General features: G+C 36.3%; 11 protein-coding genes, 1 non-coding gene and 1 pseudogene across 18 annotated transcripts; 3 read left to right on the forward strand and 10 right to left on the reverse strand.

Moving 5' to 3' along the window:
• Positions 1 to 313: 313 nt before the first annotated feature.
• LOC147289995 (expansin-A4 pseudogene) lies at positions 314 to 1176 on the forward strand (annotated as a pseudogene).
• Positions 1177 to 10560: 9384 nt separating this feature from the next.
• LOC147289996 (protein INVOLVED IN DE NOVO 2-like) lies at positions 10561 to 17131 on the reverse strand. 2 transcript variants are annotated; one of them, XM_086236247.1, is made up of 9 exons: positions 16927 to 17131; positions 16281 to 16332; positions 15204 to 16150; positions 14733 to 14914; positions 13855 to 13944; positions 13469 to 13756; positions 12714 to 12923; positions 11457 to 11699; positions 10561 to 11011 (listed from the first exon to the last, which is right to left on the reverse strand). In XM_086236247.1, exons 3-8 carry the CDS (start codon positions 16120 to 16122, stop codon positions 11463 to 11465), a joined length of 1926 nt encoding a protein of 641 aa, XP_086092373.1. In that variant the 5' UTR covers positions 16123 to 16150; positions 16281 to 16332; positions 16927 to 17131; the 3' UTR covers positions 10561 to 11011; positions 11457 to 11462. The 2 variants fall into 2 exon arrangements, with proteins under 2 accessions (XP_086092373.1, XP_086092372.1); XM_086236246.1 differs by lacking the exon at positions 16281 to 16332.
• Positions 17132 to 19806: 2675 nt separating this feature from the next.
• Positions 19807 to 26612, forward strand: PAT2 (protein affected trafficking 2). The gene is made up of 11 exons (XM_086236748.1): positions 19807 to 20072; positions 20252 to 20328; positions 20445 to 20694; positions 21119 to 21745; positions 22402 to 22575; positions 23121 to 23247; positions 23354 to 23463; positions 23645 to 23845; positions 24384 to 25372; positions 25472 to 25741; positions 25850 to 26612. The coding sequence occupies exons 1-11, from the start codon at positions 19857 to 19859 to the stop codon at positions 26217 to 26219; spliced, it is 3411 nt and encodes a 1136-aa protein (XP_086092874.1). The 5' UTR covers positions 19807 to 19856; the 3' UTR covers positions 26220 to 26612.
• Positions 26613 to 26836: 224 nt separating this feature from the next.
• LOC147289998 (ternary complex factor MIP1 leucine-zipper protein (Protein of unknown function, DUF547)) lies at positions 26837 to 29654 on the reverse strand. Of its 2 annotated transcripts, none has more exons than XM_086237579.1 (9): positions 29491 to 29654; positions 29226 to 29345; positions 28891 to 29164; positions 28216 to 28636; positions 28021 to 28120; positions 27870 to 27929; positions 27636 to 27719; positions 27436 to 27543; positions 26837 to 27326 (listed from the first exon to the last, which is right to left on the reverse strand). In XM_086237579.1, exons 1-9 carry the CDS (start codon positions 29557 to 29559, stop codon positions 27018 to 27020), a joined length of 1545 nt encoding a protein of 514 aa, XP_086093705.1. In that variant the 5' UTR covers positions 29560 to 29654; the 3' UTR covers positions 26837 to 27017. The 2 variants fall into 2 exon arrangements, with proteins under 2 accessions (XP_086093705.1, XP_086093706.1); XM_086237580.1 differs by having other exon boundaries at positions 27160 to 27339.
• Positions 29655 to 30124: 470 nt separating this feature from the next.
• Positions 30125 to 30197, reverse strand: TRNAK-UUU (transfer RNA lysine (anticodon UUU)). Its single transcript has one exon. It is a non-coding gene; the product is annotated as a tRNA-Lys (tRNA).
• Positions 30198 to 30368: 171 nt separating this feature from the next.
• Positions 30369 to 32870, reverse strand: LOC147290000 (16 kDa phloem protein 1-like). Of its 2 annotated transcripts, none has more exons than XM_086237152.1 (6): positions 32776 to 32870; positions 32569 to 32653; positions 31961 to 32026; positions 31214 to 31352; positions 30942 to 31077; positions 30369 to 30798 (listed from the first exon to the last, which is right to left on the reverse strand). In XM_086237152.1, the coding sequence occupies exons 1-6, from the start codon at positions 32812 to 32814 to the stop codon at positions 30733 to 30735; spliced, it is 531 nt and encodes a 176-aa protein (XP_086093278.1). In that variant the 5' UTR covers positions 32815 to 32870; the 3' UTR covers positions 30369 to 30732. The 2 variants fall into 2 exon arrangements, with proteins under 2 accessions (XP_086093278.1, XP_086093279.1); XM_086237153.1 differs by having other exon boundaries at positions 32843 to 32861.
• An 896-nt stretch (positions 32871 to 33766) lies between these two features.
• On the reverse strand, positions 33767 to 36563 carry LOC147290001 (16 kDa phloem protein 1-like). Its single transcript, XM_086236815.1, has 5 exons — positions 36423 to 36563; positions 35613 to 35678; positions 34867 to 35005; positions 34394 to 34529; positions 33767 to 34222 (listed from the first exon to the last, which is right to left on the reverse strand). The coding sequence occupies exons 1-5, from the start codon at positions 36487 to 36489 to the stop codon at positions 34157 to 34159; spliced, it is 474 nt and encodes a 157-aa protein (XP_086092941.1). The 5' UTR covers positions 36490 to 36563; the 3' UTR covers positions 33767 to 34156.
• A 642-nt stretch (positions 36564 to 37205) lies between these two features.
• On the reverse strand, positions 37206 to 40489 carry SCL30 (SC35-like splicing factor 30). The gene is made up of 8 exons (XM_086237196.1): positions 40361 to 40489; positions 39945 to 40120; positions 39776 to 39853; positions 38566 to 38730; positions 38406 to 38449; positions 38095 to 38155; positions 37807 to 37992; positions 37206 to 37561 (listed from the first exon to the last, which is right to left on the reverse strand). The coding sequence occupies exons 2-8, from the start codon at positions 40106 to 40108 to the stop codon at positions 37420 to 37422; spliced, it is 840 nt and encodes a 279-aa protein (XP_086093322.1). The 5' UTR covers positions 40109 to 40120; positions 40361 to 40489; the 3' UTR covers positions 37206 to 37419.
• An 826-nt stretch (positions 40490 to 41315) lies between these two features.
• LOC147290003 (Radical SAM superfamily protein) lies at positions 41316 to 45203 on the reverse strand. 3 transcript variants are annotated; one of them, XR_015121226.1, is made up of 11 exons: positions 44926 to 45203; positions 44758 to 44833; positions 44550 to 44647; positions 44203 to 44304; positions 43975 to 44061; positions 43637 to 43753; positions 42907 to 43010; positions 42504 to 42643; positions 42256 to 42392; positions 41864 to 42116; positions 41316 to 41734 (listed from the first exon to the last, which is right to left on the reverse strand). XR_015121226.1 is itself a non-coding variant. In XM_086237164.1 (10 exons), exons 1-10 carry the CDS (start codon positions 45142 to 45144, stop codon positions 41940 to 41942), a joined length of 1257 nt encoding a protein of 418 aa, XP_086093290.1. In that variant the 5' UTR covers positions 45145 to 45203; the 3' UTR covers positions 41316 to 41939. The 3 variants fall into 3 exon arrangements, 1 of the variants encoding a protein (XP_086093290.1); XR_015121225.1 differs by having other exon boundaries at positions 41845 to 42116; XM_086237164.1 differs by having other exon boundaries at positions 41316 to 42116.
• A 595-nt stretch (positions 45204 to 45798) lies between these two features.
• Positions 45799 to 48294, reverse strand: LOC147290004 (receptor-like cytoplasmic kinase 176). Its single transcript, XM_086234943.1, has 6 exons — positions 48241 to 48294; positions 47850 to 48155; positions 47409 to 47544; positions 47152 to 47285; positions 46874 to 47057; positions 45799 to 46443 (listed from the first exon to the last, which is right to left on the reverse strand). Exons 1-6 carry the CDS (start codon positions 48292 to 48294, stop codon positions 46115 to 46117), a joined length of 1143 nt encoding a protein of 380 aa, XP_086091069.1. The 3' UTR covers positions 45799 to 46114.
• Positions 48295 to 49916: 1622 nt separating this feature from the next.
• Positions 49917 to 54009, reverse strand: LOC147290005 (receptor-like cytoplasmic kinase 176). The gene is made up of 6 exons (XM_086238758.1): positions 53608 to 54009; positions 52388 to 52674; positions 51977 to 52112; positions 51712 to 51854; positions 51492 to 51615; positions 49917 to 50564 (listed from the first exon to the last, which is right to left on the reverse strand). Exons 1-6 carry the CDS (start codon positions 53657 to 53659, stop codon positions 50101 to 50103), a joined length of 1206 nt encoding a protein of 401 aa, XP_086094884.1. The 5' UTR covers positions 53660 to 54009; the 3' UTR covers positions 49917 to 50100.
• Positions 54010 to 56225: 2216 nt separating this feature from the next.
• TPI (triosephosphate isomerase) lies at positions 56226 to 60168 on the reverse strand. The gene is made up of 9 exons (XM_086238760.1): positions 60037 to 60168; positions 59688 to 59763; positions 59335 to 59458; positions 58860 to 58944; positions 58492 to 58624; positions 57880 to 57974; positions 57451 to 57529; positions 56587 to 56669; positions 56226 to 56467 (listed from the first exon to the last, which is right to left on the reverse strand). Exons 1-9 carry the CDS (start codon positions 60073 to 60075, stop codon positions 56417 to 56419), a joined length of 765 nt encoding a protein of 254 aa, XP_086094886.1. The 5' UTR covers positions 60076 to 60168; the 3' UTR covers positions 56226 to 56416.
• A 2614-nt stretch (positions 60169 to 62782) lies between these two features.
• On the forward strand, positions 62783 to 66053 carry PSF2. 2 transcript variants are annotated; one of them, XM_086237572.1, is made up of 8 exons: positions 62783 to 62997; positions 63104 to 63178; positions 63262 to 63376; positions 64142 to 64241; positions 64322 to 64352; positions 64433 to 64528; positions 64954 to 65043; positions 65783 to 66053. In XM_086237572.1, exons 1-8 carry the CDS (start codon positions 62950 to 62952, stop codon positions 65801 to 65803), a joined length of 576 nt encoding a protein of 191 aa, XP_086093698.1. In that variant the 5' UTR covers positions 62783 to 62949; the 3' UTR covers positions 65804 to 66053. The 2 variants fall into 2 exon arrangements, with proteins under 2 accessions (XP_086093698.1, XP_086093697.1); XM_086237571.1 differs by having other exon boundaries at positions 62786 to 62997; positions 64891 to 65043.
• Positions 66054 to 66948: the final 895 nt, after the last annotated feature.

A 66948-nucleotide genomic window follows, 5' to 3' on the forward strand; every position in this document is an offset into this window, starting at 1 on the left:
TGACGACCAAGACAGCGACAGATGACGGCGCAATATAATCATTTGGCCATAGTCAGTGATTAAATATTTGAAAATTCCTTTAATGAAATATCTTCATGGCCAGCCCAAAAAGAAAAAATCGTTGAAAAATCTATACAGCAAATTTCTAGAAAAGAAACATTAACTTATCCCTGGCCAAAAAAAAAAAAAAAAAAGAAACATTATCAACAATTCCCTCTGAGTCCCTGACGTCGTTATAAAATGCCTTGTCCTCCTCTCCAAGAAAACCAACAAACCACCCCATTTCCCTTTCTCTCCCGGAGCAGCAAAAGCAATGGTGGCCATTGCTACTCTGCTCTTCCTTGTTTCCCTCATAGCATTGGCTGAAGCCGGGGATTACTACGGACGGTCAGGGCAGGGCGCCCATCATGCTACTTCCTATGGCGGCCGCAGCGACGCCTCCGCAACAATCGGTTAATCACACCACATACCACATAGAGAATAAATATCATGATTTTTCTTTTTTAAGGAAACTAATTATGCTTAATTTGTGTGTTAGGAGGGGCTCCTCGGAACCAAAATCTCAACAGCGAAGGCTACGGCAGCGATACGGCGGAGCTTTTCAACGACCGTTTGAGCTGCGGACCTTGCTCTGGCATCAAGTGCGCAAACGGTCCCCATTGGTGTACCTCCATCTTTGTAAGCTCCACCAACTTTGTTACCAACGACAATGGAGGTCCTCATCAGCCCCACTTCCACCTGGCCATGCCCATGTTCCTCAACAACGATGAGAACCGCCTCGCCTTCAAGTACTTCAACTTGGTTTTGATCGCCAACGTCGAGGGTGCAGGGGATGATATGGTGCGGGTGAGCGTCAAAGGGACCACGACTGGTTGGATGCCCTTGAGCCGCAACTCGGGTCAGAACCGCCAGTTGAACGCCGTCTTGGTTGGACAGTCACTCTCCTTCAGGGTCACAGGCGGTGACGGACGAACCACCACGTTTCGCAATGTTGTCCCATCCACTTGGCAGCTTGAAGATACCCATTCCGGCCATTCGCCCGTACCCAAAATACCCAAACACGTTCCACATCGTAAACTATATTGGAGGTCGGGTCCTGGGTTTGGGACCCAGAGTCTACCATCTGAGCTCCAAGCTCCCGAGTCTGAAGCGCCAAGTCCCAATCCAAGTCCCTGAGGACTAACTTTAGCCATTAAGAAATTTACAGTGTACTTCAATTTTTATGTGTGTTAAAAACATTTTTCTTAACTGATGGTGGATGGTGAGAAAAGAAATCATTGTTGATAATACATATAATGGAAAAGAACAAGTACATTGCTTTTGGTTTTGTTTGATGTTGTTCGATCTTGATTCTTGCATTTGTGGATGTCTACACTGGGGAGTGGTCTTACTCATAATCCTGGACTAGGAAGATTAAAAAAAGCATTTTTTCTATCAACAGATTAAGATTATGCTTTTGAAACTCATATAAGCTGTTTACACTTCAGTTATATGAGTTACTTACACTTGTTTAAGACAGATTCTAGACTGTTAATCTCTGCTCCAACAGGAACATCCATTGTCATAGGCAATAGGATCCTATTGAACCCTTAAATTTCAGCAAAAGGCAAAGAAGAGAAACAAGTAAAAACAGAGCAACGACACAAATTGATTGGAATTGAAGAAATGTGAGATGGAATCAGTAGACAAACGGGACAGATTGAAACCGCCATCTGTGGATACCATATCTACAGTTGTCTGGCCGCTGCCTAATCCCCACTAAAACAGTGGGAATCAGGCGTTCTCTGTAAGCACTGTGGTCTCTACGAGGAAGCGAACCAAAATTGTTTCCTGTAAACAAACCCAACAAGTGCATGCCTAAAAGGCTAAAAGGCTAGAAAAAAAAGAAAAAAAAAAGAAAAGAAAACAGGGGCTCATATCAAGTGTATAGTTTGAAAGATCCGTCATTGCGGGTGAAACCCAATTGGAATGGGAAGGAAAGAGGGTAAATAATTTATCTTAAGAGAGAAATTTTTTGCGTATGTCTGATTTGATATTTTAATTTATTAATATAATGATATATATGTTTTTATATTTTATCACATAAATTTTTTTTTTTATTTCAAAACAAAAACCATATCTTGGTATTAGATGGACTACTGGTATTAATCTAAACTTGAGTAAGTGCCCACATCAAATACCACTTCTAATAAATGAAATGTGACAGTTTGGGCTTTTCTCGAGCTAAGTGACATTATTTTAAATTTTAGCAGTAGATTCAGTTGGGAAGTAATGAAGTATTTAAATAACATTTTCGGACCAAGGAGACCAACATTGACACGCAATGAATTTTTCACTAATCACCTACCTTAAGATCTCTTTTCTTCGAGAAGAATGCAAAACTGAAGTGGTAAAAGGTCGGTGGCATGGCCGCATGAGCTAGCTAGCTAGCAAAACTACAGAGCACAGTGGAAGAGTTGATCAATCCAGTAAAATAATAATATTTATATAATTATTAATATCTAAAATTTAAAATTTTATTAATGCTTTAAAATGATATATTTATTATAATTTGAGTGCACGTAATGCAAAAAATATTGCACAGCGAAATTTAAATTGTAAGGGCAATGACAATTTTTAACTTTGCAAGCCAAGCGAAATTTTTATTGCAAAGAGGAATCTTTGACTTGAAAATTTTCAAACCGTGACATATGACGCCGCAATACAATCAGTTGGCAATAATATAATCATTTCGCTCGAATGATCCAGATTCGTTGACGATTCCATGCACCAAAAGTAGAAAAAGAAACTGAAAACTGAAAAGATTAACACAAAAAGAAACTCAAAACATTTTCTAACTTTATAGATATATTAATAACTGTGTTCCTTAGCCCAAAAAAAAAAAAAGTGTGTTTATGTGACATTTCTAAACGTTAAAAACCGCAAAGACCGGAGAGATAAGGTTGATGTGACCGGATGATGTAATTGCTATAGATATATTAATAAGTGTGTTTATGATAAAATGCTTAAGCTATAGATATATGATAAAATGCTTAAGCTTGTTCATCTTGTTAGAGTAGACGAATTAAGACCTTCCAATCCTAGTCAGCAACAGTTGTTAGAAACTAAAACCTGTAACCAGCCTGTCAATGACAGCTGGCAATTAACTAATAGTCAGTCTAATGTGTTAGTTAAACCTGATAGTTAGTAGCTTCTGGTAGCTTAGCTTTCTGTACTGAGCTAGCTATAAAGCTTCGATGTTCATTGTGTAATTATTAAGTTGAAAATCAATGAGAAACACACAAGGGTTTCTCTAATTTTCTCTCTAGTTTTCTTATATTTTCTTGCTTGCCATACACTTTGATACTAAGATTTCTACACATCTCAGAGGCATATATAAATATGGATGTAAAACATGATTTCAATTTTTGAGAAAGCTAGCGACCGATCTCAATTATGAGTGAGGATCGAGTGATACATATATAATTTATTCATAAAGTTATAGTTGATATTAATTTGAATAATTTAGGAGTTTTTTTTTTTTTTTTTTAATATACATGCTAGCTGTTTTGGAAAAGAATATACATATAATAAAATAAAAGTAGTAAATTGGATGAAATACCAGAAGTGGAAAGTTTGACACGTTACTACATGCTGATAAGTTCAAAATAATAACCTATTAGTAGGGGTCACCAAAAAGCCTAAGCCCGAAGCACGCCCAGCTCATTGGGCCTGAAGCTCGATCTGACCTGAAATTTGGGCCTATTCGGCCCAACGTGAATAGTCATTGGGCTGGGCTTGAGCCATCCCCTTAAAGCCCACGGACCGCTCGAAGTCCGGTCCGCTTAGGCCCGGTCCAAAGCCCATTTACAAACAGTATATCTTCAATCAAAAAATATAGGATTTTGGTTATGTTGCGAATCGAACATGAGATCTCATGGAACAAACTTCAACTCTCAACCAATTGAGCTAACTAGTTTATTTGTCTAATTGGTGAATCATAACATATTTAATAGGTTTTTCGTTTGTATACTCTAATAAATTATTAATATACTTATTAAGTTATTATATAATACTATAATCATATAATGTTCGTAAATAGTAATAGTGTAAACTGTGTAATACCATAAATAATAAAATTTTAAACTTATATACAACATTACAAATTTACAACCATAGTTATTAAAGTTATTATAATAAACTTTTATAATACAACTATAATTAAAGTTATTAAACCACGATCGTTCATTAATTCAACGATATGAACCGTTCATTTTTTATGTTGATAGTCAAAAATCATCCTTACAAAATTCGGCCAATTAGGAATTCATCTACCCGTTCGAATGTTCGATAATCATTAGAAAAACCACAATCATTTATTAATTCGACCACCGTTACGTCACTCTTACATCTCCGATTGAGCTAATTTTTTGCAAAGATTCTATTTGAGTGAGGAACTAAAGTTTGAACGGTTCGGATCGTTGAAAACACGATCGATATGTGAGCTTCTACATATCAATACACTTGAAGAGTATAATTATAATAAATTTCTCGTTGAAACCTTGTTGTTTCAATAATTATGCAGACCACAACGTGATTTCAACAATCTGACTCGTTCATTTTCTATGTTCATAGTCAAAGTTCATCCTTACAAAAAATCAGCCAAATCCAAATTCATCTATCCATTTGGTTATCATTAGTAAAACCACGATCGCTCATTAATTCGATCACCGTTATGTCACTTTTACATCTCCGATTGAGCTCATTTTTTGCACAAATTATCTTTGAATGAGGAACTAAAATTTGAACGGTTCGGATCGTTGAAAACACAATTGCATCGTTTGTTTATAAAAATATGTAATAAAATATATAATAAACATATGTACATTTATGTTTTATTATAGTTGTAATGTTATATATAATTTTAAAAGTTTATTATTTATAGTATTATACTATTAATAACATAATAGTATTATATAATAATTTAATAAGCATATTAATAATTTATTGAAGTAAACAAACGAAAGAGCTATTAAATATGTTATGATTCACAAACTTAACAAATAAACTAGTCAGCTTAGTTGGTTAAAAGTTGAAGCTTGTTGTATGATGTCTCATGTTCAAATCATGACATAGCCAAAATCCCATATTTTTTTTTGAAGATATATATATGTGTCTAAACAGGATTTGGGCTTATTTTGGGCCGCCCGTCCCTCCAAGCCCAATGAGTGGGCCTTGGGCTTGTGTATTAAAGCACAAGCCCGGCCTGGCCCGAAAACCCTATTGGGGTCCTATAATTTAAGTCCGAGCCCGACCCAAATTTGAAAAATTTGGGCCGGGCTGGGCGGCGACCCCTAACTATTAGTTACTGCATGTTGATGTGTGTGTAAATTGGATTCTTCTTAAACTCTTGGCCTTTAGCCAAAAACTTATGTAGTGGAAAGGCCAATATATTGGAAACTAAACAGATAAAGAATAAGAAATATTTCTAATTAATGAAATCAGTTTAATAAAAAAAAAAAATTTTTGCGTGTGTGTGGATCAGTGAGAGATAGAGAGAGCTGAAGTCAAGTCAAGAAAGGCTGCGTTTTTACTATTTGGTGGCTAAAACATGAGGGTTCAGTAACATGCTCTATTCTCAGTGAATTTTTAAGTTTTGGAATTGGAAGCCTCAACCATGTGATGATCGACCCTGTTGTGTATGACATTTTGGAGCAAGGCTTAACAATCCAGGCAATGCCTTTTGAAGTTGGTTCAAATACTCAGTTGTTGGCCCATTTGTTGGTACAACCAAAGCCACACATTCAAGTGGAAAATGTCAATAAAACAGTAGATCTAAGAGTAAACATGTTTTTAATACTTTTGTAGTTGCTAGTTCGTTCAACCATGATAACCCTCCATAGGTGCTGTTTATATAAGTGAGTATTAAGTGTTTGAGAAAATGCCTCAAGGACACTTTTAAAGCGTGACAGTGGGCTGTTCTATAACAACTCATGAGTTTTTCTTTCATTTCTGTATCCAATCTTTTACCGATTAAAAATAAACATCCCAAAGATAATTTCAAAACTGATTTCAAAGAAATCGGAGTTCAAATGAAGAAGGTTTTGAATTATCTCTGCACCTTTAAAGTTCATTATTTTTTTAATATGTTAAATTAGATGTTTTAAGGGTCAATTAGAATCTGACTGAAACTCCATTGGAGCCATATTCACACCTTGGTGAATGTTGACAGTTCAAACAATGCTGCTGGAATGCTACAGCAGCCAGCAAAGTTCAAACAATGCTGTTGGAATCTACAGCAACCAGCAACACAGTTTGCTTTACAAAATATACCTGGACATTTATATGGATATTTATAAATGAGTACAAGTTTGTCCTCGTATCCAATTACATGAACTCATTATGGGCCTTATTATGGACTTATGTAATTGATTGTAAGGACAAACTTGATATTCATTTTTTAGTGCCTAAGTATATTCCCACCTACATAGCTCCAATGTCCATTCATGCATGCCATGTCACTGGCGTGCCCTTCTTTACAATATAATGTATGTGTTATTTAATAATAATAATATATGAATAGCCAGGACTTTTATTGTTATTGTTTAGAGTTGCAACTTGCAAGTATTGAACCAAATGTGAGTTTCCAATGGGGAGTTGCAGTTCAATTGAGGTGCTTGAATGCAACACAGTTGACTGGCCACTCATCTCTTGCCAAGTGTACTACCAGTTGCAACGTACGTCCAAAAGGTGCTAACAAATCCCTGATCTGCCTCTTTTTTTGAATTGCTGAACTCTGCATTGGAATACCATTTTCGGCAAAAGTTGCAAGTTTTGCACTTGACCGAGTGCATTGGGATGCTCTAGTATCATTTCTAATTAATGAACTTCATTCTGTTTTCTGAAATTTTTTAAATTGATAAAATCATCTAGGCCGTCTAGATACATCAATATCCTGCTACAACCTTATCCATTGATCTTCCTAACCCACCCATTTTAAGCAGATTTTTAAATTCTCCTCGATCTGTTCAAGCAAATCAAACCATCAAAATCAAATTGAAAATCCAAAACTTAAAAAAACTCTCTTCTAAGTTTTAATTCGATTACACACACCGTAATGCTCTCTGTCACTGAAACCATTCCAAATTGGAACATATCAAGTACAGACGTTTTAGGTAAACTGAGTATTTAATTTTTACATATATGTAGGTTCGATATAAGAAAGCTAAAGCATTCAAATGGACGTCACGCATGTCATCTTACATATACTTGATTTTTAAAGGGAAACGACAAACGAAAACAAACAACAGACAAAGGAGAAACCGATCGAGAAACTAAACAAAACGACAGAAACACGTACAAAACAAACAAGGGTAAACAAACAAGGCAACTTCTAGAATCTAAATTCATAAACGGATAAACGCAAGTTTTCGATCTTTTTCCCACGTGCTTAGCATTACAGATTAGTAGTAATTCCCTATAAATACCACTCCCAACTTTGTCATTAATTCAAAGAGTCCAGTCCACACCATTAGAGATTAGTAGTTATTCATTTCGATCAAATTTCAAAATGCCTTCGTCTAATTCGTCATCGTTGTCTATAACTCACGTCGTCTCCGATCTTCCTCGACTCCCCACCAAACCCGGCGGCTACGTCTACATCACCTGCAACGACGCCGGCGTCGAGTTCGTCCACGCCACCGCAACCAATCCGGAGTTTGTGACGGATTTGTTCGCCTTCGAACGGACCGTTGAGATTCTCGGGAAGCAGAGCAACGATCCGTACCAAAAAAACGGCAGAGTGACGGCAATCATCGAGAACGGGTTGAAGAGCGCCGTTTCGAAACCGCCGAAAATCACATCTGCAAGGGATGATGACGTCAGCAAAACGAAGAGGACCACGCAACCGCCGTGCTCTAAAACGATATCCATGAGTACTCTGCTTTGCATGGTTTCCCTCGTTGCACTGATGATTCCTCCACTTGCTGAAGCCAGAAGTCCCGGTCCTTTTCCTGGTGGGTCATGGCAAGGTGACCATTCTACTTTCAATGGCGGTACAAAGGTTGCTGCACCAATGGGTAACTCACATATATTTAATATTAATATAATGATTTGATTGCTTTTATTTTCACCGCTATTTTGAGAGGAACTTTCAGAATTTTATTAATTTTGAGGGAAAATATTATTGATTTGATATCTCATTTTAATAAATATTTATAGTTTTATATTTTATCACATAAATTTTTATTTTATTTTAAAATATAAATTATTTTCTGCTTCTATCTCTATTATAAGTAAATTTTTTATATTTAATTTAATATTATTGTCATTATGGTATTTGATCAATTTGTATTCTTGTTATAGGTAAATTTTTCTATATTTAGTTTAATATTATTGTCACTATGGTGTTTGATCTCACATCGTTGCACATCACATAATATTTTGCCATCAAATTGACAAAATTTAAAATGAATTCTTGAATTCAACCATTTTGAATATAACATGAACTAAATTGGCACAATAAAATAAAATAAGGACCAAAAGTCAAAATTTAGCCAAATGTTATCATGCATAAAGATATTTTAGGTAGTGTACAATTCTAATTTTTAACTAAAGCGTACTCATTAAGCTTAATATAAGAATTTTATAAAAAAAAAGATAACATGAGCTTGAATACAACATACAAGCAACATGAATTCGAAGTGATTTTTTAATTTACAATTAATCAATGGTTTTGTTGCTGTTTTTAGGATGGACTCGTCGGAACGAAAATCTGAACAGCCAAGGCTACGGTGGCGATACGGCGGAGCTTTTCAACACCTTTCGCAATATTGTCTCATCCACTTGGCAGCTTGTCTCATCTACCCATTCGCCCGTACCGAAAATACCCAAACACGTTCCACATCGTAAACTATATTGGAGGTCAGGTCCTGGGTTTGGGATCCAGCGTCTACCATCTGAGCTCCAAGCTCCCGAGTCTGAAGCGCCAAGTCCCAATCCAAGTCCCTGAGGCGAACATTAAGAAATTTACGGTGTAATTCAATTTTCTCCGTTAAACAATATCATTTTGTTTTTATTTTTATTTTTACTTTTGGAAAAGGGTATGTGTGTTAAACACTTTTTTTTTTAAGTGATGGTGGAAAAGAAATCATTGTTCACAATACATATAATGGACAAGAACAAGTATTTTGCTTTTGCTTTTGTTTGATGTTGTTCGATCTTCTTGCATTTGTGGATGTCTACACTGGGGAGTGGTCTTACTCAAAATCCTGGACTAGGAAGATAAAAAAAAGCATTTTTTCTATCAACAGATTAAGATTATGCTTTAGAAACTCATATAAGCTGTTTACACTTCAGTTATATGAGTTATTTACACTTGTTTAAGACAGATTCTAGACTGTTAATCTCTGCTCCTACATGAACATCCATTGTCATAGGCAATAGGATCCTATTGAACCCTTAAATTTCACCAAAAGGCAAAGAAGAGAACCAAGTAAAAACAGAGCAACAACACAAATTGATTGGAATTGAAGAAATGTGAGATGGAATCAGTAGACAAACGGGACAGATTGAACCCGCCATCTGTGGATACCATATCTACGGTTGTCTGGCCGCTGCCTAATCCCCACCAAAACGGTGGGAATCAGGCGTTCTCTGTAAGCACTGTGGTCTCTACGAGGAAGCGAACCAAAATCGTTTCCTCTAAACAAACCCAACAAGTGCATGCTAAACAAAAAAAAAAAAACAGGGGCTCATATCAAGTGTATAGTTTGAAGGATCTGTCATTGTGGGTGAAACCCAATTGGAACGGGAAGAAAAGAGAGCAAAGAATTTTCCAGACGCCAAAGCCTGCCTTTGGTGACAAGGGGCGGCGAGTGTTTCTGGTTTCTTTGCCCTCTTTCCTCTTCCAGAATCCAATTGGGGTTTCTAGTCCGTACTGGAGCATTCCCACTCAAGCCTCTCTCTTTCTAATCACAGCCTCCCATTACTGAATACTACTCACCCTCTTGCCTTTGGCTCCTTGGGAATGCTCCATAACTAGGGCGGACGGAGATTTGAGATTTTGGGTACAAAACACCAGTATATATAGCCTAGGGTTACACTACAAACGGGTTTGATTTAGATCGAAGAGGGAAACGACACCGTTTTCTACTGTGTTACATTACTTACATTGGCGCAGTTCCAAACAAACGACCTGTCAACCATCAACGCTCTTGTTGTAGTACTAGTATGTAGACCAAACGGTGCCGTACTCATATTGAACAGAATGGCTTGTAGTGTACAGACACTGTATGTATGGTTTACAGTATACAATCACTCTTTAAAACGCTTTTTTGAAATTTTCAGCACATATAATACATTAATACCCTCTGTATTATAGTTGATCAGATGTCTAAAAACATGTGTTGGGATTATTGTGAGAGATTTTTTTGTGTTCTACAGTCGATGGCAGTCCATCCCATATTCCCATTTCAGAGTTCATGTTTTTTAACTTCTAACCAAAATCAATGAATTATAAATCTATTCAAGTATTGAGCTGCTTCACATGGATTGTAATCAAGAACATTTAATCATAAGGAGTACATGGAAAATTAATATCTGATATCTCAAGAAACCTTCCTTCAGAATCCACATTCTAATCTAGCTCCAACTCCATACGACTAGCATCAGCAACAGGTGACAATTAGTGCACAAAGGAGCTGAAAAGCTTGCAATCTAGTAATGCATTGGCACATACTGATATACCCAGAGTCAATAATAGTTCACTCAGAAACAAACCTTTATACATGGGAAATGAGGAAATGGTTCCATTCTCTGAGAGTTTGAAGCAGAACTTGGGTACCGAGCATATGGACTCAGTACTCCTCTACTACTAACATTTTATTAAAGTGCAAATAAGTTCATGAACAAAGCACATTAATACTCTAAAGGTAGACTCCTCCTTCAGGCTTATCGCTGCTTATACAACAAGACCCAAGAGCTGGGCTACTTGCAGTCATCTGGTGTTGGGAGAATCCATCAGCCTATGCAACTGCAGAAACAGAAATGAAATACTCAAATCATGGGCATGTCAAAACTATATAGAAAGTATTTTAACATACAGCTTCAACATAAATATGCTACACAATTTCAGTGTATTCACATTTGAAATATATGCACACATGCAAAGTAAGAGTGTCTAATTTCTGTACACTCCAACCACCGATAAATTTATGTACAAATACTTTTTAAGAGAGATGCCATCTACCCTAATTGAAAAAAAAAAAAAAAATGTTGCTGACATCCCACTTTATAGAAATCCAAACACGCACACAACCAAAGTGGGATGTCAGCAACATTTTTTTTTTCTTCAAATCATTGAGGCATAATCAACCACATAACTCCAGTTCACTAATTGTTTCCCAGCCCTTCAGTTTATCCCTCCCACCCACAGAATCATATACATATCATAGAGAGCTAGAAAAAACATTTAATACCTATCGTCAAGCCATTTCCATCTTCTGTTTCTTTATTTTCCATTGCTTCAGAAGAAATTCGGCTCCCTCTTTCAGTGTAGCCCTTCGTCCCGCAGCAAAGTTCCACAATTCTGAAGTTATATACCTCCCACTAGGGTTGTATTGATTTATCTCCATTAAAGCTGTTGTCACAGCGTTATAAACTTCATCACCCAATTCATTCTTCAAGTCTTTCAATTTTTCATCTTCATCATTTATAAATTCCTGAACCAGTGACATTGATCTCAAGTAAACCATAACAAATTGAAAAGGAAGCAAGGTAACAAGGCACAAGCACCAAGTGTTTCACTAGGAAAAGCACAGAGAGACAACAGAGTATGATTAAAGCTTAACTTTTTTTTTTTTTTTTTGACTAAATTAAATGCTTCAATAATAGCATAAGACTGGAAAATACTTGGACATTTCATAGAATTTACTATATTTTTAATTTATTTTTTCAATTTTTCATCTTCATCATTATAAATTCCTGAACCAGTGACATTGATCTCAAGTAAACCATAACAAATTGAAAAGGAAGCAAGGTAACAAAGGACAAGCACCAAGTGTTTCCTAGGAAAAGCACAGAGAGACAACAGAGTATGATTAAAGCTTAACCTTTTTTTTTTGGACTGAATTAAATGCTTCAATAATAGCATAAGACTGGAAAATACTTGGACATTTCATAGAATTTACTATATTTTTAATTTATTTTTTCTGTCAAAGCACATTTACCAACCAAAGTAATATGTGCAGGATAAATGCATTGTACGTTTAGACTGTGGAGGGCACATCTACAACCAGCAATATATAGGGGATTAAAAGACCACAAAACAAGCATGTGAATGGAGGTCATATATAATGAACACCATAACACCATGTATGCCACTGGGAAAGGATTTTGCCACCAGAATTTTACACATTTGGGCCAACTAATTATATAAGCAATGTTATTGACCAGAGAGAGAGAGAGAGAGAGAGAGAGAGAGCATGTAAAAACACTGCAACATTGGAGCTAAAGTCAAAATAGTCCATATTTCTTTTTACATTTATGTAAAAAGAAATGTTTTATGCCAGTGACATAAGTTAACAGAGCTTTCCTATTATGCTTGTCTCTGGTTACAGATGCATGCAATTATTACAACATTAATGCAAATGCACATGCAGTACAGAGCAAAACTAGTGCTAAGGGAAACAGCTAGAAGAACCAATTTCAAGAGATATTAAGAATAGAAAGTACACCTTATGTTCCCCGTTAACCAGAGTAACTTTGAACGGATGCCAGTCTGGATCCTTCAGGTATTCTTCCCACAATGAGCACAGCTCTGTGGCTTTCTCTTCTGCTTCTTCCTCATTATACTTTCTCTTCATTGCTTTTTGGAACGGTTTACTGTCAAGCTCTCCCATTCTCTTAACACCAATATGAGCACGGGTTGATATTTCCTTCAAGTCCTGCAGAGTAAGAATATTAGTACTTTATGGCACGCTAGAGGGAACTTGAAGCATGTTTGACTTAGAATTTCACAGTCAGATATCAATGAAATTTTGCAATGAAAAGTAAGGACACACATTAACTTATGAGTCAATCACCTTAAAAGATCCTATGCTCAACTCCCTAACTATAAATTGATAGTTAACAATCAAAATTCACTATCATCTACACCAAACATTTCTGCAAACCATTCTATTCATGCAAACTAAAGATATGCACACATACAAAAAAATAAAAATAAAAAATTGCATTGCTGCAAACCATTCCATTCAAATCAATGAAATTAATTTACATTATCAGTTCCTCATAGAAATGATTCGGCGCAAACAAAAATCTGTAACATTGACCTAAGTCACAGCCTCAAATTACATAGTCAAAACTCAAATGTGTGCATTCCAAAGTCTTGTAAGACTGTCTGAAATGCCAGATGTCTGTTTTATTATAAAGAGAAGTTAGTAATGAGTCAGAATATAAATTCAATTTTTGAAAGAAAAAAAGAACTTACATTAATCAATTCCTTGCGAGCTTCCTGCAGCTCATCATTGCTCTTGCGCTCCTTTACAATTAGAGTTTGATTTAAAGCATCTAAACTCTCAAGTTCTCCTTCCTTTTCCCTCAAGTCTTTGATCATTGTGTCCACCTTATCCAGCACTTCAGAATCACCATCATCTCCCATGCGCCTTACAACATTTAAATTTACTCTTAGTTGCTCAATTTCCAATTCAAGAGCTTGCTTTGTATCCAGTTTCTTTTCCAGTTCAATTATTTTATTGTGAAGCTCCTCCTTTTGCCTCTGGATGAAATTGGTTGTCACATACATCAAAGATCTTCTCAGAAATCTATAAAACAATGTTCTGATCTTTTTTAAGCACTTAAAAATAACCAACAAACCTTCTGATCTTCAGCCAATTTCAACAAACTTTCATTGGCCTTCAGTTGCTCCATAGTAGCCAATTGAAGAGAACTATTTTTTATGGAATTCTATAAAAACAAAAAAATCAGTGTTATCAAGTATACGCTAACATCGTTCAGCAACAATGACAGAAAAATAATGCAACTGATGCTGCAATAGAAAAGTAACCCAGACAGATACAGGAGGGAGGAAGGGAGGGGGGAGAGAGAGAATCTCTGCGGGGGGAGGGGGAGGTATGGAGGGAGAATGTATTTTCTTAAGTAATTGGTAGAAAATTCTTAATTTAATCTTGCCCATCCTGTGGGAAAGGGATGCTTTGCCTTATGCAACACATTGGACAACTACAGGAAGCGTGAAACCACTGAATATTGAATGCAAATGAACACACAGATCAGGAACGAAACCTACATAGCTGAATATCAGATGCCACACAATGCCAGTTAATTTGACTCAAGTTGGTAAAAACAGTTCTTTACAAAGAACAAAAAATGTACCAGCAAAGATAGGGCATAGGGTTGATTTCAAAACTGCATCAACGATAAGTTTCAAAGTAAATTTTAGTCTGACAGCAATCAGTTTTGTCATAGTCAGGACCTTATTTCACTTGTGTCAACTTTGCATTCAGTAATAACTTATACATGAATTGTGGAATGATCACTCTTTTTGGTATTTCCCTTTTGAAAGGATTGTGACATTAAAGTATTCATAATATGAGTTGGTGACACTCAAATTTTATAATTTTCAGTAAATTTTAACAGAATAGTTTTCACCCATTCAGTATTCATATAGTGTCGCAAGAACATTAATCATGAAATTTAAGAGAAAATGTGCAACAATGAAGCACAAAGTAGCAAACCTTTTCAATCTCCTCAGCAAGCTTCCTACTTTCACTTTCATTAGCCACCGCACGCTTCTCCATATCTTCTATACGCGACTCAAGCTCTTTCTTTTGAGCTTCCAATTGCAACTTAAGTTTCTCGTGGTCCCCAAAAATCCTCTGAAAGTGATCTCGTGCACTCATTTGTATCTTTTTTATCTCTATCAACACAAACAAACATGGCATGAATTAATGTCACTACAGCGTCATAACACGAGAAATATAATGAAATGTACAAACCCAAAATGGTGAAAACCAAGCCACTTTAGCCAAACTATACACACTGTACAGCTTCAGAAATGGCATAGCTAGAAACTTAATTAACAAACAAATGTAATAATTAATGACTCAGTTCTGGTGAGAGAATCAGAAAACTAAGCTAACACCTTCATTCTTTTATTCAATAAGTAGCATTCTTCCATTTTTCTAATAAGTAAAACCAAAACATACCTTCATTATAAGCTTGCACGAGCTTATCTTTCTCTGTGATTACGTTCTTAATGGAGTTTGTAGTTTCACTACATTTCAGCTCCATCTCTTCCAAGTCTTTGCTCTTGACCTCAATGATGTTTGTCAGATTAGATACTAGTCTATCCTGCTTCCTGGCTTCTTCCTCCAAAATTTCAGAAATAGTTTTAAGGTCTCCAATCTTACGGAGGTGTTCTCCAACAATATTGGTAGATTTATAGTCATCTGCACGGGCAACCCATGCATACAGACCAGACTTTTGGTCACTATTGGCATGCCAGTCCTTTTTTCCATGATGGTCTGCCTCATAAGCCCTCTCAAATGACATAGCATTGACATAGCCCGGCCAATCTTTCTTAAATTCTACAACGGCACTTCCCGAGTGACCCCGATAATTCCATAGAGGGTGAACTCTTGTGGGATTGAACCCTCTCCTTATTAACTCATCTCTCAACTTGGATCCACTTTCTCCTACATATCTCCCATCATCTGCCCGTCTGGTTGGAATATTAACCACTACTCCTGTCCAAGGCCACACTAACTTTTCATCATGGTTACAATCGATTGGGGGTTCTTCCTCACCCACAGGTTCTGATGGACCACCTTCGGTTGCTAGATCTTTTTCCAAATATTTTACCAAAGCCAAGTGTTTGGCCTTTTCTTCCATGCTTCTCTTTTCAGAAGTACTCTTTCCCACCCCAGAAGCATGTTGGAGCAGGTCCTTCAAATGAAAATTACTCTTTTTCTTCTTCGAGCAGAAGGGGCAACTAAATGTCCCGTCCGAGCTTTTGACGCTGAGTTTTCCATTCTTCAGCTCTTCATAATATTCTTCTACATCATCACCCAGTTCTGTTTCGCTGATATCTGTATCCTCTTGAGAGCTATATGCTGAACTCCCCATTTGAACTTTTTAGTTAAAGAGCACTAACCTGAAAATTGAAAAAGATGAAATGTAAATATCACTTGTCAAATTTCTGTTGAATTCAATGATTTAGAATTATTCCTCTGGGAAATACATAATTTGAAAATATTAGCACAAAAAAAACATTACATGATTACATATATTTCGCAAAAGAGTTGACGGAAAAGAAAATCATATGGGTCTTTTTTCCTGAAGGAGAGAATAAACGGATCATAAAATTAACATTGAATAGGTAACTTGCAAAGTTGCAAGTCAAAATATGAGACCCAGAAAAATAAAGAGGGACATAAATAAATAATGCTACACCAACATTCAGAATAGATGGGGAAATCACACAAAACAAGGCATTTCGGTTTCGCAACTTTAGCGCTTGTACAACAGTGCCGTTACATATAGAATTCGGTTTATCAGTCCTTTATTTCTCTCCCAACTACCCATGTAAGCTAGTTTAGATATTATAAAATCAAAATCCATCTTTGCTTTAATAGAAAAATCTTGCATGTCAAACCACATTGTAGATAATTTACACAAATCCAAGAACTATCAAAATTCCAAAATGATAATCACAAAAAAAAAAATTAAAAGAAAACTGTACTCAATCAGTGAGATAGAGAGAGGGAGATCAGTCAAAACAGGCCGACTGGATGTTGAAGCTCCCAAACTCGAAGAGGAACAGAATATAAACCCTAAAACGACAATGCATGTTGCAAAACGCAAAGAATCGGCCAAACAAGCACATGCATGGAGAGGGATCAACTAAAATGCGGAGAAAGAAATACATACAGATATTAACTGCGAAAAATCGGAGCTCCTGAGGCCGCTGCGAGACTGAGAGACCAGTCTGTGTGAGCTCCGATTGTGGGTTCTGGGAAGAAGAAGAAGAAGAAGACTGGGTAAAAAATTGGGGGTGAGCTGCTCGCTGCTCTCTCAGTACTTGCAAAAGCCCACAGCGGAATTTGATAATTCACTCGCCCTGTGTGAGTGTGCGTGTGAGCACTCAACATCACGACAAATTTAACAGTGGAGACCTCGCTCAGCACAGTCCCTTCGACCGAATTGGCAAAATGGTCCAATCACCCCACGATGAGTTGGCATCAAAATAATGATATTATTATTTCTGGCAAATTCCGAATTTCCGTTCAAAGGACATATCAAATGCAATCTGTTAATTTTTCTGACATGTTTAACTTGGGTGTTATGCGAAAATTGCGAGTGTATCTTTCTTTAAATATAGTAATACTGTAATACTAATTATTTTTTTGCACACTTTTAATATTAAATTTATTATATTTTCTTTAAATTTACATCCTTACTATTTTGTTACACACATTTTTATTACTGTACAAATAATGATAATATAATAAATTACATTTTTTTTCGTTTAGACTTTTCGGCATACATCCTACGTGTCATATCTTTTTGTGTAATCGTTACAATAAAAATAACGCAACACAAACACATTAAGTCTTACACCTGACACCAACTATTCGGGTTATTGAGAGATGTGTGCATTGCATCTATCCTACGTAAATATTTTCTCCATTACATGATGACTCGTAATGAGTTAAGAACTAAATCAAATTTGGAAGAAAAAAACATAAACCCTAAAACAATAATGTATCTTGCAAAATGCAAAGAATCAGTGAAGCAAGTACTTGCTTAGAGAGAAATCAACTACAATGTGAAAAAAGAATGACATACGATGACCTGCAAAAATTGAAGTTTCGAAGACTATTATGAGATTGAGAGAACACTCCGTGTGAGCACCAATTGGGGCTATGGGAAGAGGAATATTGGGAAAATTGGGAGTAAATTGTTTGGTACGTACTCTCTCAATGCTCACAATAGGCCACGACAAATTTCCATAATTCAAATTTCAAACTATGTGATAGTACTCAACAAGACCAATAAGGGAGGTGGAGACCTCACTATGCCCTTTGACCGAATTGGCAATGATCCAATCACCAATGATGAGTTGCCATAAAATAATGTTATTTCTAGCAAATTCCAGATTAAATCCAACGGGGGCACATCAAATCAAATTTGTTAATTTTGTTCTAACATAATTAACTATCTTGTTTTACCAGGAAAAAAAAATTAATTCTCTTATCTTTATAATTTTCCCACAATTTGAATAATAAAATTTACCATTTTATCTTTAAATTTACATCCTTATTGTTCTTTATATACAATTTTATAATAAATTTACACATTAATAATAATATAATAATTGCATTTGTGATAAATAATTAATGCGAGACGGTATGCATGCCATATGTCATAATGCAATTTGGCATGCATGTCATATGTGAGAAAGAATCTTCTCATTATAACCATTGGTGTAGTAGAGAAAATGTATGACCCACAGTCATATATGGCATGCCATATATTTTTTGTTTGCTACACTAACCATTATTATGAAATCATGTGAAAGGACAAATACGCCTAACACTAATTAGTTGAGTGATGAAAGCAATGCGTCTATCCCATATAAGTTGTTTTTTCCTTATAAATGATCGTGACACCAATTAGTTGAGAGTAGGGGTGTCAAACAAACTGTGTCATGCCAACTCATTTTATTTAAATTGGGTCCATTCATATTTTCATATCATGCTGACCCATATAGCTAAAATTTAGGCTCGTCATAACTCACAACCCACAGCTCATTTGTGTTCATGTCATGCTTAATTTTAGCTCATTTCGTGCTCGTGTTGTGCCATACTTGATGGGTCAAAAATTTTGGCCCAGCTCAGCCCATTTATTTGTGCCCATACTCATGTTAGCTTCAATAGTTTCGTGCTCATATTGTGACGTGCCCTTTAATTTCATATTTTTAATAATAAAGTTATTATATTCTCTTTAAATTCACATTTTTTTTTAACACAATTTTAATAAAAAATTACAAATTAATGATAAGATAATTATATATTCTCATTTTAGACATACTGGCATGAATGTCATACACCAATTAACTAATTGAGTCGGTGAGAGATGATCAAATGAGTGTATTGCATCTATCCTATATAATTTTTTTTCCCCATGAAATGACAAGAATATGTCAAGAACTAAATCAAATTTGGAAGAAAATAACATTGTGGGTAATTAAAGACTTTTTTTTTGGCATATATATTTAAAACTTGTAAAAGTGTAATGCCAAATAGATTTTTACAATCATTTCAATTGGGCTACTCAACAACTGCGTAATGCCAAATAGATAATAATTTTAAAATTTAAAATTTGACAAGTCGGCTGAATTTGATGGTAAAATCATCATAACTTTTATCATTAAGATTACTATTTTAAAGACTTTATATTGGATTTTTTTTTGTTTTCCCTTTTACTACGAGGATAATTTTGATTATTGATTATTTAAAACAAATGAATTCAAAACATTATAGAAAAAGTTGTTACTTTCGAATAATGAAAAAAAGAAAAGTTCTCTAGCAAAAAAAAAAAAAAAAGTTACCAATTCCTGCATTAATTTTCCTTTTTCCCACGAAAACGTGCGCGGCAAACGCACCCTTAATCCACAACTAAGTTTCACTTGTTCGGGATCCAAACAGCCCCAAACCAGCTCGCCATCTCTAGCTCCAGTGCTACTGACCCTCCCCGATCGCAACTCATTGAGCTCACCTCCCTCTCTCTCTCTCTCTCTCTCTCTCTCTCTCTCTCTCTCTCTCTCACTCATCAGAGAAACTTTGTAACACCGAAAGATGTTCAACCAATTCGGTGCAACGGCGGAGACTCTAAGCAAGGCGTCGACAATGGTGTTCCGGATCGGCACAGACGCCCACCTCTACGACGACCCCGAGGACGTCAGCATCGCTCCTCTTCTCGACAGCAAGTTCGACTCCGAGAAGTGCGAAGCTCTCAAGCGCTTGCTCGCTCTCATCGCCCAGGGCTTCGACGTCTCCAATTTCTTCCCTCAGGTCCTTCTTCTACTTCAATTCCACGCCTCCTATCTTTCCTATCTTCCACATTGATCACTTTTTTTTTTTTTTTTTTTGAATTTCAGTTCAATTTAGTTTTAGACTCTGTTTGGATGTAAAAAAGGAATCAGAGCAATCGTGTTTTATTTGAATTTCGTTTGGTTGAATTGGAATTGCAGGTTGTTAAGAACGTGGCATCGCAGTCATTGGAAGTGAAGAAGCTAGTTTACTTGTACCTGTTGCATTATGCTCAAAAGTATGCCAAGCTCTGATTTCTGAACCATTATCTAAATTCCATAAGCTTTCTTAATCATTAACTAAATGTTAAGCTCTAATTTGTTGTTGTTTTTTTCAATGTTATTTACGTATTAGGCGGCCGAATGAAGCATTGCTATCAATTAATTATTTCCAGAAGGATTTAGGGGATCCGAACCCGTTGGTGAGGGCATGGGCACTGCGAACCATGGCTGGGATTCGTCTACACGTTATTGCACCTATAGTTCTTGTTGCCGTGGGCAAATGCGCTAGAGATCCTTCTGTATTTGTTAGAAAATGCGCGGCCAATGCTCTTCCAAAGCTGCATGATTTGCGCCTAGATGAAAATACTGCAGGGATTGAAGAGGTTTATTCGATTATATATACTCACAAATTGTTGTATTTGCAGTTCTTATCATTATGTGTGTTATATTGCTTGTGTAAGAGATATTTTGGTGCAGTTGAATCTCGTATATAAGCTATAAACTGAGTCCAGTCGTTGCCTCATTGGCTTCATTTAAGTGTGTGTGTGTGTGTTATGAATTATTTCTAATATACATAAAAATGTTCACATAATCTAATATCAGAAAATATTTCTGAAAATCTATGTCTCCTTTGAAATTCATATTATGTACAGAAAGTTTGGGATGCTTGTGTCTTGTTCATCACAGCCTTTGTTCCTCATATTGTGGATGCACTGTCATATTTTGATATATATCGTATATTATTATAAAATTTAGAAGGGTAGTACCAGTTTCGCTGATGTGCCTATAATGCTCTAATTTATGCAGATTATTGGAATATTGTTGAATGATCATTCCCCTGGTGTTGTTGGAGCTGCTGCTGCTTCTTTCTCTTCAGTTTGTCCAAATAATTTGACTCTGATTGGAAGAAATTATCAAAGGTTGTGTGAGATTCTTCCTGATGTGGAAGAATGGGGTCAAATCATTTTGATTGAGATCCTTTTGCGCTATATAATTGCAAGGCATGGACTTGTAAAAGAATCCATCATGTTTTCTTTGCACTGTACAGAGAATTTTCAATCTGAAAAGGATGGCTCAGACACAAGCTCTGTATCAGTAGAAGACAATGGTGACATGAGTGGCCTTTATGAGTCTGAATTAGCAAAATCAATCTCCCGATGTTATATTGAAGGGCCAGATGAATATTTATCACGATTAAGTTTCATGAATAAAAATTCCTCTGAATTTAACTATGCGCATTTTACATCTGGAAAGAATAATGATGATGTGAAGATCCTGCTGCGGTGTACATCACCATTGCTATGGAGTAATAATAGTGCAGTTGTACTAGCTGCTGCTGGTGTACACTGGATTATGGCGCCAAGGGAGGATGTGAAAAAAATTGTTAAACCGCTCCTGTTCATCCTAAGATCATCTATTGCCTCAAAATATGTGGTAGTTAACATTTCTTATTATTTAATTGATTTATTTGTAGCATTTTAACTACTACTTTTTAATCTTATTGATGCATGCTTGTGGCCATTAATTCATATATTATGTATGGTTTCCTCTCTAGAAGATGTGAAGTTTTCTATTGTAAACACTTGCTATTGCTTTTCTAATTTCTTTTTTACTCACTGTCAAATTCAGTGCATTGTAATAATGCTTGTTATTATCATATTGAGAAGCTAGTACCAGCCCCTTCTCATATTTGGTTTAGCCTTAAGGTTGTTATATCTGAGTAAAATCATTTGGGAAAATGGGAAATTACATTATAAAAGAGATAATTAATAACTTTCTGTAAAGCACTGTAAGCTTATGAAATCCCTTCACATATTTGTTCATAGGGAAATGGCCTGGCAGGCCTGCTGTAAAGAATGGGTTAGTTGGGTCAGCTAATATGATATTAGTCTTCTTGTAATGCACATATCTAATCACACTACCTACACTTGGCAGAAATAAACCACAAAATAATTGTTTGTATTTTTCAAATATTCTTTTGGCCTACTGTCCGATTTGAATATTCTTTTGTGTCAATCTTCATGTATTCTAGTATATCAATTTACAGTTGGTAAGATTGTGAGGATTGTTCTGTTGATTGACCAGTGCAGGTTTTGTGTAACATTCAAGTGTTTGCTAAAGCAGTTCCTTCACTCTTCTCTCCATACTATGAAGACTTCTTTATATGCTCAACAGATTCATATCATATTAAAGCTTTGAAACTGGATATACTGGCTTACATTGCTACAGATTCATCTATTTCATTTATATTCAAAGAATTTCAGGTATTTCTTTTTTCTCTTTTAAATTTGGTTCTGCCTTTCCTTTTATGGCAGATAGGTGGTTGACTTCTGTGAAGTATTATCCTTGTTGAACTTAAAAAAAGCATATATTTCAAATTTGCCACTGTAAAAGAAATAACAGTTACAAATCATCTGCTATGTTTGAAGGGGGTAAAAAAGAAGAAAATATGATTTGGAGGAGCATTATCTGATAGGATGCGATTTCTAAAGCTAATTTTTAACTACAAAAATCTGACACTAGCGTATTTCTGGGTCACCAGATGATTGCAAAGATCATCCTAAGCAATCTTGTAGTTAGGTTCTAAAGCTTAAAATCAGCCTATGAATCCAAATGTACATATTTACATGTGCATGTGTGTGAACGGTGTATTTTAAGTTTTCATGTTTTAACTTATTATTTGTTAGTCAGCCATTTGTTTAGACTTCGCTCTGTATCAACTTTATGTGATAATTGCAAACATTTAAGTGAGATAATATTATAAATCCAATGGCTTGTATCCTTTGCTTATTGTTCTAGTGTTTTCTAGGATTATATTACAGATCCAGACAGGAGATTTGCTGCTGATACTGTTGCTGCAATTGGTATATGTGCGCAACGACTTCCAAAAATGGCGAGCACATGCTTGGAAGGACTATTGGCTTTGACCAGACAGCGTCTGTGACCATATACTTGTTTAGATCTTCAAAAAGTTTTGTGTCTTGTTTTCTAAATTGTTATCTAATCTTCTTACAAAAAATAAATTATTATATAATCTTGCAGAACTTGTGACTAGTGAATTCGGGTCTGTGGATGGAGAAGCGGGCATTTTGATTCAAGCAATAATGTCTATTAAATCAATCATTCAGCAAGATCCACCTAGTCATGAAAAGGTATTTTCAATTTTCTGCTGAGCTTCTGTCATTTTTTCCCCTGATGTTCACTTTGCTGCTTATTCTATCTGAATCCTTAGATCTTTTAGACAGAACCATAGGGAAGATAAATTCTCTAAGTTATTATTATTATTATTGTTTATTCTTTGACACTGAGTAACTAGCTTTTTTCATTTTCAAGGTTATCATTCAGTTGGTTCGTAGTTTAAATTCAATAAAGGTGCCTGCAGCTCGTGCTATTGTTGTTTGGATGGTGGGGGAGTATAACTCTTTAGGCGATCTTATTCCAAGGATATTAACTACAGTACTCGCGTATCTTGCAAGGTGCTTTACTTCAGAAGCATTGGAAACAAAGCTTCAGATTTGTAATGCTACTGCTAAGGTACAATAGGAAGAAGTTGTTTGTTGCAAGTGTCATCAGTTATCTGCCTGTCTTTCTAATTAGTTACTAAAATATTTTTTCAGTTTTCATTGTTTTCCCAATTTCTTATCTTCATTGGCACAGAAGCATAATAGGGAGCTGGTTTAAATTTCTCTCACCTATATTTAGATTATCCATAAAAGAAATGTACATAATATATCTTTCGTAATGCTTCCTTAGCAGTACTATAATGACTCAAATGCTTTGTCTAATAGTTTTATTCCTTAATAATTGTTTTTTTTCAAGATTGAGATTGTGAATCTCATATAGCTGGGACAATTTCAAATTGTCCCAGCTATATGAGAATGGGAATGGAAATGGATTAAAGGTTGACTATTCCTTTTCATCTTCATCTGAGATTTCAAACATCAATACATATAGCTGGGACAATTTGCAAGATATATATTTATTTTTTATGTACCTTTGTTGACATTTCTTCTCTACGTAAATATGCCAATGTCACTCTGTTGCTAAATGTTGAGATGGATCTGTTCTATAGGTACTATTGTGTGCAAAAGGGGATGATCTGTTGATGATCCAAAAAGTTTCAAGCTATGTGCTGGAACTGGCCAAATGTGACTTAAACTATGATGTTCGTGACCGAGCTCATTTCTTAAAGAAACTTTTGTCATCCTATTTAGATTCTCAAGGACCAGAGGAAGAAACCAAATGTCTGGCCCAGAATAAAGATAGTTCTTGTGTCCTTGCAGAAAACTTATTTGGAGGACAAACAAAACCAACGTCACCTGATCCCATTGATCACCGTTTTTATCTTCCTGGTTCTCTATCGCAGATAGTGCTTCATGCTGCTCCAGGGTATGAACCTCTCCCAAAGCCCTGTAGTTTGCCCTGTGCTGGCCTTGAAAGAAATGAATTCGGGGAGGGAGTCGCTAATGGTGATCCATCTGATACAGATGATCAAGACTCGGTGTCTGAATCGTTGGATGAGGAAATTGGTTCTGATTATAGTTCACAACATTCTAATACGGGGTCAAGTGGGAGTGGTGGCAGTGTAGAGGCTGGTTCTGCAAGTGAAGATGATGATAATTCTCATCCATTGATTCAATTCTCAGATGTTGGCAATCCTCTTAACATGAAAAATGGAGCGTCTCAGTCTGCTTCTGATTTTGGGGAGTTAATGTCAAATAGAGCTTTAGAATCATGGTTGGATGAGCAGCCTGGTTTTTCCGGCCCAAATACTTCAGGACAATGTCAAGTCCGTAGGTCTTCAGCAAGAATCTCCATTGGGGATGTTGGAGGCCAAGTTAAACCTAAAAGCTATGCACTCTTGGACCCTGTGAATGGAAATGGATTAAAGGTTGACTATTCATTTTCATCTGAGATTTCAAGCATCTCTCCTCTGTTTATATGTATAGAAGTTTACTTCAAGAACTGTTCAAAGGAGACAATGTCTGATATAACATTGGTTGATGAAGAATCTGGCAAAGGCATAGATTCTGTAGACCAAGCTTCGGTTACACATGAAAGGTAATTTATCTATGCTTGTCTAATACAGTGCTAATCTTAGAAAAAAAAACCATTTTTATTGTTTGTGAGTTTTCAAACATCTCTACTTTGATACTGCAGCTCCATGATATCTCAAAATGATGCACCAAATCTAGTTTCTGTAGAAGAGATCACTTCTCTGGAACCTGGTCAGACAATGACAAGAATCATCCAGGTTCGCTTCCATCACCACCTCTTGCCTCTAAAACTGACCGTATATTGTAATGGCAAGAGGCATCCTGTCAAGTTGCGGCCTGACATTGGATACTTTGTACAAGTTCTACCTATGGATATTGAAGCCTTCATAAATAAGGAGTCTCATCTGCGAGGAATGTTTGAATGTGTAAGAAGGTAAAGTGACTTCACAATTTTCTAATTTATCAATCATATTTCCAACACATCTCTTCTCTTTTGGTCATTGTTGGGTTTTCTAATTGAACGTTGTGTGTTGTACTACAGGTGCACCTTCACTGATCACATTGAGGAGTTGGACAAGGGCAAGGGTGACAATTCATTGGTAGAAGACCAATTTCTTGTAATCTGCCGAAGTCTCGCATTGAAGATGCTTAGCAACGCAAATCTTTATCTTGTATCTGTTGATTTGCCAGTTGCAGCGAACCTTAATGATGCAACAGGTTTGTGCTTGCGATTCAGCAGCAAGATTTTGAGCACGTCATCCCCGTGCTTAATTACCATTACTGTTGAAGGTAGATGTTCTGAACCACTGCAAATGTCAGTTAAAGTAAACTGTGAAGAAACTGTATTTGGATTAAATCTGTTGAACAGGATCGTGAATTTCTCAGTTGAGCCCTCTCATCCTCATATATAATTGGTGAGGATGTTGAAAATGAATATCAAATTTTGAAAGAAAATAGGAAATACACTGTACTTCATCATTCCAAATTTGTTGTTGCATTTGTTGTACAGTGGGAAGAAGCTTTGTAATCATACTCTTTAGAAAGATGTCTTGAGCATTTCATTATTTTTGCCGGAAAGTAGTCGTTCTTGATGTTCATCAGCGTGTACTTTTTGTTTTTAGATCATCTGCTGCTTTTGATTTATGGTCCTACAAAGTGGAGGGACTTTGTGTACGTTGAACCAAACATTTAAAGTATAAGCGTGTGCCTATGTGGTGCGCTACTTCTGTCAATATATAAAATTATTGTTGTCATATTCTTTGTAAAAAATGGTGTTTTTATAATTGAGCAGTTATTTACCTTTACTGTGCATTAAATATTTAAATGGTTCGACTTTTCCCTTTCTCTTTTGTTTTTTACTTTTGGTATTTTCTCTTTTTTTGTGATTTTGTCCCTGTATTTACGTGCGAGTGGACCACTCCTCAAATAAAGAATGTTGCCTTGAGCTCCGGTCTGAAATGCTTCAAATCCATAGACACAAAAGTTCATGTAATTCAAATGCACGTATAAATGTATAATTAATGTTTAATTTGGGCTACATTTCCACTAGCTAATTACATTTCAATTTCTCTGCACAGTAAAAATGTATTACAGGACCTTGTTTAATTTTGATTAATTGAAGACATTAAGAACATGCTATGCCCTCTTGCTACATATCCTCGAACATAATAAGCTGCATAAGGGGTTTGCGATTCTTGTGGTTTCGCCACTCACAATGGCAGTAAGTACCGGAACCCGGATTCATGAGGTTGAACTTCCACCATTTTGTTTATCGGAGACTTTGTTTCCCCATCCAAGCACTCCATTATCAACCTTTTCAGTGACCCACAGCGTGGCAGTTGGCTATAAATCCATTCCAGCAATGACTCCATTTCATCTGCAAAATCGCGCATGTGCCATTCTAGAAGCTTGGGCACCACGATTTTCTTCTTGTTTGTAACTCCCACTGAAGCTTCCAAGTACTCCACTTTTGCTCTCTCCAACTCATTAACTATGTCTTCTGCGGTATACACCCTTAACTGCATACCACATCTTGATTTCATCAAATTTATTGAGGTTTGATAAACCCAATTTGAATATATGGAGAAAATGTTGCTGTGAAATAAATTAGGAGAGTGATGGACTTACTGCTGGTGAGGACCAACTGCCTCGGCAAAGAGCGAATGTCACATTAGGTTCAGGGTATCCCAGACCATAGGCATGTCGTAGTAGCATCTCCTTCTCATAAGCAGGCCCCTACTAAGTGAGATGTAAATTGATCAAATAAAAAGTAAAAAAAAATGGAAAAAAAAAATGTGCAGCTCAAGTTGGATTTCCATTTCACTTACATGTTTTGATTCAGATGGATGGCGGAGTATGAAATGCTCAATAGCCAGAGCATTCAGCACTATGCCTCCCACGTTCAGTGCAGCCTAGTTGCAAATTGTATCATTTAGCATTTGTATGTAATACTCTTGGGAAGTCATGATGGCTCATATACCAGTTGTTTTTCTAGAAGGGCTTTTCCTAAATACTCCTATACGTGCTTTGAATAATTGTGAATTAACCAGATATTGATGTACCTTGTTCATAAGTGCCAGAAGCTTCTCCTGTGTGGAAGGCAACCCATGTTCCAGAAACGCCTGAAATTTGATAAGAAGAGAAAGCTTCCATCAGATATGATTCTTGATATTTCTGTCTTTGCTAATTGTTGCTTAAGATGTCTTACAGTACATGCATGATACAGGCATTGTAGATGTTGATCCAGAATGCTAACTTCTGCTTGTAGGTCAAGTAAGTCAAGTCCACATCACACAGTTGATGAATCAAGTTCCTGAATGAAATATAAAAAGAAGTCATTGAAATAGTACTTTTGAGGATGAGTTTATAAATATAATCATATCATATCTAACAAGACCAGTAAGCAACCTCAATTTTCCGATTCCTGTTCTACACTCTGAGAATCGGCTGATATCTAATGAGCTTCTTGTGATTTGGATGAAGTTCTTGTATGGGCCAACATCCCTAACAGTGCCATCTATCTCTGGCAATATGCCATAAGGGTCAACAGTTGATGTGTTGTAGTTGAAGAGTATTGTGGATGATTTGCAGTTGAATGAGGTCTTTGCCTTGAACCCTTTTGAATTCATGCAGGAGAGAGTGAGCTTTGGGACACCTGATGATTCCTCTTTGTCTAACGATGTCTGTTTTAGTTCAAGAAATATGCCTATAAGGCACTTGAGCAATTCTTCTGAGAGTTGATTTGGTTTCAGAATGCCAGTTTCATCATCTACATGGCCTTGGTTTCTGCTTCTCCCCCTTAGTCTCCTTGAAATTTCAGCAACTTCCCCTGTTTAAAAACACAATGAAAAAAAATAAAAAAATTGAATGATTAGAAATTGGGATTTGGGACTTGCTCTTTCTGTCTATTATTTTGATGGAATTGTCATGTAGTATCAGAACAATCCAATCACTGGACCCACAATGATTTTGAGGGAAAAGTTTTAATCTCATTGGTGGATTAGTGAATATATTATCAGGTGGGTCACAAACCCCTTGTGTAAAATATCTACATTCTTTTTGATACAAAAACAAGCAGTTTACCATCAGACTTTGTGAAAGTCCACCTTTGGATATCTGATGCAGAACCTAGAGAGGGTCTTCTATCCCTCCTTGCCCTTCTTTCTTTTCTCAATGCTTCATAGTTCTGTGATCTTGATCTCTCTTCATTGAGCACTGACTGTCTCCTCTGCACTTCCCAGTCTGTGGTCTGCAGTGCCCTCTCTCGGTACAACCTCAGTTTCAGCTCTTCAACTTTTCTTTCTAGCCTACTGATCTCTTCCTCCACCATTGCCAGCTCTGAAAATAGCAACTGAACCTGCATATTGTAGAACCCTCTTCTTAAAATCAACTCCACTGAATCACATACACTCTTTTACCTGAGGTGGAAGCAATGACAAATGGCATGGATGTGACATTACAGGTCCATGAAGTGCACAGTGCAGAAGAACCCTGTTAAGGGTTTGTTTTCCATCTAACTCATCTTGCAATTTCAAAACCTGTGGAAATGGAATACATGTGTATTTGATTTGGGTCAAATTTATGTGACAAAAGTTCCAATATGTTGCACAAAAATCTATGTGGGTTTTGTATCAAAATTCGGAACCCTAAGATGGGAACAAAGTGAAAACTTGTTGTCATCACCTCTTGCTGGAGATCAAGTCTTTTCTGTTTCTCCTCGCTTCTTTGCATCAGAAAGTCTTCGAATTTCATTATTTGCAGAAACAAAAACTAGCCAACAGTTTAGAACAAGAAAGAATAATCTCAGGGTAGCATAAGGGAAGTTAACGAGCAAAGAGGTTCCTAAAAGAAAAAGAGGGGGAGGTGGTGTTGTCATGGGTGCCATTAAAGGTAGGTAGAAAACAAGAGGAGGTTGAGATTTGGGAAAAGATTGAGAGGGAGGGAAGCATGGAACAATTGGAAAAATTCAAAAACATGAGAATGTGGCGGTGGAGGAATCTTTGTGGGTGTGAATCTGTGATTGGACAGTTGGTATTGATGTTATTATGATAGTTATTAGTGTAGAGCATGGCCATCCCATGAACTCTGTTTTGTGACTTTGTCCAAGTTGCATTCCATTTATTAATTTCTTTCAACTGTGGGGTGGTGGTGACTGGTGGGGACGTGAAGCCCATGAACAGCAAAAAACAAGGTTGAAAAGTAAGACAGTTCACAGGAGTAGTAGAGTGCTGAGCTAAGAAGAGAGAGCTAGATTATTATTATTTTTTTTATCATTTTGTTCAATCGAACCATTTGCACAAAACAAGAAAAGAAAAAACGCCGTCTGTGGGAATCGAACCCACGACCACATGGTTAAAAGCCATGCGCTCTACCAGCTGAGCTAAGACGGCTGTTGTGAAGATTTTGCATAATTTTTTTAATTAACCAAATTAGATTGACATTCATAAATTTCAGCTTTCATGAGTTCATTTCTACCATTAGGAATTTTATGGACTTGGCAATAGAAAACCTGGTGAAAAAATAAGTACTCGTATGAAAATTTGATATCAAAGATTCAAACATCATTGTAATTATCTACTAAGTTACTAACTGATTACATAATTCATTAACGAATTTACATTTTTCTTTTGTGGTTTTTGACATCGAATTTCAATTTTCAAAGGTGGAAAAATAAAAAAAAGATTTACGATATTAAACATCACTGGATCTATCAACTGTGCCTACAAGGCTACAAGGAGGTTCAGGCCTATTACACACAAGCTTAACTATGAGTCTCGGGCTTAGCAATGCCGGCCCAATCCTCTTGAAGAAGCTTAACTACAGCCCGTGGGAGATCCACGAGAGATTGATGGCCCAAATTGAAGCCCAAACTGTACTTTGTACTTTACAAGCCCATTCACATAATTGGCAGTGAAATTTCTTTCCCTAAGAATAATATGCATCACTATGCTTCCACCCTCCAAACTCTTCTCCCCCATATTCCTGTTCTGCCTGTAAAATGCAACACCCCACACATCAATCAAACAAGAAATGCTTAGTATTGAAACTTTATGAGTCAACAAGAAGTTTATTATTCATGAGAAATGTTGAAATTAATTTAAGGCAAAATGATAAAATAATAATAATGGTAATACCTTGTGAGTAAAAGTTACACCAACTTGAATCTCTCCACGAAAAGTGTGATCTGCACGAACGACACTATACTTAAGAGGGTGTAGTTCAGCAGTTCCATTCTCCACACCTAGTGCCAATAAATCCTTAATGTATATCCTGCAAATTCATGGCCATTTCATATGAGTCATGACTAACTAAGAAGAATGTTACATCCACATATGAGTATATAAGATTTTATACAATATTTAAGCTATATATATATATATATATGAATAATGTTAATGTTACTCACGTTGCTTCCCCTATATAGTCATCATGAGAGAAGGTGTCCTTGTCCATGATTTTGAAGCAGAGCTTATACTGCTCGCCGGACCCCGGATACTCCGCCCTCAGTGTAAACCTCTCGTTCCACACCGGACTGCCGCCTTCCCCTGCTTAGCACCATTTCAAATTACTACATTGTAGTCTTACAAATCAATGCAGTTTTAGAGGACTCCTCTCTTTATGCTGTCATTATGCACAAAGGTTTCTTTAGTATGAATTTACCAATTATTTTTTGTGCATTCAAGCAATTCGTTGGTTATGTACTACTACATTGGTTCCCTTTCTAGCAGATAATTAAGACCACAACATGAAAGTTGACTTGGGAATCGATATTATATAAGCGTTTACATGGCCATGAATTTATTAAATATTTCAACTATTAGATCTCAAAGTCTACTATAGATCTACCAAAAAATAGTCTACTATAGTTTCCATACATTACACAGGAACCATTGGACATTTGCATATAATATTTGTAGATATATACCAATCAAATATGGTCCTTATAAAACTGATCTGGAATAGATAAGAAGTAACATCAAAATTTCAACACCTCTTTTCATTATGTCATAAAAAAAAAAGACATGTCTTATTTTGAATATTCTTGCGTGCTGGATTTGTCAAAAACCGAATATATTTATTATTTAGTATTAATTAATGTAATTATATCTCCAAGTATTGGGTGCAAGTGGAGAAGTCAGAAGTCAGAACTAACCTCGAGCCACACTGCTCTTGCGCTCCTGGCCTTTGTATTGAATCAGAACATAAGTATCCATACGACCTATATACCAAATCATACTTTCATTATTTACTTTTTATGTATTAGAATAGCATTATAACCAAGTTGTAATGTAATACCAAACTAAAATGAATATTCATCCACCCAAAAATCCTGTAAAAATGTTGAACTAAGAAGTTACACACATCAATGAATGAATCTTCATGTCTATGCATTTAGGTCTGCTTTGCATTAAAGTTTCACAAGCTAAAACATTTGATGGAATCATTTACATTTCAATGAATTTTCTATCTCATGTCATACAAATCTCTGCTGTGCCTCTCTTAATTCATCTTTGTCCATAAATTTTTAGTGGAGACTACATTTACATAAGTTAATTAATTCATTTGTAGATTGATAAACTTGGGTTTTTTTACAATATATCCCTTATTTCTTTCTCAAAGCAATTACTATTACTCATATTAGTGAATTTCACCAACTTTTGTACACGAGAAAACACAGAAATCAAGCTACTATTTACCTATAAAACAACATATATACACATAGACTAAAAAGAAAAGAAAAGAAAGCAAGAGAAATCACACCAATGAAATCGGTGTCTCCAAGGCCTTTTGCACTCACAAGCAGCACCTCCATTAACCCAACTCCCATCTCTGTCTCTCCCTCTCTCTGAGAATTTCAAATTCAATAAGATTCTATAAAGCAAGGAAGAATTTCAGATTCAATAAGATTCTATGAAAGCAGAGTATAAACTTGGCATGGTTTCTAACGAAGGATTATAGTTTATATACACAGGGCAATTGCTCCAATGACAGGCGGTCAACTTTCATGAATGAACAACAACCGAAAGTCAGTCACCTCTTCAGGCTCAGCGCCAGGTCTTCCTAAGTTAACTAACGTCAAGTGGGCACACGTTTTATGGGGAAGAGAACAATATAATCAAATAAATACACATTAAAGTGGTGCATATTTGACCTCAGAAATAAGATACTTGGAGTTGTGGTTCATAAAAATTCCATAATCTGAGGCTCCATTTTTTCAAATATGGAACCATGAGTTGTACTGATGACATTTGTTGATGAAGTGTGGGTAAAATCCCTATTTTTGTTTTACACATTATACCAAATATTAAGTCCAACATATAGACAACTCTTATTGGAATATTAGATAGCGTAAAGCACGTGTGACCATTCGGTCTTACAACACACTTGGATAAACCAAACTAATTGACTATAAAAAGAGACATGTAACCATTCAGTCTTACAACACACTTGAATAAACCAAACTAATTGACTATAAAAAGAGACATGTAACCATTCAGTCTTACAACACACTTGGATAAACCAAACTAATTGACTATAAAAAGAGAGGCCAAGACCCTTATAAGCACACTTGGGTAAACCAAACTAATTGACTATAAGTCATTCTCACGTATATGACATAACCAAAAATACAAGGCCACAATCCCAGTCATTAATCCTAAGTCGTGACAAAACAGGTGAAATGCCACTTAAATATTTCTTGGTGGCAAGGAACATAATTCATCAGCATAAGAAGCATATCAAGATAGGACCTTGCCTCCTTTAATTTTCTTTACTTACAGAAGCAAATTAGTCAGAATTATGCATCTGCTAGTGACATGCAGAGAGATTTTTTATTTCTCATCTGGTTACAAAGAAGAGGTAAGAAAAGAGAAGCCGTCTTAATCATTTTCTAACACTACTGGATAGTCTGGATAACTATTACAGAAGACGCATGCTCTTTGAAGCCGAAAAGAGCACATTGGCACTAACCCATTATGACAGATTGGAATTGGAATTTTCAGACTACAAATGACCAAAAGCACATTGTTGTCAAGATGTCCTACTTTGAAGTTGTTATGTTTTGCGACCAGGGTCATGTTGTTCTTGAAACTACTTACAGCATTTTGTAACAACTAGGTTGTCCATGTCCATCATATATAGGAGCTGTGCTTTGGACAAGGCAAATGTATTTATCTACTAACTGATTACAAAGAGACAAGGGGGCATTACACACAAGATTAACTATAAGTCTTGGGGCTTGCAATGCCGGCCCAATCCTCTTGAAGGAGCTTAACCACAGTCCATGGCCCAGATTGAAGTCCAAACTGTACTTTCCAAGCCCATTCCCATGATTGGCAGTGTTTCTTTCCTAAGAATGATGTGCATCACTATGTTTCCATCCTCCAAACTCTTGTCCATCATATTCCCGTTCTGCCTGTAAAATGCAACACCCCACACATCAATCAAACAGAAATGCTTACTGTTCAACAATGTGCAAACTAGAAGTTTATTATGAGCAAAACTCACAGTCCCATCATATATGATATATACATATATGTCTGTGTGTTAAGGAAAAATATGAAAAAGAAAATAATATGAACAATACCCTGTGGGTGAAAGTTACACCAACTTGAATCTCTCCGCGATAAGTATGATCTGCGCGAACCACACTATATTTAAGAGGGCGAAGTTCAGCAGTTCCTTTCTCCACACCCTCTGCCAATAAATCCTTAACGTAAATCCTGCAAATTAAAGGCCATTTCATACGAGTCATGACTAACTAAGAAGAATGTATACACACAAACATATGAGTATATTTTGAAAATAGGCCTTTGTGGGGTTGAGATTCTTTTTTTCTTTAATTCAAGAAAGAGAACCCAAGAGTCGCTAGATAAACTCTAGTTGTAAGTGTGGGGATAAGTACTCTACCACTGAAGCTATAAGCCCCACGTAGTTAGAATTCTCAACAAAGATTGTCCAAATAACATTATTCAGTTGGCATTTATTAAATATGAGCATGTTCTTTCACATTGTACTATATATATCTAAGCTCTTATATATATGAATAATGTTACTCACGTTGCTTCCCCTATATAGTCATCATGAGAGAAGGTGTCCTTGTCCATGATCTTGAGGATAAGCTTATACTGCTCGCCTGACCCCGGATACTCTGCCCTCAGTGTAAGCCTCTCGTTCCACACTGGACTGCTGCCTTCCCCTGCAGTGCATTACAAATTAGTACATCTAGTCTTACAAAGGCAGTAATTTAGAGAGGACTCCTCATTAGTTTTACCAATTAATGTTTGTGCATTCAAACAATTCGTTGGTTAGTTAGCACTACATTTGTGCATTTTATAATAAAGAATCATAACGTGACTGTTTTTAATATTACTAGTTACAAGGGCTCTTATATGCCCTCATTTGATAATTGATATTATATAAGCGTTTACTTGGCCATGAGTAATAAAGTACTTCAACTTTTAGAAGGAACTGAAAAGCTTTGAGCATTGCATTAACTATGCCACTAGATCTCAAAGTCTACTACAGATATACCAAGAAACAGTCTAGTAGTCTACTATAGTTCCATACATTACACGAGGAATCAATGGACATTTGTATATAAATAACATATGTACATAGGCCAATCAAATATTGCCCTTACAAAACTGATCTAGAATAGATATATAGGAATTTAACACTTCTTTTCATTATGTCATAGAAAACGGACATCTCTTAATTTTATTCTTGTCAAAAACAGAATATATTAGTATTAATCAATATCTCCAAGTATTGGGTGCAAGGGGAGGTCAGAAGTCAGAACTAACCTCGAGCCACGCTGCTCTTGCGCTCCTGGCCTTTGTATTGAACCAGAACATAAGGGTCCATACGACCTACCAAATCATACTTTCATTACTTTAATTGTATGTACTAAAATAGCATTATAACCAAGTTGTAATACCAAACTAAAAAAGAAAAAGAAAAAAGGTAAATTATTCATGTCTATGCATTTAGGTCTGCTTTGCATTAAAGTGTCACAAGGAGGTAAAACCTAACAATCTGCTTTGCATTAAAGTGCCACAAGGAGGTAAAACCTAACAATCTGCTTTGCATTAAAGTGCCACAAGGAGGTAAAACCTAACATCAATTATTGATGGTCTGATATGCCCATTTGATGGAACCAATCAAACTTGAATGAATTTTGAAACATGTTTATAGTGCAGATTGTAGATATTACGTATAAATTGGATCATCTTCTATCTCATGTCAGACATATCTCTTCACTCTTCAGTGTAGGTCTCTCTTGCTTGCAGTTGAATATATGGGATATTAAAGATGGATAAGAAGAATAATAATATATCCCAAAAAAAAAAAAAAAAGAAAAAAAAGAGAGGAAATGGAACTGTATCATTGTTGAAGTTCACAACTCTACTGGATATATATGGTGGCAAAATTGTTGAACTATTCAAGATTTCATCGATGTAATTAAAGTGTAAAACGTGGAAATTAAGGAGAATAGTTGATTAAATTTAAGAAACAGAGCATTGTATTATTGTATGTTAAGAAGAATAACACAGAAATCAAAACTCGATAGGCTTATGAATGCTTAAAAGAAAAGAAAGCAAGAGATATTATACCGATGAAATCGGCGTTTCCAAGGCCTTTTGCACTCACAAGCAGCACCTCCATTATCCCAACTCCCATCTCTGTCTATCTCTCTGAGAATTTCAATTTCAATAACAATAAAATTCTATGAAAGCGTAGATGAAATTGGCATTGTTGATAACGAAGGATTATGACTTATATACAAGGGCAATTGATACAATGACAGGCGGTCAGATTTCACGAATGAACAACAACCGGCAGTCAGCCACCTCTGCAGGCTCAGCGGCAGGTCTTTCTAAGTTAACTAATGTCAAGTGGGCACACGTTTTATGGGGAAGAGAACAAAACAATAGACTAAATATGCCTATTCAAGTGGGGCACATTTGACTTGACAAATAAGGCACGTTGAGTTTTGGTTCCATGGAAATTTCTAAATCTGCCTGTCATAAGTTGAACAAGTAAAAATGTATAATCGTCTCATCTATTTCCATCATCTGAGAACCCCATTTCTGAAAAGTAGAAACTCAGCCTCGCTGGTTACAGAGAAGAGGTAATAAGTGAGAGGCCTTTTCCTAATCGTTTTTTTCCACTATTGGGTAGCTGTAAGAAGATAGAGGCTCTTTGAAGCCAAAAAGAGCACATTGAAGCTAATCCACTATGGCACACCATGACATATTGAAATTGGAATTTTCAGACCCACAAATGACCAAAAGACTTGGTTCCCCATCCAGAACTCTTACTTTGAAGTTGTTATCTTTTGTGATAAGGGTCGTGTTCCTTAAAACTTATTATTACAGCATTTTGTAGCAACTGGGTTCACCAATGTAGATTTTTCTTTTATTCTTTAAGACAAATTAAATAGAACTAAGCTTTCATGGTCCAAAGAAAGCGAAACAAGTTCTAATAATTCCAAATGTTTGCACGCAAGTTAGAGAACTCAGGCACAACAAACTCAAGTTACAAACCGAAAAATTGGAAATCTGCGAAACACGATCAAATATATGTTTATGCATTCACAATTCCTTTTCCTTATCTGCTGCGCCTAGGTGATAGCTCACGCCTAGGAGGTGATAACTCAGCAGATCTGGACCTAGAACCAGATGGTGATCTTGATGCTCTACCAGGAGAACTCCAATGACCTCTTGCATCCTTAGATTCGTGCATAGATTTCCTACAAAAGCATAATTTGACATAAGATTGTGCAACCAACATAAAACATCAGCGTGACATGAATTATTAGACAAAAACTAATGCAAATGTACACTCGATTAGCCACACTACTTTCACCATTAAGTTCAGCTCAATGCTAATGAATCAAGCACTTCATCATGACAACACGTTTGAAAGACAGTGTATTGAGAAACCTGCAGATAGCTAGAAAAGTGAAACAATTGGAGGATAGAGAATTCAACTCACTTGTCATATCCATCACCATTTTCATTCTGTCCAGCCCCAGCCCCATCACCATAAGCTGGAGAATATGGCCTGCGATCATGACCACCATCTCGCTCTTGTGGAGGATCTCGTGATCTTGGGTGGTCTCCACGCCTCCTAATTGGGGAAACAGAGTCACCTCGCCGTCTTGGAGCAGGAGAGTAGGACCTGAAAAAGAAATATGCCATTGTATCCGCTTGCTTCAGTGGGCATTTGGGAAAAAAAATAAAACATAAAAACTTATGGAAATCTGTAACCTTCAAAGCTTACCTTGAGCGGTACCGGCTTCTCGAACCTGATGGATAGTGTGGAGAGCGAGAGTGAGAACGTCCTGTGACATACAAGATAAATAGGATAGAAATTAGATTCAACAAACATCACTTCACAGAAGGTAGTCATATGGCCACACAATTCCTATTGTGTGACATCACAATGTCATGGACTACCACAGCCCGTTGATCGCATTGACCACACCACACAGTGAAGCCAAAATGATCAACAACATTGAGAGGGTGTCACACATTGTTGTCAGAAACATCATAACATAATAAGTAAAACTTATATTGTCTGAAACAACATACCATAATGAGAAGATCGTCTTTCCCCATAGCCTGATGATGGTCCTCTGCAGAAAGTAAAATAAACAATTGGTGTTTCAAACACATCAAATCAAGTTAATGAGTTGTTATTAGAGAGAGAGAGAGAGAGAGAGAGAGAGAGAGAGAGAATAGAAGAAACAACCTAACCCTAGTCCTTTGACGCATCTCCTCTGGCCTTTTCCTTGTCTCTGCAGCAACAACCACAGATATCTCCCTCCCCGCAAAAATTTTCCCATTCATATGATACTGAGCCTCTGCAGCTTCATAAGAATCCACAAATTGCACAAATGCAAATCCCCGAGGTTCCCTACATAGAAGATCAGGAAGGCTTAATACAAAGTATGAAAGACTAAGTCTCAGCATAGATTGATTGTATGAGGACAGTGACTTGTCAAAATGAGCATACTAAGTTATCACCACAATGTCATTACTTAGTATACCTTCTTTACACATCTAACATCAGCTTGGTAGCACTTCCACCTAAGTGGATGCTGAATTTACGTAAAGCAGGTAAAATTGAAGCTTAGTGGCTGACCTTTTCTTTATAGTCAAGTATGAAAGGCAACTTCAAAATATGCAAATAACTTGGAAATTCTTCACATTCTTTATAAGAAGCACTTGAAATCAACGTTGCCCCCAAAATAAAAATTTCTCCTCAACATTGCCCCAAATTCTTCACATTCTTGTGATTATAAGCACTTGAAATCAACGTTGTCCTCATCAAACTTCTATTGATTGTTGTAATTATATAATCCCCAAATTCTTCACATTCTTGTGATTATAAGCACTTGAAATCAACGTTGGCCTCATCAAACTTCTATTGATTGTTGTAATTATATAATTTCTCTTCATAAGAAGATCATTCTTCATTTGAAGATTACTCTTAACACGCTTGGAATACCACTATGTTAGGCAATGATAAACAGTAGGCCTTCATCAAATGTGGGGCTTGGTCTTGTTTTAACTTCAAAGTTCAAACCAACATACCCCCTGACAAACCAGTTCAAGAACTCACTATGAAAAAGGAAAAATACCTTAAAATATAGTTTAAGAAATTCAATACACATATATTTTCTCCCCTACTTACATATTCTAACCAAGGATGCCAAGAAAGTAAGAAGTAAGGAATCTGAAACAACTAGAAATTCAAATAATATTCTTATTGATTGAGTTTCTCTGGCATGAGGTATACAAACCACCCAAAAGATGTCAACTTCAACAAAGTATGCACCCATTTGAAGCATTTATATGATCTGGGTAATGCTCACCACTATTCAAAACCAAAAATTCAAGCAATACCACTCAAGAAACCATTAATAACACCGACATACATAAGCAAAAGTAAAGCTCACCCTGTGTAGAAGTCCTTGGGAATGTAGACATCCCGAACAAGCCCAAATCTCTCAAAGGGAACTCGCAGCTCTTCCGACCTGCAAAATCAGACAAAACCCCCAATTGAGAAAACACTAAAAAACACCAACCACACCACAACCCAAAATTTTCTTTTACACAATTGCGGACCTGCAATCCAGAGGAATGTTCCGGACCAAAAGGCTCCCGCTATTCTGCTCCTTGCGCCTCCTCGGGGGGCTTCTGCCTCGGCCGCCGCCGCCACCACCACCGCCACCACCGCCGCCATAGCCTCTCCTTGGAGGACTATAGTACTGTGGGCTGTACCTCCTCATATTCGATACTGCCTATTCCATCACAACACAAAGAAACCCAAAAGGGATTGCTTTCAAAGATCGCATCGCAAGCAGAAGAAACAAGAAAACAACAAAAGGATTAAATCTTTTTTCTTTTGTGATTATCGGCAACCAAAGGATGATGCTTTTAGCCTTAGGGTTTCTCTTTTATTTTTTTGTCGATTTTTCTGATAAGATAGAAGAATTGAAAAGTGAAGAGTCAAGGGAAGCTAAGATATGGAGATAGATTACCTGTAAGTCTGGAGAGCTTCGAAGAATTTTTACTTAGATCTGAATTCTGAAAGACTGAGGAACAACGAATCGAACCCTGATTTTAAAGCCAGCTTGCAGAAGCTACTGTTCAGTTCAGTTCAATCAAACCCCAAAAGGCCACTTTGGGTGGGCCCTGTTTCTGTTACTTGATCTCTCTGGGCCTTAATTGTATCTGAGAAACTGGATCTTCTTGGGCCTTGTTTCATTTCATTAATGTTTTCTTGGTCAATTGCATTTCATTTCATTAATGTTTAATTTCACCTAATTGTTCCCTCATCCTTAAAAATAAAATTTGGAATTTTATCCTTATTAATTTGAGTGTATATATTTTCACCCTCTTGTATCTAAAACTAAAAAAAAAAATTAGGATATAAAATAATCATACCTTTTTATAGATGTATAGGCATCAATCAAATAATATCATCTATTTTAAATTTTGGTGGCATATTAGAATTAGATTTTATGAAAGAAATAAATTATGGAAAAAGATGTATCTGGGTGGGTGGGTGGGATGATAGTTTAAGGAGGTGGGAGGAGTGTTTACTGGGTGAATTTTTGGGTTAGTAAATTCAAGGGTAGTATAGAAATAATGAGAGGCGGAAACAATGCTTTTATACTTTTTAAAAATTTAATAGGTGTAAAAATAAAGTGGGTGGAGAAATAAGTCATAGATTCGTGGGGGTAAAATATAAGCAATTAAGCACTCTATTAATTTTTATTTTTTTTTATTTTACATGTTTAGAATGTAAAAAAAAGGTCAGCAATCGATAGCGATGGAAGAGGGAATAGGAATTATAGGATGGAGGAACAAAAGAGGGAAATAAATTTAAGAGTTAAATAATAAGGATAAAATGGACATTATAAAATTTGATGGTTGTGATAAGTAATAATTGAATCTAAATAGAATTTAACTTATTTAATATACACGAGGCAATGGGCAACAATAACAGATGAAAATTTCAATACATCCTGAATGTTTCCTGTATATGTAGCAACAATTCATAAAAAACAAAAAAGAAAAAAAAATTCTCACATAAATTTCAACTAAATATTACAATAAAAGATTTTGGTTAAAAAAAATATACTCAACACTAAAATACATGTCATACAGAGAGGTTTCCTGTGTGGTTGACAACGAGAGATCCATTTTAAGAAACTAGCGTAACAGTCCATTATTTCTAAAAGAACCTTTCTTTTTTGTCATTTGCAAGTTTCAGGTAAACCCACATGGAGGAAAAGTGTTGTTCTCTTGTGCCTTTGCGAGCCATTCGATAATCAGCAACGCTGGGATATCAGCAAACCACAATAGTTCTCCCCCAAATCTTAGCATCACTTACAGGAGAAACTTGGTTTCTGCAGCCAACACAGCATCATATACAGTAAATATCCCTCCACAAGGACCACAACTAGTAAAATTAGATGATGAAGACCAGCCACAACTAGTAAAGGTATATAATGCAGACCAGCTTCAACTTTGAATACCACATTCATCAACACGAAAATGTGTGGCGTACAGCACACTGTGTAGAGGAGCAAACAGCCCAGGAACATTGTGGCATCAACATGCAACTGCAACTTCTTCTTGAGGTTCTAAGTCATCAGAGTCGGTGGGCAAAGGACTCTTCTGGAACTTGTTTCTTAGCTGACCACAAGCAGCATCTGCATCCAGGCCCCTTGTTTGACGTGTGGTAACAGTTACTTTACCTTTCTCCAGAGCAGCTGCAAATGCCTGCACCTGCATGATTTTTTCAATAGAAAAACAGTAACTAAAGAGGTTAACAAAGCAATAAATAAAAAATTAAGAAAAAATTGGATCTAGTGATAAGGTGTTTATGTTAAAGAATAAAGGGGAAACAACACAAACAATCACATACAGCTTTCTTGGATGGACGCCGATACTCAGAGCCTTCTATTGGATTAAAAGGAATCAAGTTCACATGATAACCTCGTCCGTACTCATGGAGCAGCTCTGCAAGTTCAACTGCATGCTCTACTGCATCATTGACTCCAGCTGCTCAAATAGATATGAAAATTGACATTAACATATTTTCATGTTGTTACAGTAAGCGCACAATGGATGAGCAAGGGACAAATGAAAATTTTCTAAAATTAATTTCAGTACCTAAAAGTGCATACTCAAAGGAAACGCGTCTACTGGTTTCAAGGAAATAGTCCCTGCAATCCTTCATGAGTGCATTTAGAGGATATGCTTTCGCACTTGGCACAATTGTTTCCCTGAGTTTCTGGTTAGGAGCATGCAGGCTGATGCACAAGAAAATGGGAAAAATTTAACAGTGCAGGGGATATAAAATTGCATAAACTGAAGTAAAAACTTTGGACATCATAGAAAATCATTTTCTGCTTCATATTTTATAACAATTAGTGATTGCAGCCATAAATACTGGATCTTGAGCTGACTTCATGAACCAAACAAGGAGAGGCTCAATTACTACAAATAACACCATTAAATCATCCACAAAATCATTGAACCAAATATTCTTAATTTTTTTCTATTAAGAACATACCTGACTGCCAATGTTGACTGAAGCTTGTGAGATGCCAGCTTTTTAATTGTATTTGGAACTCCCACAGTGGAAATTGTGATCATTCTTTGCCCAATTTGCACATCCTTAACAGAAAAAAAAGTCCGACCACAAATGAGCTTTCACTTAGACAGTGATACCAACACTTGAAACAATATAAACATTAGAGGTAAATTGTACTAAAAGAGCATTCCACCTTAAAACAAGTTTTATACGACTTTTTTCATTTGTAGTTGTGTGGATTGGGTCACTTTTTCTTAGTATTAGATTTGAATGATTTAGATGCTTTTGTTATGATTTACTTCTCTCATTTTTTGTTATAAACTTATGGTGTATTGTTGATAAACTGTTCATATCTTTGTTGGAGAGCTCTCAAATTCTGAAATTTTTTTAATGATTTTGTGAAGTGTGAACATTTTAAAAACTTCCAAGAAACTAAAAATTCGAATTTTTTTTAAAATCTGAAACTTGGAAATCCAAAAGTATTTGGGAATCGGAATTAGGACGCCTTTCAAAATTCCAAAAATTTTGCATAGGGTTTTATTCCAATCTATTTCATCGAAAATCAAGCCTAATCCCAACATGTTACTTGGCAAACCTATGGGGGTTGGTACGAGTTTAATGTAACAAAGTCAAGTGTTTAATTCTATAACACATATAGAACATGGAAATAAAGCAGTTATTAAAATGCACAAGGTAGTTGCAAATGCACCTTATTCAAGCACTGGTGTGCTTCAAGTACTGCCTTCAGGTTCAACATTGGTTCACCCATTCCCATGAACACTACATTAGTCACCCTATTCTTGAAGATTTCTTCAATAGCCAAAACCTGTGAATATAAAGGTATCTAAAATCACAATGTATTTGCTGAACAAACTCTAGCTTGCTTATGTATTAGCATACAACAATGATAACAGCTATAATTCTTAAACTGTCTTTTAAGTAAAGTTCAATCATTCCTGTTCACAAATTAGGTAAGCCGGGAAACACACAAACAGCCCCAACTCATAATGGATTTTGAAGATGGAGCGTGGAAAAGACAACCAATACCTGCTCAACAATTTCATGCCTCTTAAGGTTCCTCGAAAACCCTCCTTTTCCGGTGGCACAAAAAGAGCAACGCAGTGGGCATCCCACCTATTTCACCCAATCAAAAAAAAAAAAAAAAAATTGCATTGACAAATGACAATTACTGTAGTGCACCACACACAAGCTAACATCAAAATATAACTGCAGGGGGAATTTTGTCAATGGGTGAATCTCGTCTCAGAAACTCACCTGTGATGAGACACATGCTGTAAGGCGCATGGTACCTTTCTCGTCTTCAACTGGTATGCCAACAGTTTCAATCAATCTGTTATCCTCCAACTTTATCAATAACTGCAAGATTAATGGCACATATTTTAACCACTAATACGGTAATACGAAATTACCCGCACCTTGGTGAATTCTAGGCAACAAAATTCTATGAAAAAGTATCATATTGGGAACCAAAATTCCCAACCAAAAAAAAAAAGTTTCTATCATATCAATAAGCTATAACAAGAAAATCCCACATCATAGATAACAAAGTATGTCATCAAAAACTCACTGAACGGCCCAGTAACCATGTCCAAAGAAATTACTTTAACAGTGCCATCAGCAGCAGTGACAGTATGGTAAATGGATGACCGCCCAACCCTCCATCCAGCTTCCTCAAGCTCATTCCTGAATGCCTGAGGCACTGTAGCATAGACCATAGTAATATAGCATAAAACCACCCAATCTTTACCAAAATTTAAAACTTTTGAAAATAAAATAAATAATAAAAAAGGAGAAACAAGAGAAATTTACTCTGACTGAAATCCTTAATATCTTTAATCTTTCGTTTATAAATAAGATGATGGAGCTGCTTCCCTCTGTAGCCTTGCTATATACACATTTTATGAAATAGAAGTAAGTACATAAATTCAAGAACTTTCGATTCTCGGCAAACAAACTGACCATATTGAGCTTTATTACCTGACCGAAGTCGAGGGCGAGCTGCTGGAGCTCCGGCTCGGACAAGCCGAGGAGCGCGCGCGAGTCCGCGGGAGAGGCGCGAGAGGGAGCGGGAGTGGTGGACAGGTTCATGCTCGAAGGGGTAATGGTATTGGCTGCCAAGGCGCGAGTACGGACCGCACGTGCGAGAGGGACGGAGCACACGCGCTGAATTAGCGCCGTTGATGTGGCTGTCATCATTCTGCTACTGTTCGGTTTTGGCTTTGAGGATGAAGATGAAGCAGAAGAAGTGAAGAAGAGAGAGCGAGACGATAGCTAAAAGCCTAAAACCTCAGCTTATGGTTTTGGAATATTGGGCTGTTGTGGGCTTGAGGTCCAAGTCCATAACAGTCCATGCACATTGTAATTACTAATTAGGATGGTAAAGAGGGTTCTTAAAACGTTGTGCATTTGGTCAATTTAGGACTCCATTCCCCGCCGTCTCTAATTAATTTTAGGTCTTCCCTATTGATGCTTGCCTCATGCTTTCAGGGTTACTACAAAAGAAAAATGTAAAGGGCTCGTCCTCATAAAAAAAATAAAAATAAAAAAGTGATGAGTTGGTTACACTTTTTATGTGTACAGAGAAGAAAAGTATAAGTGGCTTAAACTTTCAATGTTAATACCGGCCTCATATTGTAGAATATACGTACGTATAATAATTCACATCGCGGAAAACCACTTGAAATTGTAAAAGCGGAAAAGCCAAATAAAGCCTCATTTGTGTAGCTACTAGCTAGTATGCAGCAAAGGAAGTGGTTGTTCTGCAGCAAAGGAAGTGCCATGAAACATGTCAATAATTCCAGAGGATTAAACCTCATGTTCCTCACATTTATGGCACAGAAAGGAAAATGATTCAGAAAAGATTAATCAGGAAGACATTTCACAAAACAACAACTGTTGTAGTACATACTCATTACAAGATACAGTTTTCATATATATATATATATATGCCATCCGTTTTCTCCTTCCTTTTCTTTCCCTCCTTTTGTGGCCTAGCTAAATCCCCATTTTCCTTTGAATCAATGAAAATAATAATAAAGCATGCATGAATTTCTTATGTATTATGGGAAGCAGATGGCCTGAGATGAGAAGTAGGTGTTGCACTGGTCATCCCATCCTGCGATATTTGGGACCTTTGCTTTCAATTGCATGAGAATTTGGGCGAGTTTCATTTTGAGAGATTCCCAGGCCCTCCAATGTCACCAGTTTCCTGAAGCTTCTCCAATGCTTTCACCACCTCGTTCATGTTTGGTCTTGAGCTGGGTTCTATTGATAAGCATTGAATTGCAATGTCAAGTGCTGTACGAGCTCCACGCTTAGTGTACTGACCTTCAAGACAAGCATCCAAAATTCGGAGAACTTTGCCTTTGCTGGCAAGGTAAGGCTCGGCCCATTCAACTAAAATGCATTCCTCGGTTGGCCGGTTCCAGTCCACAGCTGGTCTGCTAGTCAACATTTCGAGCAGAACAACCCCAAAACTATACACATCACTCTGATCTTCAAAAGAAAAGAATGAGCCAAAGGTTAGATGGGAGCAGGTATAAGTATATACTCAATCATATCATGGATATTGCAGCAGTACTGGTGAAGATGATATAGGGTCAGAGATGAAAGGCCTTTAATTAAGAGTGGCTGGAACTTGATGGCAAATAAAAATGGCACTGAGATAGCAAAACTTAATAATCCAAGGAAATAGTTGTTGCTACAAAGATTTTACATGTCATGAATATACCAAACAGGTATGGTCAAGTCCCCAGTGAAGTCAGGAGTTAGAAGAAGGATATAATAATTTGTACTTTATGTAAACTTAATAAAACAAAGTCAGTAGCAGTTACATGGTTACTTAAGATAAGCAAATAGTCGGAAGTTTACCCAGAAAGTAAAACTGAACGTTCTTCAGAATTGTAGGGTAGTGATAAAAGAATACCTTTTCCGTGGGGATCTGCACGTGCATATGAGTAGAAACCATCCATAATATCCAAATCGAAGGCGACACACTCAGGAGCTGCATACCCATTTGTAGCGATAGCTCTGACTTTTGAGAAATGGCGTCTATAGCCTTGAAACCCTTCATTGGCCAAACCATAACCAGAGAGTTTGGCATTATAGCTCTGTTATTTTACAATGAAAATATGATATGTGAGAGCAAATCTAACAGAACTTTTCTAGAATCCATAAAGTTCAACAACTAAACGTTTCGCATACTGAATCAAGAAGGATCTTAGAGGAACTAAAGTCCCCATATATCACTTTTGCCTCATCACCATGAAGAAATGCTAGACCCTTAGCAGCACCAAGGGCAATCTTCATACGAAGGTTCCGTGAAAGCGAAGAACCCCCTGTTCCAACACAGTTAAGCCCCTAAATTATATTTCATATAGAAATATTTGATCTCCTCATTAATGGTATTGTTTCCTCTGAAAGATCAAATGGCTATAGAGTTAAGAAGGTCGATAACTCACTTCTAAATAGATGACCATCCAAGCTGCCGTGAGACATAAATTCATACACCAGAAGCCGGTGGTCATTCTCTAAGCAGTAGCCAATCAATTTCACAAGATTTGAGTGACACAGCTGTGCAAGGGAGTTAACTTCTGTCTATAGATCAAGAAGCACCAAAAAATCAATTAATTATTGTATGAAAATATTACACAAACAGCATGATCATCTATTGGTAACAACTATCATGGAGCAAGCTAGATCCATTAAGATTGTTTTGACCAACACTTTGGTCTGGTTCAACTAGGCTAATCTATTCCTTCAGGAGAACCTTGAGCAATCGAACATCAATGTGTATCTTCTCAACTGCTTGATTGTGCCATAGTCAACTAAGATGGACAAATGCTACTATGCTAGATATGGAGAAAGTGCGTTTGAGCATGAAGGATAGAAGTGATACTCACCAACCATTCCATGTGATTCTGCAGGGTCCTTGGTTCTCTAAAGAACCTCCTAATAGCAACGGCCATGCCAGTATTAGGCTTGGTAGCTGTGAGTGAATGCTCATCAATCCACCCCATAAAGACAGTACTAGAACAAAAAGCACTTTTACCCACCAAACTATCAGTACAGAAGTTTCTGGTGGCTGTTTCCAGTTCATGAAAGCAGAAGCTCTTCAAGATGTCAACCTCTGTCCAAGGAGTTGAAGGCACTGAGACAGATGACACCTTGCTATTAAAATTCAATCCTAGACATGTAATGTCAATGCCCTATAACTTGTATTTAATCAGCAATGTCTAAAATGGAAAGGGAAAATTAATATCCACAAACCTTTTAACATAATAAAACGGAAACCAGTGGATGAATAGCAAACTTACCATTAGGAGGCAATGGATCTTGTGGGTTCATCCCCACGCAATCAGCAGCAGCTTGGGACCAGTCAAATTGCTATACATGGTCTCATTTTCATTTAGGTGTTTCGCACCCTTAGTGTACCTCTTCACGTTATTGCGAATCCCACCACCCATAGTGTCAGTCGATCACTAACAAACTATATCGTCAACAACCGAAACCAACCCATTAGAACTGAAGCTAAAGCGAGAATTAGTACCCAGTGCATGCCAGTAGCAGTACATCAGAATTTTGAAAACCATGAATGCATGCAGTCAATGCAATCATACAAATAAGATCCCATGCTCTTTAATTTGACCCGGTGTTTCCATCTAAACTAATTACCACTGTATATTTACCAAAAAAGAAAGAAAATTACTACGTTACTGCTTCTGATCAATGACCACAACTAAAGCTCCAGTTCTTCAACGGCTGAGTAAGCTGTAAATCATGAAAACAACTAATTTGTCAATTAGGGAACTTTAAATCAAACCTGAGATCATAAAAAATCTAGAAATTAGGACGAAATTAAGAAAACCCCAGTTCTAAGTAACTGTAATTATGCAAAAATATGAATTTGTATGCATGAAAGGAAAACTACGATGCTTAAGAAGTTTACCGATCAACAAGGAAGGAAAAAAGAGAGACAGAGAGAGCTAATGAAAAACAGAGGGGACCGAAGAGGTAGACGTTGACCAATCGCGGATTGTAATTAGAATTTGTTTTTTGTTTAGCCTATTGGCGTGTGATAACAGTGGTTAAATCTGCTTAACACGACCAGTTCTTACGAGCTTATAGTTGTATATGAAATTATGAGTATGATAAATCATTAAGAATTTAAGAATCATTGATTGTCGGACTCGGACGTCATCATGCAATATACGACAGCTTTTCATGGCTTCTGGTTCTTTTGACGAGTTGGATTGGCACCTAAAGTTGTTAACCAATGCAGAAGCCACCCGAGTAAGTTATAAATTTATAGCCTTATACGCAGCTAGAAGTTTGAATATTAGTTTGCTTAATATGCTTATATAGGTAATAATATTATACGCCAAAGTCCAATGGTTCCTCAAATTCAAAGCGGGGGTCCATGGATTGCCTCACTGTCTTTCACTCTTTCTTATAATCTCATTGCTTTACAAATTATAAAGTACAGTAATGGTTTTGCCATTAGTGATCATAACTCATAACCAAGATCAGGAATTTCAACAAACATGACATGTAGAATGCAGAATTCAAGAATGTTTTCACTTGTACTCGCATTGTATTTCCAGTGTCCTCTCTTTAATGTGGTCATAACGTATCATATATAATGAAAAATCTCTTGTGCATTACATAATTACATGCTTACCTTTTCATGTATGCATGTGTTGTGCCATATATATCACTCGAGTAATGATCACCTTGAATCAGTACTCATAATATTAAAAACCATGCAACTTATTGCAGATATTCTCTAAGAGAAGCTAAATCACTTGAAACTGTAAAAGCGCAAAAGCCAAATAAGCCTCATTTGTGTAGCTACAAGCTAGTATGCAGCTAACGACTCGTCTTTATTCTGTTCTGCAGAGGGGTGTTACAAAGCGCTCTGAAGGATTAAACCTGATGTTCCTCATATTCCAGGCGCAGAAAGGAAAATGTTTCTGAGAAAAGTAATCATGAAGACATTCACAAAACAAAAACTGTACAATGATCAACTGTCGCAGTACATACTCATTACAAGATACAGTTTTCACATATATGCCACCCGCATTCTCCTTTTTGGTCTGAATCCCATTTTCCTTTGAAACAATGAAAATAATAAAAAACCGTGCATAAATGTCTTTATGCATTGTGGGAAGCAGATGGCCTGGGATGAGTGGCAGGTGTTGCATTGCTGAACCCATTGACACTTTTCCTGCGATATTTGGGACCATTGCTTGAATTGGAATGAGGATTGGGGCGATGTTCACTTTGAGTGACTCCCAAGCCCTCCATGTCACCAGATTCCTGAAGCTGCTCCAATGATTTTACCACCTCATTCATGTTTGGCCTAGACCTGGGTTCTATTGATAAGCACTGAATTGCAATGTTAACTGCTCTAAGAGCTCCACCCAAAGAGTACTGGCCTTCGATACGAGCATCAAAAATTTGGACAGCTTTGCGTTTGCTGGCAAGGTAAGGCTTGGCCCATTCAACTAAATTATGTTCACCCGTTGGCCGGTTCTTGTCCACAGCTCGTCTGCCAGACAGCATTTCGAGAAGCACAACCCCAAAACTATACACATCACTTTTGGCAGTTAAATGACCTTCACAAAAACAAGAAGAATGAAACAAGGGTCAGAAGGGAGCAACCATGCATGCTTGATCATGTTTAACATCAAAATTAAATATCATGTTACTGCAGCACTGGTGAAGATGATAGAAAGGTAGAGGCAAAAGCCTTTGATAAAGTAGAAGTGTCTGGGACTTGATGGCAAATAAAAACAAAATAATAATTTAATAATCTAAGGACAACACTAGCTGCTACAGAGATTTTACCTGCCACAGATTTGTATATATATCTGGTCAAGTCCATAGTGAATTCAGGAGTTTGATCGAGGATGTAATAGTATGTTTACTCTATGGTATTCAAAGTCAGTAGCAGTTTACATGGTTTACTTAAGATTGAGCAAGTAGTTAGAATGTTTAAAGGTTCTCAGCAAAGATAGGGAGTTGATTTAAAGATTGCAAAAGAGTTCTTGTGTATAATTTGTGTACAATTTATCCAAAAAGTAAAGGGCAACTTTCTATGCAATTATAGGGTAGTGACAAAAGAATGAAATAGGAAATTAATACCAAAAGGGAAATCTTGAAGCAAGGCCAGGGTAATATTTGAAGCCAATTTCAGATGCTACATTAGGTATTGACTAGAAGTGAAGCAAATGAGAAATAGAGACCTATCTTTACTACATATTAAGAATGGAGAATGTCATAGCCCATGACATTAGTTACCATTTTTTTCACAAAATGATAGAAGCCTGACTCTGGTTGAGAGCTTCGAAATATTTGGGTTATTGTATTAAGTGGTCAGATTGGACTGAATTGATAAATGAAAGATGAATTTGATGACACAGGCACAAAATCTTCTGCAGAAACAGATTATGGGCATTCAAAATGTAAACACTTCTCCCCCCCTTTTCCAGGGTAGGTTGCTTTTGGATGCCAACACAAACAATCCTGTAAATTAAGCATACCTGTGGCCATATACTCAGGAGCTGCATACCCATATGTCCCCATGACCCTCGTTGAGACATGGCTTCTATCACCTGCTGGCCCATCCTTCGCCAAACCAAAATCAGAGAGTTTGGCATTATAGGTCTGTTATTTTTCAATGAAAATAGGAGGTGTTAGCAAGTCTACCAGGGGTCTTCTCGTGGCCATAAAATTCAACAGTTAAACGTTTCACACACATACTGAATCCAGCAGGATATTAGCAGTTTTAAAGTCCCGATATATCACTTTTGCCTCATCACTATGAAGAAATGCTAGACCCTTAGCAGCACCAAGGGCAATCTTCATACGAAGGTTCCATGAAAGTGGTTGAAAGTAAGAAGCCCCTGTTCCAACAACAGTTAAGTCCCTAAATTATATCATATAGAAATATTTGATCTCCTTATTAATGGTATTTTTTCCTCTGAAAGATCAAATGGCTAAAGAGTTAAGGAAGTTCATAACTCACTTCTAAATAGATGATTATCCAAGCTGCCACGAGGCATAAATTCATACACCAGAAGTCGGTGGTCATCCTCTAAGCAGTAACCAATCAACCTCACAAGATTTTGGTGATGCAGCTGCCCAAGGTAGTTAATTTCTGTCTACAGTTCAAAGAGGCTAAAAGAAGTTAATAAATTATCTCTGAACATATTACATGTAACATCATCTAATTGTAACAACTATTAAGGAGGAAGATCAATAAGATTGTTTCGATATATAATGGCCTTTGAGCAAAATCAATGTGGATTAGAGCCTCAAATTCTTGATTGTACATACTCAACTAATATGAACAAATGCTAGGTTCGGGGTACCAAACAAATCAACAAGAAATTGGGAAAGTGCATGTAAGCAATTGAAGGACAGAAGCGATACTCACCAACCATTCTTTGTGACCCTGGAGACCTTCTTGGTTAAGCCTCTTCACAGCAATAACCATGCCAGTACCAGGCTTGGCAGCTGTTAATGAATGCTCATCAATCCACCCCTTAAAGACACTACCAAAACCACCTTCACCCACCATACTATCAGGACGGAAGTTCCTGGTGGCTGTTTTCAGTTCATTAAAGCAGAAACTCTTCAAGTTGGAAGACATCAAGATCTCACCCTCTGTCCGAGGAGTTGAAGGCACTGAGACAGATGACACCTTGCTATTTGAATTTGATCCTAGACATGCCAATACCATATAACTTGTAAATAATACTCAATCTTCAAGTATGACATAAGGATACAGAAAGTAAAACCTCAATTATGGTATTGATTTACTGTCAAGAACAAAGTAGTTAGGTGAATAATGAATAGTTGGATCATTCCTTGATAGCTTAAGATTTGGGATACAACTGTAATCTACATACGAACCCAATTATAAAGATGAAAAGAGGTGTCCTGCTCCAAATATACAACTAAAACTTTATTGAGTTATGATCAGTATAGACAAAAAGGGGGGTGGAGGGTGTAATGAAAACCAGCTTGTCTATGCAGATCTGAATTAAAATTGATCATTAATACAAGCTCCATTGAATGAATCTTAGAGAATAATACAAGTCCCAAAAAAGAAAAGGTTGTGGTTTAAAAGGCCTGACCTTGATATCCCTACATATAGAATAAGACATGGAAACCGATTGTTTCCATTTGAAGAAAGTAAAACAGAATAAAAATGGAATACTTAAGTCTGTTCTTTTTCAACAAATAAAAAGGGATATCCCCACATATGAAGCTAGCCAAGTAATTATGTTGATTTCTATTTTCTAACTTGAACTTGAATATGATGATATTATGATCATAAATTAGACTAAGATCCGAATTTCCTCTTCTTTTTCCATTTCTTTTTATTTGTGAGCATTAACAATACAATCATATACAACGAGGTCCCAGAGGCAGGACCCAACAGAACAACAAGGCTCAGAGGCAGAAATTATAACAAAAAAACCCAACAAAATGAAGCTTTTCAGCAAAACAAAAAGGAAAACAGTAAGCTAGAGGTGCTATAGACTCTAGTGCACGTTTCACCAATCAAAGCCACCAACTTTAAGCTTTTAATAGCATCCCCAAACTTTTAGAATGGTAAAACAGGAAGTGCTTGATGAATCGGAAGCTTACCATTTCGAAGCGGGCTCTCTGCCTTGATTCTAGAACTTAAGCAAGAACCCATTTGCACAGAACTCAAACTTTGTCCGCCAGACCCAACAGCTAAAGAGAAAGAAGCTGAAATAGAAAACCCAAGTGTAAACGAGTTGAACAAAGCAAGCAAAGCGAAGCCCGTGAATCAAAGATGATGTCCCAAGTGTGAAAGCTAGGATTTTCTACAAACACCTAGCTGTCACAGGCATGCATGACCCACCAATTGAATGCAAGAGAGTGAAGAATAAGAAAGAAATATTGATTATAGCTAGGTGGAGGCTGTTTTGCTTTGAACATGGAAATTTGGGCTGTTGTATGTGGTTTGGCTACGGTCTGGGAAAGTTCTTTTATTAGACCTTCGCGAAGGACAAAAGTGAAAGGGTTGACTCGGCCATCCCAGTTGAGCTTCTTTATAAGCAAGTGGTAGAGGGTGGTTTGGAAAGTTGCAGACTCAAAGAGGACTATAGTGTTGGGGCTTATCCAGATTACGTGCTCTCTGTCACTCTCGTGGGCATGACAGCTTTGCATGGTTGCACCGCTGCTGTGCGTTTGGGTGCTTTTTGAGGAGTTGGATTGGCATCTAATTTGTAAAAGGAGAAATGAAGCCTTTGTCACTCACTCAAAGCTGAAGCTACAAAGCCTACAGGTTTTATACTTTTATATTAGTTTAGTTTAATTATGTTTATAATTTGATTAATGTGTATTTTAATTCATGCCGACGTATTGGGCTCGTGGCCGTTCAAGTGGGGTCCGCTAATCAGCCACGGGTTCACACTGGGCCCTAGCATAAGTTTACATTTAATTGACCCATTTACAACATAATTGAGAATTCAGACACAAAAAAAAAAAAAAAAAAAAAAAAAAGATTGAAAAAGGACACATTTAAAAAAAAAAAATCAAACCTTTCTAAAGAATAAACATAAAAGGCTACCATTTCATGAGGTGAGAACCAGTTGCAGAAAGTAGAAATATGTAGTAAAACATGTTTTTTGTTTTTCTCTGGGGTCGTAAAATATCAGGTATTCATATTGGTATATAACAAAATGCTCAAATATGGGCAGAACATACTTACTGCTTACATATATAGACTTATTAGAAAACTAACCCATTTTCAAAAAATTTAGAGAACTAACATACTTTGAAATATATCAAAGTTGTTCTATAGTCGAATTGAGAATTGAGACCAAGAAACCCTCTGTTTTTTCAGCTCCAGGACCAAGTTTAACATATAATTCGCAAAACCAGGACTGCCACAAACATTTACCACCCAGCCAAAAATGCCTTTCTTTCCGTAAAATAATTTTTTATTGTGGCAAACTGGCAATGCTCTATAAGTTTCAATAGGTGGAGAGATCCTATTATGATCATGAGTTAAATAATGTTGGATGACATCAAAAGCTATTGGCAGGGTCCCAAAACAATTTGTTGAAGCAGAGTTATATAGTGGGAATGGATGAATTTTACGTGGAAAAAAAAAAAAAAAAAAAGAACTCGAGAAAACCAAGTCAATGTTTGACTTTTTCTAGTCTAGCATCAGTTTTGACTTTCCAAAGTGTAAAAAAGATATGTTAAATATATAAAATATATATTATAGTGATGATACTCGTGTTTATAAGATTCGTCTAATAAGTCTCTGATGTTTGGTAGTAAATTAGTAATTGACTCTTATACTAAACTTATATTCCTTCCCATCTAATGTTCACCAAACTCTCATAATCAACTATTATCAGCCATGTCTAATCTATTTTATTCTTCAAGGCCATAGGCACAAAATAGGGTCACATGCTAATTGACAGAGAATCTTGAAAACGGCTCACCGGCGCCTGCCATGTTTTGAGTATATATATATATATATATATATATATATATATATATATATCTTTTCAGTACTGCAGAGGGACAGAGGGGTTCTAGACTTCTAGTAGCAAGTCAACAAGGGCACCGACATTCATCAATGGTTATCTATTTTCTTTTTAACACTTTTTTTTTTGGTTACTAAGGAAGCCAAGGAAAGAGGGCCAGAGGGAGGTCGGAGGTGGGGGCAGCACAACTGCTTGGCCAACTGGCCTACCCCAAGTCCTCACTTTCTTTTTAGTCATGCATGTATGAATCTTGGCTCTCTTTTGAATCCTTGTGTAAAGCTAATTACTATCGCCAAAGCCAGAGTGTTAAAGCAGTTCAAGGATCTTAAAGCGAAGATAAAACATGTGAAAAAGCAGCCTTGCTTTATGACCAAACACATGGATCCACAAAGCTTTTATCAAATGAGTTAGAAGTATGACAGGTCAATGGTTAGATCCCTTCTAACCGAAAAACAAAAAAATGCCTCTGCCCATAAGGGTTTTACGGTTTTACCAATTTAGGATGGGGTTCAAAGAGCAGAGTAAACAAATATTTTTTGTTAAACCATTCTTTCCATGTCAGACAAAATGGATTTTCATTTTCCTGCATTGGCACTGCTCTCTCGAGCACATTAAGGAATTAAGGTGGTGGTTCAAGCAGCATGTCAGAGACTCAGTGGTGTTGCTACAATTGATAACGCAAGCTTTCATTAATTTCATTTTGTTTGGAGTCTTTGGACCCATATGCAGAAACTCTTGGACAAAGATATTTAAAGCATTAGCACTTGAGAATATTTATTCATACAGAAAAAGCCAGATCCAGGTGCTGATCGGAATACAAAAACATGATTATTCCTCAAGGAGTATCTATAAAATTGTACGGAATAGACTCTCTACCTCCCAGACAAGAGATTCAAAGACACACTACTCTCGCCAGGTTTGGCCTTTTAGGCATTTTTCTTCGTCTCCGCAGACTTGATAATGTCAATAAACTCAGGCTGGAAAGAAGCACAACAGGGCACAAATGTAAGGATTAGGGGCAAGAAAACTTTTATTGACCAAAGAAACACAGCACGTGTATTATCATGCATAAGCTCATCAACATCATTATCATTACCTTTAGAGAAGCTCCACCAACCAAAAATCCGTCAACATCGGGCTGAGCTGCCAGCTCTTTGCAGTTTGCACCACTGACAGACCCTGATATAGGAATTAAATTAAGCAAAGCAATGTGAAAGCAAACAGAGAAAAACAAGTCTTTAGTAGTTTTGTCTCATAATATCACCATTCTTGAAAAAATAATCAGAATCCCACATGTAGAAAGGAAAGGGATGCAATTTAGTCAAAAGCATGCCAAGCAAATGAGTGGGCCCCTGTTTCCAAACCCACGATCATGAATTCTTGACAAGAGAAACGCATATTTATAATTCAAAATGATTTTCGACAGATTATTGACCTCAGGTTGGCACATTCCAGCCTCCCATTCATACAACATATGAAGCCTAATCTATCCCCATTCACTATTTCACCCTCACCCCAAGTCAAATTGAACTGTATTAAACAAGTATCCATTTTTGTATAGTAGTAATGAGACTTGATTGAGGACCTTTGTAAAACTCAAAGATAAAGGACATGCATACAACTTCAGACCACAAAATTTTGAAACAAGGAATTGTCATATGCATCATCGTTGGAGTTACACACCTTTACAGCAATAACTTATTCTTTTACTAGTAGCTATACACATTTATCCTATTCCCTTGCACTGTTTTCCCAAATGTATAAGGAAGATTGTCATGAAGAAAAAAAAAAAAAAAAAAGAAGGGCCAAACAGGAGGAAAAAGCTCATCGACCAACAAATATATATTCTAGCTACTACTAGAAAAAATAACGGAAACTAGAAACCTAGATATAAAAAAAGGATAGAGTGCACAAGCAAAATATAAACAACAAAATGATGCAGCACAAACGTATGCCTTACCTCCATAAATAATCCGGGTTTTTGCAGCAACTTCAGGACTTACGTTCGCTTGAAGCCATTTCCTCAACTCACAGTGCACCTGTTGTATGAGAAAAGTTTATATGAAAAAACAGACATGGTGAAATACGTTACGCTACGCAAGTAGGCATATATATTAGCATGCATACTATATGTATACGACCCAGGAAATCCCAACCACAAAAGTGGGTTGGTGATACTTTAGTAAGAATTGCTCACTCAAGCTTTGTTTACTTGTGTTTTCTCAAACCTTAAGACAGTGAACCCTTAACCATAACTGCAAATGTCCTCGTTACATTTTACCAGTAACATTCTTGACCTTGCTCAATATAATACACAAAGAGCCCTGAATTCAAACTAAAGCTAATAAACAAAATCACATCAACAGAATCTGATAGAGGCATGACTTACTTCCTGAGCCTGAGCTGGAGATGCAACCTTCCCAGTTCCAATAGCCCACACAGGTTCATAAGCCAAAACAACATTGGTCCAGTCTGACACTTTGGCTGCAGTAGAGAACATATTTTAAGTACACCAAAAAAAAATAATGCAGTCCATGATGCTTGTAGCACAACACAACATTCAACAAACACTCTTCTACACTAACAATAATAGGCCAAGAACAAAATGTCAAAAGCACATATTTATGTTGTCTGAGCACATGCTTGATTACACAAAAGGATATTATTTGGTTAAGCATTCACATTAGATGATGCTTATGTCAAAAGCAGAAATAAATGCACAAATATGTCAAATATGCCTACAAAATCCCCAAATTAACTTGTGTACAGGTGTCTACCATGAATACATGTCAGGCATATAACTCACAAGATACTTTATACTCAGGTAAAGGGAAATTGTTTTAATAGGACTAAAATTGGGTAGGGGTACACACATACAAAATATTTTGGAGAACGATCGCCCGTACTAATGATTTAGTTTGGGTAACCATTATAAAATCCCATAATTGTTTTATACACAAATCTTGAAAATGAAATTTAGATGTGGTATTTTAATATGCACCTGCAATTGCCTTGGTTTGTGCAGCTACAACATCCACGGTCGAGCCAGCTTCTCGCTGCTCAAGAGTTTCACCAACACAAGCTATCACCTTCAAACCTTGAGAAAGTGCATATGCAACCTTATCCCCAACAAACTGAAATGAAGGGTCCAAAGAATGAGAAACTATTATATGTTGAAATATAAACAAGCCATAGTTAATGGTAAATCGATTGGAAAAACCATGGAAAGATACAGGTTGCCACCTGGTGTGCGTGCGTGTGTGTGCGTGTGTGTGCATGTGGGGAGAGAGAGAGAGAGAGAGAGAGAGAGAGAGAGAGAGAGAGAGAGAGAGAGAGAGAGAGAGAGAGAGAGAGAGAGAGAGAGAGTACCTCATTGGATTCGCCCAAAATAAGTCTTCTTTCAGAATGACCAAGAATGACCCAAGGAACCTCCAGATTGACAAGCATCTCAGCACTGAATATACAGAGGAAATCAACTTTCAGTTACTTAGTAGGGGGTGGTTGGAACGGCAATAGAAAAAATATAAATCAATTGAAGAGGCATACAAAATGCACATACAACATATGCATGTTTATATCCACTCATCCACAAAAAATTACCCTCATTAAATCCTATCATAAGTTCATAACCAGGTTAGAACAAACTGTTTTGATAGATTTATTCTTCATTCTGGTTGTTATCATTTTTCTAACCAGGCCATATAACATTTTTTCCTTTATCAGTGATATTCATTCTCTAATTAAAGTATCAAGCAATTGTGCAATAAAAACAGCATTAAAGTTCAAACCAGACGTCAAGATCACAATGAAATGAACTTTACTAGTACATCATGAATTCACACACCTGACTTCTCCGGTGAAAGCGCCACCTTTCTTGACCCAGCAGTTTTGTGCAGCAACATGAAAATCAGGCCTCAACGAACTCTTCACCGTTGGGAGAAACACGTATGGCGGGCTAACCACAACCTCTGCAAGAAGAAGAACGACCATAATCAAATTAAAAGTTTGATAACTCATATAGATCACAGTTAAGAGCAAATGTAAATCTTATCGATCGATGAATATCAGTATAAATTTGGATTTGTAAGCCATAGAGACAGAGCTCTCTCACTATTGAAGTGGAACTCGAGCATTGAAACCTAAGAAATTAAAAATCAATTCCAAATCTTGAATAAATAAGCCGTGAAATTAACTCACCAACAACGTCTTGGGATGGCACCTTTCCCTCATTGAGCAGGTTCACGATCTTCTTCACCTCATCGGAGGTTCCATTCTACACGCAGATTCAGCTCAGATTTAAGTAAATCAACACTAGATTGATCGAAATTAGAGCAGAAAACAAATCACGAACGAAAAATAATGGATCCGTTTGGTTGATGAGAAAGTGGAGGAAAATATACATGAAAAAAAAAAACATAAATAGATCGGTTGATTAATTAAGGCTACAATGAATATTCGAAATCTGATTTTTCCTTCATCTTGTTTAGCTTTCTCGGCAACCAAACAGATTAAAAGAAAGACATGAGAACGAGAATCGGAGACTCACGCATTTCCAGTTACCGCCGACGAAGAACTTCCTTCCCATCTTTCTCGATAGTTACGAAATCGCAAGACAGAGAGTATCAACTGTTAACTGTGTGATAGCCTTTCGGGTCTGATTGTTTATTTTGGCTTTTGCTTGGTGAGCAAGAGTAGGTATAACTTTATAAGTGGATTCCATTTCCTATGGCCCACTTTATCTTGCAAAATTACGCTTGCGGTCATAGAATCTCGAATATGCTTCGCGGCATCGTTTGCCGAATGGGTAAGGGTGGAGGGGTAGTTTCGTCTAATGGGATATAGTGTTAAAAAGTGACCGCGAGAGCCCACGGTTTTCTTTCCTGCTTCACAAACGTGGCTGGTGATTAGCGGATTAGGTGGAGCCAAGGCGAGCTGAGTCCACGGGTTCTTAATACGGGCCATCTTTGGGCTTCCGAATGTTACAACTTTCCCTTCATACTGCCATGGGCCCAAGTTTTTAGAGTTGAAAAAGGTCAATAATGGATAAGTTCTGATGATAGAGTTCAATTGTTCATGCACAAAAATATAGTTGCTCTTTCTTTTTTTTCTTTTTTCTTTGGCCATTAAATAGTTGCTCTTTCTTTTTTTTGGCCATAAATAGTTGCTCTTTCAAAGATATTGAAACAGCACAATTGGGGTCGCTTATAAGTCTCTCAACAATTTTGTCAGAGTATTTGAATGCTAGCAATGAATGTTCGAATGCTAGTAAGTAGTAACGAACGTTTGAATTGCTTATGGTTGAATACTCATATCAAAGTAATCAAACATTCTAAGGGTTTCAAAGGCTTATATTAGGTATTTGAACATTTGACTAAAAACTGATTGATTTGAAATTCTTTTAAAATGTGGGATTTCTCAATATTTAGAAGGATTTGTAACATTTTTTTTTTCTAACCATAAAATAACTTCATGGAACATTTAATGCCACTACAATCATGTTCATCTAACTCTTTTCTTTTTGCTATATTATTTTTTTGAGCATGTGGTTGACTTCGCACCATCTCATGAACCATGCATAAACTTCTGTAGTGTGATGACTATGCGCATGCGGGGTTTTTTTTTTGTTTCTTCTTCAGGCCATGCCTTAGATTTAGACATCAAACCACTCTTTAGCCATGCGCACCGATATAATAGATGCATGATGCATGCACTGAGTTTTAGATTCATATACTTTAGTGTTGCACAACAAACAATTTATGTATTTTATTTAATTTTCGAATTTCACATCCACTTACAAGATGCTTCTAAAGTCCATAAGATGTTCATTTGCTTGTCAATGATAATTTGGTAGAGTACCTAGATGATATTTTGTCTATCTTCAACGAAGTAAGTCTTAAGTTCAAATCTCATAAACAATAGTTGATTAGTTAGAAAAGAAGTATGTTTGCTTAATATATGATTAGCGAGTCCATTTAGTATCTACCATTGGTATCTTTGTCCGTAACATTCGTATATTAGGTATATAATATACATAGATTTGATATACAATATTTGTATATTATGTATCTAATATTTATAAATTTAGTATTTAACGCTGCATTGTGTAGAATACAAATTATGAATAGGCAAAAGGGTATCTTTAAGAAATTACTTGTTTAAAGAGTAAAGTTTCGTTAAAGAGTAAAGTTTATCATAAATAATCTGTTTTTTCTTTTAAAAAACAAAAATTCCTATCCCTAAATATGACAGAAATTCTCAATCCGAATAATTAGACACAACATTAAAAAGTCTAGATACACAATAGACACATTTTAAATTTCAGGTACTGAAATGAAAATTATGTTAAAGTTCAAGTACTAATAATGCAAAACATAAACCTAGAAAAAAAAAGGTAAATGAAATTTAAATATTTCTAGGATATAACCGATATACCGCCACGTGGTATAACCAATCCAACGTGTAAGGATATTATTGGACGATGTGTTTATATTAGCAGGGTATAGTATTAATAACATCCACTCATATTATAACAAATATATTGGTTATACACGTGTCAATATAGCGGTTATACATAGGCCCCGTTTGGGATTGCGGTGGAGGACCCAAAAGCTGCTGTGGATGACAATTCTTAATCACTTACAGCAGTTTTGGTGTTTGGTAAAAAAATAAAAAACTGTTTTTCCCCACAATTTTCAACTCCCCACAACAAAAACAGAAAGCAGGTTTCTAGGTGCTTTTGAAAGTTGCAGTGACTCACAGCAACAATGAATATTTTATTTTACCCATAATACTCTCATTGATTTCTATGATTTTTATTTTTTTATTTTAAATTAAAAAATATGTCCATTGTTAGTTATATTTTATATTGTGATAATTAATTATGATATTTTATTTATAGGATTAAAATTATAATATACCTAAAAAAATAATAGGCATACTTATTTAATAATGTTGTTCTTAGAAAAATTAATGCTAATAAAAATTTGTAGTCAAAATTTTAAAAACAAGTAAAAAAACATATTATTTTTACCAAATAAATAAGTGAAATGTATTTTTAGTATCATGTTCATTTTAGTAATTATACACCGTCACAGCATTTTTATATTAACATTTACCAAACACTTTGATACTATTTTTTGCACTCACAACACTTTTGAAAACATAGTTTACCAAACACTCAACTGTTTTAGTTTAAAGCTGACTTTACTTCACAGCTGTTTTTTCTCACACCAATACCAAACTGGCCCATAATAATTTATTTTTTATTGAGCTCAAAAACTCAGTGTTCCCGCCACCAGAGGTTAGGGTTCATAAATACCATTTTAGAACCACCATTTTTGATACAATTCTCTGTGCAATTCCAGTTTCTAGCCCCAAATCTCCGACCCCATCACTTTACTCGAATTCAAATCCCCTTGAAATTACTATCAAATCTTCATCCTGCTTAACAATTCAAGGGATGGCTGGTCAATCTGATTTTAATCTTTCTGTCTTCTCTGCAGAGGAGGTTTCGCTCTCTCCCATTGCGTGTTTAGTTGTGTTATTGACGTATTGTGGTTGTTTGTTTTCTATTTCGATTATTTTTCGTTTAATCTGTAATATGAAATGCTCAGGTTGAGTTTATGGCTGAAGATGAGTTGGTGGAAATCGTCCCCAATATGAAAATGGAGTCTCTCAATCTGATTTGTGTATGTTCTTCAGCTTTTACATGTTATTATATCATAGGTTAAGTTGGTTTCTGCTGGTTGGTAACTTTTTTCATGGGTTTCAGGGAGATTTTGGTCCATTCTTCCCACAAATGCCTACCCAAGTACCATTGTGGCTAGCAATTGCTCTGAAGAAGAGAGGGAAATGTACAATTCGACTCCCCGAGTGGATGTCGGTTGGTGAGTTTTGCCTCTTTAGCACTAGTTTGATTTTTGGCTCTGTACTTGCGACCTATTATCTAAGATTTTCCAAGAAACCCACTTAAATAGATTTCAAATCTCTAATAGAGTTATTATGCTATTGATTATGAATTGGTTTGGTTCAGGAGCAAGACGTCATACTCATTTCCAATAATCTCTAATAGATTACTGATTATGGATTATGCTATAGAATTAGGGATGATCAGGGCTGACAATGAGATCACTACTTAGATTTCTAACCTCTCCGTTGAAGAATTCAGGAGTGTAGATGTAATATATAATTTCTACATAATGCATTATTTTACAAAGCTCGTATGAGGACCCAAAATCAATAAGATGTAATTGCCTATCAGACTGATTTTTAGTTTTGATCCCTGCAAAAGCCATTTGACCATTCTTTTATTGTCTTTCATATGTGACTTTATCTATTGAATTTTCATTTATCTAACACCTTTCTTTGGTCCATTTGTTAATTTAATTGCTGTATATTTATATGCTATCAGTATACTCCCCTGAAGCAATCATGAAAATACTATATGGAAGAATACACATACTGATGCGTATATGGGGATGAAGAACTAAACTTGTATATTAGTCTTTTTGGATGGCTACAATTTGAATATCATTCTAGATTGTTTTCCATCTGGAAATCAAGATTATGATATATTAAGATCAAAGTTAACAGCAGAGAAGAAACAATGATTTCAAGATTTTGATGATTTTAATTTTCTGTTCTGGGACTAGAAAACTTGACTCAGATTTTGGAGGCAGAGCGCGAGTCTCAGGAAGCATTTCAAGTCCTACCTTTCCATTATGTGGAAATCTCAAGACTTCTTTGTGACCAGTAAGTACTGAAACATTGTAGATATTCTGTATTTTATTGTATAAATATGTTGATTTGAGCTCTAATTTTGTTGGTGATAGTGCACGCGATGACATTCGTGACATATATGTGGTGAGTTGAAGACTCTTTTGACCTTTACTTAGTTATTCATTGGTATTTTGTGATGATCTCATTGTAGATCTTTCTAATAGGTGAGGTCTCTTATTGAAGACATTAGGGATGTAAGGTTTCACAAGGTTGAGACTAGCTTAGAATCATTTGAGGATGCTCGCTCTTCTGCAGTAAGGGTATGTTTCTTTCCTCTATGGTCAATTGGGATGAGGTAATTGAGAGTATTGAAAAATTTCAAAATGATGGGATTTACAAATTTTCCTGCTTGGGTAACCTTTTCAGCAAGATAAGATTTAATTGTAGAATTTCTAATTTCTCTGTTTGAATGCATCAATGTAAATATGGGATTTAAGTGTCTTGTTGGTATTTTGATCAACACAAACTTATCATTTATATTATCTTTCAATCACATGTATAGGTGTAGTTCAAAACACATTGAGTGTGTGTATGAGAAAGATCATTGAGTACTTCTATTATGTGTTTGGTTAGTTTTCCTTTTTGATTTGTGTTCAAAAGTTGATTTGATTAATAATTGCAGGTTAAAAATCTATCTGCAATGGAAGTGAATTTAGTTCGCCCATTTGTTGGGAGAGCCTTACAGGCATTTTATAAGCATGGTAGTCCAGAGCTGGTTCCAAATCCAGAGAGAATGTCTACCAGACGGCCACAAGCAACTGATAACATACAAAGGGTATGTGCTTAGGGTTTTTTCTTTTCTTGCTTAGTAGAATTAAGGAAGGTGAAGCAACCATTTATTCTATTAATAAATAAAAAATTTAATCATGCTATATTTTTCACAAAGCTCATTGTCCATTTGATTAATTTGTCCTTCACATCTTAGTTATTTGATTTATGTTCTCCGGTCAAAAAAAAAAAAAAAAAGATTTATGTTCTAAATATATGTATGCTTAGTCATTGCAAAAAGAGTTTGTTACTACTTAAATAGAAGTAGTAAGTGCTTAAAATAACAAGCCAATTATGGGTTGTTAGATCCATGATGAAAACATTCCCATGGCCAAGATTAAAACACTTTTATGTGTTTTCATCTTGGCTGTAAAAAGAGATCTAATGGTACTTATTTAAAATACTTAATAGATGTTGTCCATATAAACACACACACAAGAATTATGTTCTTGTGTGATATGCTCTTCGGTTTTCTTTGCTTAATACTTAATAGAATCAAGGAAGGCAAAACTACAGTAGTGACCATTTTTGTATATAACAAGTGTGACCGAGCTATTTTTTTCACAAAGCTAAGTGTCCTTTTGATTATTTCATTCTTTACATCTTAGCTATTTGATTTATGTTTTTATGATATGCATACTTAGTCATCACTCATCAGACAGAGATTCGCAGTCTAATTCAATGAAGGAGTTACACACACTCATACAGTTAATTCGGGTTTATTAACTATATTTTTTGTTTTCCAGCGCCCTCTGCGGAAACGGTAAAAGCTCTCTTATGGACAAGAGGTACCTTTCAATCAGCCAGAAAAACTAATTTCAGTATGTTCATAGTAGTTCTGCTTTCTTTGAAAACTATTTTTAGTAGAATCCTAGTCGTAGTTAGTTAATGTTTTCTGTTGAACCATCACAGAGTAATATTAATATGTTAAAGTTATTAAAATTCTTTCTAAAACAGATGAGAAGGATAAAATGAAATTTCATTTTGATTATTGGATAATCTTATATTCTTGCATAATTGTAAATAATCCAATATATTTTTTTTTTTAACATATAATCAAACATCATATGAAGCCCTCGTGCTTGTTTGTGACACTCCATATCTGTGTCCATTGTTGATGCATTGGCGCATGTTCCCTGAGCATTCTCAATGATTTTGTCTGATTCATCTTGGTACCATGTCCAGCTTTTCGTAGTTATGTTTGTTTCTTATGTACCATGAATGTTCTTTTAGCAGCTTCCTCCTTTTTTGGTTGATGGTGTTTCATGACTAAACAGCACTTTAGAGGCCTTAATCCACTTTGTCTATCTCAACGAAGTTAAGGATTAATGGATATTCTACATTAATCACCATTTTGCCTCTCCATTCAACGTCTATTTATGACATTTTGACAGAATGGATCATATGTGCAAACGACGTCAGATAATTCATGGATCAAAATGGCGAAAAAAAAAATCATTGACCAAACCGAGACAAAGTAAATAATAAGTGGACTATTTTTGGCAAAATCCCCATGTAGAAATAATTGTGTCTTCAACATCTACTTTTTTTAATTACATAACCATTTCCTAGATGTCTATTTTAATTTCCAGAATCATCAAAGAGAATCTTGCTTCCTAAGGCTGGATGGACATGTGGATATTCCTTAGTGGTCCAAGACTCTAAGTAGATTGAGGCATAACATGCCTCATGTTCCCTCTGCCCCCACTCTAAATTAAAGGGGTATTAAAAATAGTTTGTTTGCCACATGCATTTGGTTGTCTAATTTCGTATCATTGTTAGGCTAATATACAACCCATAAACATGGGGGGATGATTGATTATATGCCTAATCCTCAAGAAACCCTGTTCCCTCCATGATGTGGTTCTGATTGATAATACTGCATAAGTAGCTTAATGAAGAGGAAGTCCAG

Source organism: Dryas octopetala, chromosome 3, assembly GCF_963921425.1.
Source record: "Dryas octopetala chromosome 3, drDryOcto1.1, whole genome shotgun sequence".
In the NCBI taxonomy this organism is placed as follows: Eukaryota; Viridiplantae; Streptophyta; class Magnoliopsida; order Rosales; family Rosaceae; genus Dryas; species Dryas octopetala.

Excerpts from the sequence above, each read along its gene's own strand:
- LOC147289996 (XM_086236246.1), bottom strand. The coding sequence starts at position 16,122 with ATGGGGAGTTCAGCATATAGCTCTCAAGAGGATACAGATATCAGCGAA. Across the intron at positions 14,915-15,203 it reads CGTGCAAGCTTATAATGAAG|AGATAAAAAAGATACAAATG; the intron begins GTATGTTTTGGT and ends TTGTGTTGATAG. Across the intron at positions 11,700-12,713 it reads TGGTTAACGGGGAACATAAG|GAATTTATAAATGATGAAGA; the intron begins GTGTACTTTCTA and ends TCACTGGTTCAG.
- PAT2 (XM_086236748.1), top strand. The coding sequence starts at position 19,857 with ATGTTCAACCAATTCGGTGCAACGGCGGAGACTCTAAGCAAGGCGTCG. Across the intron at positions 20,695-21,118 it reads ATACTGCAGGGATTGAAGAG|ATTATTGGAATATTGTTGAA; the intron begins GTTTATTCGATT and ends TAATTTATGCAG. Across the intron at positions 23,846-24,383 it reads TTTGTAATGCTACTGCTAAG|GTACTATTGTGTGCAAAAGG; the intron begins GTACAATAGGAA and ends TCTGTTCTATAG.
- LOC147289998 (XM_086237579.1), bottom strand. The coding sequence starts at position 29,559 with ATGAAATTCGAAGACTTTCTGATGCAAAGAAGCGAGGAGAAACAGAAA. Across the intron at positions 29,346-29,490 it reads GACTTGATCTCCAGCAAGAG|GTTTTGAAATTGCAAGATGA; the intron begins GTGATGACAACA and ends CCATTTCCACAG. Across the intron at positions 28,637-28,890 it reads GACTTTCACAAAGTCTGATG|GGGAAGTTGCTGAAATTTCA; the intron begins GTAAACTGCTTG and ends GTTTTTAAACAG.
- LOC147290000 (XM_086237152.1), bottom strand. The coding sequence starts at position 32,814 with ATGAAAGTTGACCGCCTGTCATTGGAGCAATTGCCCTGT. Across the intron at positions 31,353-31,960 it reads CAAGAGCAGTGTGGCTCGAG|GGGAAGGCGGCAGTCCGGTG; the intron begins GTTAGTTCTGAC and ends GGTGCTAAGCAG. Across the intron at positions 30,799-30,941 it reads GTGTAACTTTTACTCACAAG|GCAGAACAGGAATATGGGGG; the intron begins GTATTACCATTA and ends TGCATTTTACAG.
- LOC147290001 (XM_086236815.1), bottom strand. The coding sequence starts at position 36,489 with ATGGGAGTTGGGATAATGGAGGTGCTGCTTGTGAGTGCAAAAGGCCTT. Across the intron at positions 34,530-34,866 it reads GACTATATAGGGGAAGCAAC|GATTTACGTTAAGGATTTAT; the intron begins GTGAGTAACATT and ends TTTAATTTGCAG. Across the intron at positions 34,223-34,393 it reads GTGTAACTTTCACCCACAGG|GCAGAACGGGAATATGATGG; the intron begins GTATTGTTCATA and ends TGCATTTTACAG.
- SCL30 (XM_086237196.1), bottom strand. The coding sequence starts at position 40,108 with ATGAGGAGGTACAGCCCACAGTACTATAGTCCTCCAAGGAGAGGCTAT. Across the intron at positions 38,731-39,775 it reads CCCAAGGACTTCTACACAGG|GGAACCTCGGGGATTTGCAT; the intron begins GTGAGCTTTACT and ends TCTTCTATGTAG. Across the intron at positions 37,562-37,806 it reads AATGGTGATGGATATGACAA|GAAATCTATGCACGAATCTA; the intron begins GTGAGTTGAATT and ends ATGCTTTTGTAG.
- LOC147290003 (XM_086237164.1), bottom strand. The coding sequence starts at position 45,144 with ATGATGACAGCCACATCAACGGCGCTAATTCAGCGCGTGTGCTCCGTC. Across the intron at positions 44,648-44,757 it reads TATTAAGGATTTCAGTCAGA|TGCCTCAGGCATTCAGGAAT; the intron begins GTAAATTTCTCT and ends TCTATGCTACAG. Across the intron at positions 42,393-42,503 it reads CTTTGAGTATGCACTTTTAG|CTGGAGTCAATGATGCAGTA; the intron begins GTACTGAAATTA and ends CTATTTGAGCAG.
- LOC147290004 (XM_086234943.1), bottom strand. The coding sequence starts at position 48,294 with ATGAACCCACAAGATCCATTGCCTCCTAATGGTAAGTTTGCTATTCAT. Across the intron at positions 48,156-48,240 it reads AGTTTGCTATTCATCCACTG|GGCATTGACATTACATGTCT; the intron begins GTTTCCGTTTTA and ends TACAAGTTATAG. Across the intron at positions 46,444-46,873 it reads TGCAGATCCCCACGGAAAAG|ATCAGAGTGATGTGTATAGT; the intron begins GTATTCTTTTAT and ends TTTCTTTTGAAG.
- LOC147290005 (XM_086238758.1), bottom strand. The coding sequence starts at position 53,659 with ATGGGTTCTTGCTTAAGTTCTAGAATCAAGGCAGAGAGCCCGCTTCGA. Across the intron at positions 52,675-53,607 it reads AGAGAGCCCGCTTCGAAATG|GATCAAATTCAAATAGCAAG; the intron begins GTAAGCTTCCGA and ends TGGCATGTCTAG. Across the intron at positions 51,855-51,976 it reads GGATAATCATCTATTTAGAA|GGGCTTCTTACTTTCAACCA; the intron begins GTGAGTTATGAA and ends TTGTTGGAACAG.
- TPI (XM_086238760.1), bottom strand. The coding sequence starts at position 60,075 with ATGGGAAGGAAGTTCTTCGTCGGCGGTAACTGGAAATGC. Across the intron at positions 57,530-57,879 it reads CTCCAGCTCAGGCTCAGGAA|GTGCACTGTGAGTTGAGGAA; the intron begins GTAAGTCATGCC and ends CTCATACAACAG. Across the intron at positions 56,468-56,586 it reads TTGGTGGAGCTTCTCTAAAG|CCTGAGTTTATTGACATTAT; the intron begins GTAATGATAATG and ends GCTTCTTTCCAG.
- PSF2 (XM_086237571.1), top strand. The coding sequence starts at position 62,950 with ATGGCTGGTCAATCTGATTTTAATCTTTCTGTCTTCTCTGCAGAGGAG. Across the intron at positions 62,998-63,103 it reads CTGTCTTCTCTGCAGAGGAG|GTTGAGTTTATGGCTGAAGA; the intron begins GTTTCGCTCTCT and ends TGAAATGCTCAG. Across the intron at positions 64,242-64,321 it reads TCAAGACTTCTTTGTGACCA|TGCACGCGATGACATTCGTG; the intron begins GTAAGTACTGAA and ends TGTTGGTGATAG.